Below are 72,089 nucleotides of genomic sequence, written 5' to 3' on the forward strand. Positions count from 1 at the left end.
GATCCAATTTGTGCGTGTAGCATATCAAAATGTTCGTCTCAGAGAGTACATCATTTCATCTCATTGCATCGTTTTCATTTGAGCTCATCTTGATGCCTGAAATGCTGTTGGAAGAGGGCTATGTGATATAATTGTCATATTTGTTTCATCAAATAGATATTTGTCATTTTTGCCATGATTAATGTGTGCATGATATGCTCCTGAGTTCTACATGAGTTTTGTTATATGGCATGCCATCTTTACAGAGGTGCTTACCATGTATTTTTGTGATATGTGTGGTGACTAACACAAGCTTGCAAAGTAGCGTATTCGGTAATGCTGATTTCAGGAACTTAGAATTTCACTAAGTCCTTGTTCTGATTTTGTCATTATGCCATATGTTCATGTTGTTTCCTAGTGATCCATGCCTCTTTTGAGGATGATCAGTAAGGATAATTTGTTAACATTGTGGTGCTATATCCATCCATGTCTTTGTTTGCATTTATGGAGCACCCTAGCTTGAGTCAATTGTTGACTTGTTAGCGATTTTGCCGAGGATGTTGCTATTGATCCGTGCATGCTATGTTGTTGTTCTTGCCATGTCTAGCTTCTATGACATGTATTCTTGATTGGTGTATGCTTAGTTTGTCATGCCATGATCTGTAGTGAGTGCACCGAGCTCGTAAACATGCCTACTCGTTAACTGATTTGCATGCTCCAGTTTTTCACTAAGTCTGTAATCTGATTATGTTTTTGCAATGTTCACATGCTTGCAATTTTATTTTCTGATCCCTTTTGGCTCAAGGTCACTAAGGGACTTTTTTTAATTGCTTTGAGTAGCTTCATGCCGTGCCTTGCTTTGCCATGTTAAGTTCCTGTAGCATGTAGTTTTCATGCTCTAAAGTGTGCTACCTGATGTTAAATTCCAGATTTGTGTTAATTTCACCAAGTCTGAAACCTGTTATCATTTGCATTTTTGCCATGCTTGGTTGAACTTGTTAATGGATGAATTGGCCGTAGCTCAGTGTTCATCTTTTGTCAAGGATCATGAGTGAATCCCTGCCATGGATTTTGTTGTCATGTTTGAATGTTGTAGCATATTTATCTTTATGCATTTAGATGGCTACTTGCTGATTATCGCAGACCGGTGCCATATTTGTTTTGCTTGCCATTTCTAAACCGTGCATCCCATTCCGGTGATCTTTATATCGATTTCAACCGAAATCACCTCACCTTTCCAGTGGCACTCTTGGATTTCCAAGTTGAGGTCAGGTTCAAACATTCCTTGTCAAATCTTGCATATGCATCACATACCGCATCCCGCATAGCATACCATGTTTGCATCATGTTGTTCGAGCATTGCACGTGGTTGATTGTGTTCCTTTTGCTTGTTTGTCTTGTTTGGGTAGAGACGGGAGACGGAAGACGAGTTCGCTAACGAGGAGCCCGTTGAGTTTGCTTACGAGGATCAAGTCAACTCTGATAACTTTGCAGGCAAGATGATCATACCCTCGAAATCACTTCTATCTTTGCTTGCTAGATGCTCGCTCTTTTGCTATGCCTATGCTACGATGCCTACCACTTTCTTATCATGCCTCCCAAATTTCCATGTCAAACCTCTAACCCACCATGTCCTAGCAAACAGTTGATTGGCTATGTTACCGCTTTGCTCAGCCCCTCTCATAGCGTTGCTAGTTGCAGGTGAAGATTGGAGATCGTTCCTTGTTGGAACATTATTTATTGTTGGGATATCACTATATTATCTTGTTATCTTAATGCACCTATATACTTGGTAAAGGGTGGAAGGTTCGGCCCTATGCCTAGTGTTTTGTTCCACTCTTGCCGCCCTAGTTTCCCTCATGTCGGTGTTATGTTCCCGGATTTTGTGTTCCTTACGCGGTTGGGTGATAATGGGAGCCCCTTGACGGTTCGCCTTGAATAAAACTCCTCCAGCAATGCCCAACCTTGGTTTTACCATTTGCCACCTAGCCTATTTTTCCCTTGGGTTTCCGGAGCCCAAGGGTCATATGTATTTAAACCCCCCCGGGCCAGTGCTCCTCTGAGTGTTGGTCCAACTGAGCGATGTCCGGGGCTACCAGGGGCAACTCTGGGCTGGCCTACCCGACGTCTTGCTCATCCGGTGTGCCCTGAGAACGAGATATGTGCAGCTCCTATCGGGATTTGTCGGCACATCTGGGTGGTGTTGCTGGTTTAGTTTTACCATTGTCGAGGACGTCTTGTAAAACCGGGATGCCGAGTCTGATCGGAATGTCTCAGGAGAAGGAATATCCTTCGTTGACTGTGAGAGCTTGTGATGTGCTAAGTTGGGACTCCCCTGCAGGGATTTGAACTTTCGAAAGCCGTGCCCGCGGTTATGGGCAGATGGGAATTTTTTAATGTCCGGTTGTAGATAACATGAAACTTAACTTAATTAAAATGAATCAACCGCGTGTGTAACCGTGATGGTCTCTTCTCGGCGGAGTCCGGGAAGTGAACACGGTGTTGGAGTAATGCTTGACGTAGGTTGTTATAGGATCACTTCTTGATCATAGTTCTTCATTCGTGCTTTGCTTTCTCTTCTCGCTCTCTTTTGCGAACATGTTAGCCACCATATATGTTAGTCGCTTGCTGCAGCTCCACATATTACCTTGCCTTACATATAAACTTAAATAGTCTTGATCGCGAGGGTGCGAGATTGCTGAGTCCCCGTGACTCACAAATTACTTCCAAACCAGGTGCAGGTACCGATGATACCGCTCCAGACGATGTGCTTGAGCTCAAGTGGGAGTTCGATGAAGACTCTCGTCGTTACTATGTGTCTTTCCCAGATGACCAATAGTGGTGCCTAGTTGTAGCGATCGGGGACCGTGTCGCATGTTGGGGTTGATCTTTTATTTTGGTACCGTAGTCGGACCATGAGTGTATTGGATGATTGTAATGTTATTCATGTATTTGTGTGACGTGGCGATTGTAAGCCAACTATGTATCCTTTTCCCTTATTATCTATTTACATGGGTTGTTTTGAAGATTACCTTACTTGGGACATTGCTTTCAATGCGGTTATGCCTCTAAGTCGTGCTTCGACACGTAGGAGATATAGCCGCATCGAGGGCGTTACAATTCCGAAGTGGTTATCAAGCACTACTCGGAAGAACGGCTTTCGCTCGTTTTAATGCAATACCGCATTATGCTTTTCTCAAGCTTAAGATGCCCGGTCCACATGGCATCATCACAGTTAGCGGAAATACCGAATGTTTTTTACGTGCGGAAGAGGATGCGGCGGCTTTAGCAGCCGCGAACTAGACGGCCTCACCAACCAGGAAAAATGGCAGGTCGTCAAGACCACGGACACGGTCAGACGAGTCCGGCGCTCCACCACATATACATGAGATTGGCTTAAACCGTCAAAGACAATACCAGGGGTTTCCCGCGTGTAATCAGGGCCAGCCCGGCTCAACTTGACTTCTCTTGAATTTTGATAGTTCATTGATAATAACCAATTCTTTTTTTTTTGCCACGGCAACTTTCACCTAAGTTCTTTCCTTTTACAGATGACAATCGTGCTACACTCGTCCGGGACACGGCACAACGGAGACACAGGCGCACACGTGCAGCAGGGACCCTCCCAAAGGTTTCTTTTTAGATTATGACCCTGCGTAAACCTTTTTTACTGTCTCTTGTTGCTCACATCCTCCGGATACTCCACACAACCGAGAATGATGCTGAAGTTATTGGCATGTGGCCACGTCAGGATATTGCACGCACCTGGACACATGGGGTTTATTATTAAGGGCATTGTTTAGCCCGGTGTATATTAGAAAGACCGAACACCTTAGGGAGTGTTCGGCGTCGCGAGTTTGGCCCTATATGCATCAGCTCCGAATCATGTCTTTGGTCAAATGTTGGGTTTGCCCGGCTCCCACGTTTTGGTACCTTACGTTCCGTTATATCGGCTAAGGTAGCACTAGCAGAACTACTGCGATTGTGCCGTGGTTCATCCAGATGAGCACCTCAGTAGAGAAAGCCGAAAATTGACTGTCATGACGTAGCGAGAGACTGGTCAACCACTCGATGACTCAGCGGAATCTTCGAGATTCCTCCGCATTAACGAAGGGCCGTTTCCCGGTCATGTACATACGCGCCCCGTATTCGGACGAGCGTAGAAGTACCAGGGGCTATATAGTAGCCCCACCATCAAACTCCTATGGCTAAGTGAAAGTGTTAAAGCAATATAGTCCGATTGCCTCGTTCGCTGCGCTACCACCTCCTTAATGGACCAAGACATTGGATCAAGTGTGGAGTCGCGTTTTCTGCAAACACCCCCGCATTATATGCGTGGGGGCGGAAGCCGACGACTGCAAACTTTCAGGTTATATACATATATACATAGACGGCCGCACAGGAGGCATCATAGTACTTTCGGGCAAAAGTATAAATACAGCCTTGATAACTCAATAAAACATTGTTTTTACAATGGAGGTACATGTCACTAGAACAAAATAGTCTTTGAGCACTAAGCCTCTATCGAATGAGCGCCTTCAAGAACTTCTTCAAAGTAGTGCTCGGCAGCAACTCTGCCTACGGCTAAACCCTGTGTCGCAACAGTGGTGGCCTCCAGCTCCGCCCAGTATGTCTTGACACGGGAAAAAGCCATCCGCGCACCCTCTATGCACACCGATCTCTTCATAGCATCAATGCACGACACAACACCAAGGAATTGTTGCACTAAACTAAAATAGCTATTCGGCCTTGGCCCTCCCGGCCACAGATGATCCACAACGGACCTCATGGCAAGTCCGGACAACCTATGGAGCTTGGCCCACTCAGCCATTCGCTCATTCAACAACAGCGGAAGGACTGGAGCATGAAACTGTGACCAGAAAAGCTTTTCCACTTCGCGGTCTTTCTGATCCTTGAAGTACTCGGCTGCATCAGCAGCACTTGCAGCCAAATCCACATAGACGTCTGCAGAACTCCATAGTCGGTCAAGAGGAGCATACTTCGGATCTCCGAACTTCGTCCGCAGCAAGACGGGCTTCCCAGACACGATATCTGCAGCTTGATGCAACTCCTCCTTTGTCGCTCTAATTTTGGAGCGGGCTTCCTTGGCAGCTACTAGGGCCTTCTCGAGGTCCGTCACCTTCGCTCGGCTTTCTTCTTCAAGAAGCTGATAGCGGTCAGCGGCATCTTTCAACCCTATAGCCATTTTGGCTATTCTTTCCTTGCTCTCGCAATGCGCGGCCTGTTCGGCCCTCAACTCTTCGGCCGCCTTCAGAGCGGCCGCATTGCTACTCCTGGCTTGTTCCTTGGCTCGGGCAAGCTCCACCAGAAGGGTCTCCCCGGTAGCAGCACCATCTGAAGTCACAACATATTAAAGATACCGGCACCATGCTCCTCTTATTATGTGACGATCACCAGAGTAGACAGTTACCCTATGCCTTGTCAAGCCGCTTGTTGACAAGCACGATGTCGGCATCTGCCGCATCAAGTTGCCGCTTTAGCTCAGCAAACCCATCAGTTCGGCTAGCCACCGGAGCTTCAGCAACCTGCACATAAAGGCGGTCTGGTTATTATCTGGGACTATGATCCTCTGTTCGCCGCCGTTTTCGATGACAACCAGAGTCTCAGGGGCTACTATCTGCATAGGGCGCACCTAACATGTGCGGTACTGTCAAAAACATACACTATGTCACGTACCTCAAAGCCTTTCAGCAGACTCATAAAAGCTTCATGCAATCTGCTTTCAGCGGGTGAAATCCTTTCAACTACCGTACTCACTAGTGTACGATGCGCTTCTGAAATGGCCGCTTGCTCCAGAAGATCCTTCAGTGCGTCCGACCGCACATTGTACGGTTCCGAACTCTTTCTGTTGCTCTCTTTAGGAGCCAAATACTCAGGACTCCGGGTGGCCAAGGGATTACCCCCTGGCCTTGGCGGATCAGGAGAAACAATCTGCGACGACACTTCAGGGTCGTCCGCCTCATGAGGCAGGGTGGCAGGCGGAGGTGTTTCGCTCTCCATCATCTCCGGAAGAAGATCCCTCGAAGACGAACTCTGTCGAGAAGGGTAACGATTCGAACTACAAGATATAAGCTTCGGTTATTGTCTTCAGAAGTAAGGTAGGATATTTTCACTACTAAGTACCTTTTGATTACTTACATCCCGGTAGAGGGCTGATTCCTTTGTGGACACTGTGCGGCAAGGGTACTCCCCGGGGCAGGACCCTCTGGCGAAGATTTTTTTCCCTCTTTTGGAAACCTCTGTTTCCGGATCTTCAGAGGTGGTCCTCTTCCTTCCTCGGGGAGAGGGAATGTCAGATTCTTCTCCCTGGTTATCCTCCTTCACGGAGGCACGCATTCCCCTGGTTGGGACGAGTAGTGAGTGAGGCTCTCTTTTGGCCTCTTTATTCCCCCCTTTATCTTCCTTCGAGGGCGCTTGATAAGGCGCCGGCTCCAGCATTATGTCTAGTACCGGATTGGCCAAGCCCTCGGGAAGGGGGGCCGGACACCTGATCATCTTCGCCTTTGTTATCCAGTCCTGGTCAAAGAGCGACTTTTCAGAATGATGTTATGATGAATAAGAGAAACAGTGTGTTCGGCCATGGGATTACTTACTTGGGTATCCGGGCGATTATAGCTCAGACCCGCATCCTCGGTGGTGTCCGGACACTTTATTTGTGATCCGAAGAACAACTTGTACATCTCCTCGAGCGTCATGCCGAGGAAGTGTTGAATGATTCGCGGTCCCTCCGGGTTGAACTCCCACAAACGGAGAGGTCTACGTTTGCAAGGCGGGACCTAGCGAACTAGCATGACCTGCATCACCGTGACTAGGTTGATGTCTGTCTCAATGAGATCTCGGATGCGGCTCTGCAATATCGGCACATCCTTTACTGGACCCCAGTTTAGCCCCTCAATGATCCATGACGTTAGTTGTGGTGGGGGGCCCGAGCAAAAGGCAGGGATGGCTGCTGTCGGTGTGAAAACTGGTGGATCTCGGGTAGGGAGTCCCGAACTGTGCGTCTAGGCCGGATGGTAACAGCAGGCAGGGGACACAATGCTTTACCTAGGTTCGGGCCCTCTTGATGGAGGTAAAACCCTACGTCCTGCTTGATTGATACTGATGATATGGGTAGTACAAGAGTAGATCTACCACGAGATCAGAGAGGCTAAACCCTAGAAGCTAGCCTATGGTATGATTGTATGTTGTGATTGTTGTTCTACGGACTAAAACCCTTCGGTTTATATAGACACCGGAGAGGGTTAGGGTTACACAAGGTCGATTACAAAGGAGGAGATATCCATATCTGTATTGCCTAGCTTGCCTTCCACGCCAAGTAGAGTCCCATCTGGACACGAGACGAAGTCTTCAATCTTGTATCTTCATAGTCTAACAGTCCGGCCAATGGATATAGTCCGACTATCCGGAGACCCCCTAATCCAGGACTCCCTCAGTAGCCCCCGAACCAGGCTTCAATGACAATGAGTTCGGCGCACAGTATTGTCTTCGGCATTGCAAGGCGGGTTCCTCTCCAAATTCTGTGTACCTGTTAAAATAGTGTCCAGTTTCTTGTGAATGTTGCACTCCTTGGCTTCCACGCCCAATAATGGCCACTCTCCACGTGTCGAGCGAATGTGAAGAGCCAGGGTGTTTTCACATTTACCCCCCTAGCTGTGTGAATGAGCCGCCTATAAAAAAAGAGGAGGATTCAGATCCAAATCACACCATCCTCCCTTGGCGAGCCTTCATTGGAGCGCGCCCGACAGAGATCCATTCCATCATGGCCGGTCGACGCAGCTCCTCCTCTCGCTCGCCTAGTTCCAAGCCTGGAGATTGGGAGAGATGTTATGTCCCGCACAGCAAATTAGTGATGCTTCAGACCAAGGGATTTCTTCCCCCAGCGTAATTGGTCCCGGTTCGAGCCGGGCTCGCCACCTATAATGGCGGAGAGCAAGCGGAGAGCCTTCCCAATCCCTCCAAGGGAGAGCGGGTATGCCTTGTCCCTTATTTGGTAAGAGGGCTCGAATTCCCAATTCATCCGTTTCTCCGGGGGCTCCTAGAGTTCTACGGCCTCCAGTCACACAACCTTACGTCTGCCTCCATGCTGCATATCACGGGATTCGTAGCCCTTTGCGAGTTGTTTTTTGGCTGTGGGGCTCATTTCGCTCTGTGGAAGAAGTTGTTCTGCCTTGTGCCCCACTCTCAGAAGGGGTCAATATATCAAGTGGGCGGAGCCGAAGTGTGGCGTGTTGCCGGGACCGGATACCTGTCCGGAACCCCAAAGAAGACATCCGAAGACTGGCCTTCAGAATGGTTTTATATAGAAGACGTCCCCCTCCCGGATCCTATTCGGATCGGCCTTCCTGAGTTCCACAACGCCCCTTTGAAGAAGCGCCGGAGCTGGCGTCCAGGGAGCCCCCTGGAAGAAGATGACAGGGACGTTCTTTACCTGATGAGCCGGATAAGTTTTTTAGCTCGATCCGGATTGACCATGATCGAGGTCATGGCCATATGTATCATGCGGGGGGTGCAGCCGCTTCAGTATAGAGGCCACCCCATGTGGGATTTCAACGGGAAGGATGACGCCACCCGCTATGGCCGTAAAGGGTCGGGATCGGTTGCTGATTTAACAAAGATATTATCCACTTTGTACAAGGGAGAAGAGGAGGAATTCCTTCGTGTCAACCTGTAGGGCGGATTTTCTATGTACAATCCTCTGAGCTGGGTAAGCGGAGACCTTTTCTCGCCCATCCATTTCATATTTCCGCAGTCAAGTATTCAGTCTAGCGATTTTTACGCAGGAACTGTGCTAGGCTATAAGGGAGATAAACAACCCCCCTCCACAACCCGAGGACCCTGGACGGTCCCTTGACTCGGCCTCCCAAGAGGATCCGGACATATCGGTGGAGTTGATCGATGGGGTCTTTTACCAATCGAGCAATGATAATGCTTTGGTGGCCATTACAGCCGATTACCCTGGGCTAGTTCCAGCCTCACAGGTGACTGTGACCGAAGTCCCAGTACTTCAAAAAGGGATCCGTCCTTGCGTGTTTTTGATCGCCATATAACAGCCGTGTTTTGCGGGGGAGGTCCTCGAGGCAGAAGGTCGAGCCTGCAGCGACTGGCCAACAAGGGGCCGTGAGGCCAGGCAGGCTGAAAAGACCCGCAGTCTGGATTGAGACACCAGCGCAGCGGTACGGCGCGCCGTCTTTATTGCAAGACATTATTCTCAGAGGCGTATTAACGCATGTGCCTTCTTTTCAGGAAAAGGAGCGCTCACCGGGCTATACCCGGAGAGGCTACCAACCGCGCCTCCACAAGCCAGGCTCCAAGGCCGGATTCGGAGGCGGAGACGAATACGAGGCGTGCGTCGGGTGCTCCTCCGATAGAGGATGCGGATAAACTGTCCGCCACCAATTCCGAGGAGGAAAGTGCCATGAACCACAGGCGTCGCTGGACTGTTGTTCGTGAGGCCTGTTTCTCCCAAGAGGCATTGGATGCCTTCAACTCGGGAGACGCGCACCTCCGTGCTGCCAAAAATGGTCTAGCCAGAGCCACGGAGCAGTATGTAAAAGACATACGGGTGAGAAAATTTGGTGATTATATATATCAGTAGCCCCTGAGACTTGAAACAGTTAGGATAACTGATTTAAGGATCATTTGTTATGCAGGTTCTTACAGAAAAGAATACTCAATTGTCCCAGGAGCTGGAAGAGTGCAAAGCCCAACTTCAGGCCGCACTGGCCGCAGCAGGGGAGCCCAAAGAGGCCCCCTCTGGTAACATATCCTTTAATGATAAGTATCATATAGAATGCGGCGCGTATGCAGATCTGACGATAAAATTGCAGGTGACACTGGAGTAAATCCGGATAAGCAACAGCTCCTACGCCAGCTGAAGGCTGGTGAGAACGTGCTTACAAGGGTGAGGCAGGAGAAAAATGATCTCCTAGATGCCAACACCAAGCTGGGCATGGAACTACAAGATGTGCGTGCCCAACTGTCGGACTCTGTTAAGGAAAATCGGCGGCTTCGACGCGGCATATTTAGTAAGTGCTTGAACGAACTTTGAAAAAGAGTTCAGCGAGGAAGCTGGCTGACAGAGTTATGTCTGTAGGTATGCTAACAGGTCGTCCTGCCGAGGAAATGCCCGGTACAACGGGTGACCTTCTTACCGAGCTCTCACAGCTGCATGAACGAGTTCGGCAGGTGATGCAAGGCGTCTCCCAGGCCTTGTGGCCATCCGTCTCCATACCCGAAGGCCTTGGAGAGCTTGTAGAAAAGCTGAAGGGAGCACGGCGGCGCTTCCAATTATGGAATATATCGGCCTGCCATCAGGGCGCTAGGGAAGCCTGGGCAATGGTGAAGACATGGTACACGAAGGCTGACCCGAACCACATGGCCGAAGTTGGACCTGTGGGGCCTTATGGGAAGGAGATCCTTGTGAGCTTAGTGTACGACCAAGTAGAATTGGCCGCAAAGTATTCCCAACAGGACTGTAGACTAGAAAGCCTATTGGATGGTATTGAAGAGGAATTCAACCAGTCAAATTGACTATGTAATTTTAAAGAGACATGTATAATGCCTTCTAGCCGGATTGTAGATCATTTGTCGTGGCGAACCTTTTCGCTTCAACCTCGGGACCCGACAGTCCGGAGTGTATACGAATACCCTCTTGGTTATGTAAGAACAAGGGCATGCGTGGAGACCAGGCGTAGGGGTCATTAGTGCTTTATCAGGCAAGTGCCCAACTAGTTATGTTATATTACTTGGGTAGTAAGAAACATCTTCCAGGGAGAATAGTTCCGTTAAGGGTTCCTTTCCCTGGGTAAGCATGCAAAGTGCATGTCCGGACTGCGATAAGAAGCGCGGGAAAATCATCTGGGGGCAGATATGGATAATAAAAGTCATCTTTTGTTCATTGACCGAATATTCCCTTAAGAACGCTATCTTTCGGCTTCACCCAATCTGAGGTACACGTCCGGCTGACCCGACGGTAACAATCGCAGAGGTGCTCCCCTTATGCCCTAGCCGAATTAACGAGAACGTAGGGCATAAATACAAGAGCCAGGCAACCCCGCTTGGCCAAAACTTAAGTCATATCGATGCATATAATGGTGAAAAAAGGTACATGCGGAAGTATAACACACGTGTTGGGCGTGAGGCCCAGGTAAATAACTTAAGCTTCAGTGAAAGAAGCCCCCAGGTATGAAGAGTGCGGCTAGCGCATCTGTAATGTACGAGTGAGGCACAAGGTGACCCTTGAAGGCCTAGAGAAATAAAAGAAAGAAAGGGAAACAAGACAGATGATGCATATGCAGAAAATGGACAAAGGGAGGGGACTAACATAGAGTCCGGTGCTAAGCGTAGAATCTTCGAAGCCTGGCTGCGTTCCATGGGTTCGGCTCGAGTCGACTATTCGATGCATCCCGCAATCGGTATGCTCCACCGGTCAGAACTTGGTCGATAATGAAGGGACCTTCCCATTTGGGCTCGAGCTTGTTCTTTTTCTTATCCGGCAACCGTAGAACTAGTTCGCCAACGTTATAAGTTTTGGCCCGTACTTCTCTGCTTTGGTATCTGCGAGCCTGTTGCTGGTAAAATGCGGAACGGGCTTTGGCTACGTCGCGCTCTTCCTCCAAGGTGTCCAGACTGTCCTGCCGATCGAGCTCGGCTTCTCTTTCTTCGTACATGCGCACTCGAGGCGAGTCATGAATTATGTCATAGGGCAGGACTGCCTCTGCGCCGTACACCATAAAGAATGGTGTATATCTGGTACTATGATTCAGCGTGGTCCGCAACCCCCAGAGTACGGAGTCGAGCTCCTCTACCCAGTGCGTGTCAGACTCCGTTAAGGAGCGCACTAATCTGGGTTTAGTGCCGCTCATTATAAGACCATTTGCTCGTTCGACTTGTCCGTTGGTTTGTGGGTGATAGACTGAAGCATAATCGAGCTTGATGCCCATTTTGCTGCACCAGAGTTTTACCTCATCGGTCATGAAGTTCGTGCCATTATCAGTGATGACGCCGTGGGGGACGCCGTAACGGTGTACAAGCCCGGATATGAAATCTATTACCGGTCTGGATTCGGCTGTTTTAACCGGTTTAGCCTCTATCCACTTGGTGAATTTGTCCACGATGACCAATAAGTATTTTTTCTTGTGGGTTCCCCCTTTAAGGGGTCCAACCATGTCAAGCCCCCAGACCGCGAAGGGCCATGTAATGGGGATTGTTTGGAGGGCGGTGGGTGGCATGTCGCTTTTATTTGCGAAGAGCTGGCAACCGGCGCAACGTTGGACCAAGTCCTGTGCATCTGCCCGGGCCGTTGGCCAATAGAATCATGTACGGAAGGCCTTGCTAACAAGAGCCCGGGCTGCAGCGTGATGACCGCCGAGTCCGGCGTGAATTTTTGCCAAAAGGTACCGCCCTTCCTCTTCGGAGATGCACCTTTGAAGGACTCCGGTAGCGCTTTTTTGTACAATTCTCCCTCATGGACTCTGTAGGCCTTGGATCGCCGCACTATGCAGCGTGCCTCATTTTGGTCCTCCGGAAGTTCTTCTCTGGTTAGGTAGCCCAGGAATGGTTCTGTCCATGGAGCAATAATGGCCATTATTTTGTGGGCTGAATGTGTTATTTCGGTGGCGGGGCCTCCGATTGTGTCAGAGAGTTTGGTATCGGGTATTTTGGCCAGGTCCGGACTATTGTTACCAGTGTCCCCTTCCCATGCTACGGATGGCTTGAAGAGCCTTTCCAGATATATGTTGGGAGGGACGGCGTCGCGTTTTGCGCTGATGCGGGCGAGGATATCCGCCGCCTGATTGTTTTCTCGAGCCACATGGTGAAATTCGAGCCCCTCGAACCGAGCTGACATTTTTAGGACGGCATTGCAATAAGCTGCCATTTTCGGATCCTTGGCATCGGAGTCTCCATTTATTTTGGATATCGCGAGGTTCGAATCCCCGCGCACCTCGCGTTGAATGCCCATGGATACTGCCATCCGGAGACCATGTAGAAGGGCCTCATATTCGGCTACGTTGTTGGAGTCTGTATACATTATCTGTAGTACGTATTGAACGGTATCTCTTGTTGGGGACGTCAAAATGATGCCAGCCCCCAGACCATCCAACATTTTGAATCCCTTTTGGATATTTAGGCTGTGCTCAGCCAGCCTACGTGGGATTCCTGGCATGTCTGAAGGGTGCCAGGCAAAAATGTCCCAGTTCTTGCGTAGGAACTCTCGCAGTGTGGCGTTGACATCAGGGTTTAATTGTTCCCCGATGGAAGCTGTTTTTGTAGGGTCCGTTGGATGGACTTGGAATTTGACTATTTCGTCCGCCGATTTAAAGGAGGTGGACTTGGATCTTTTATCGAGTATCACATCATCCCTATTCACCGTGGAGCGCAGCGCAGTTAGTTCCTCGGCCGCTAGGGCTTTGGATAGTGCCTCGAGGGCCAGTGTGGCTGTCTTATTTTCGGCGCGGAGTGCTATGTCCGGATCACTAGCAAGAGTGATGATTCCGTTGGGCCCGGACATTCTGAGCTTCATGTACCCATAATGGGGTATGGCTTGGAAGATTGTAAACACCTCCCGCCCTAGTAGAGCGTGGTATCCGTTGCTGAACGGGGCCACTTGGAATGTAATTTCTTTGGACCTATAATTATCCGGCATGCTGAATACCACATCTAGTGTGATTTTCCCAGCACAGCGTGCTTCCCGACTGGGGATGATTCCTCTAAAGGTTGTGCTACTTTGCTCAATGCGGCTCCTGTCTATTTCCATCTTTTGAAGAGTTTCCTCATAGATGAGGATTAATCCGCTACTGCCGTCCATGAGTACCTTGGTGAGTCGAAAGCCGTCCACGATTGGAGTGAGGACCAGTGCGCCTGGTGCTCGGGCTGTTCGGAATTTAGGTTCGTCACTAGCATTGAAGGTAATAGCCGTGTCACTCCAAGGATTTATTTCTGCTATGTGGCATATTTCGGCCATGCTGCGGAGTGTTCGCTTGCGTCTGTTATTTGACGCGAAGGTCTCAAAGACCGTTAACACCGTATTGTTGTCCATGGGATGGTGCTCTGTGGTATTTGGGAGAAGTAGATCCTCACTACTTTTGGCCACCTGCCGGAGTATCCAACATGCTCTAAGGCTGTGCGTTGGTATTGCATCCGCTGTACTATGAATTTTGCAGGGTCCGTTGAGCCATCCCTCCAGTACGGTTCCTTGCCCCGTAGAGGGCTTTTGCTTTTTGGTAGTTAACCCAGGTGTATTGTGATAATGCACCCTTTTATTTCGGACTGGGTTTGTGTTCAGGGCCAGATTATCCCAAAATTTTATTTCGGTTTTCCAGGCGCTTTCCATTGCACAGTACTTTCGTACTATGGGCACCAAGTCGGCAAAGCATGTAATTTCACGGCGACTTATGGCGTTGAGGATTCCCTTGTCCGCGCAATTATTGCAGAAGAATGAAATTGCGTCTTCCTCGCGGCAGTCCTTTATCCTGTTCATGACCTGGAGGAATCTGGCCCAGTAATGGTGTACTGTTTCTTCGGGCTCTTGCCTAATTTGGGATAGATCGCGTATGTTGAATCCGAATCCTCACCCAATCTGAGACTCAGGGGCCAAGGAGTTTCCAAACTCGGAAGTTCAGATTCTTGGATGTTTTCCGATAAATCTAGCCCGCTGCCTGATTCTAGGTTCGGGCCTTGAGTGACGTCCTCCCCTTCGCGGGTATCCGGCTTGGAGGGATCGGGAATCTGGATATAGCTAGTCCTTAAGATAGATGAAGGGTTGCCGCATTGTTCCTCCACCACTACAATGTGATGGGTGACCTGGGGAGAGTGGATTTCTCTCAGATCGGGTTTAGGCCCAATCTGATCGTAGTCTATAGCGACTCCCAGGGCGGCGATGCGATCCAAGAGCTCGTTCTGGGAAGAGAGCTCCATTGGATCTAACTGCTCAGCGAGTTCCGATTTGACGTGAAGATTGCTTTCGATGGCCCGAGAAGTCATCATCGGCGCAGCCGCCGAACAGGCGGTCATAAGAAAACCACCTAGCCGGAGAGTTTGGCCGATAGCCAAAGCTCCCTAAGCAACAGTGCTGTCTTTAAAGACGGGATGAGACATCCTTCCTGATGGCGACGGCACAGCGGAACTCTCAATAAAAGCACCAATGTCGGTGTCAAAACCGGCGGATCTCGGGTAGGGGGTCCCGAACTGTGCGTCTAGGCCGGATGGTAACAGGAGGCAGGGGACACGATGTTTTACCCAGGTTCGGGCCCTCTTGATGGAGGTAAAACCCTACGTCCTGCTTGATTGATATTGATGATATGGGTAGTACAATAGTAGATCTACCACGAGATCAGAGAGGCTAAACCCTAGAAGCTAGCCTATTGTATGATTATGTTGTGATTGTTGTTCTACGGACTAAAACCCTTCGGTTTATATAGACACCGGAGAGGGTTAGGGTTACACAAGGTCAGTTACAAAGAAGGAGATATCCATATTCGTATTGCCTAGCTTGCCTTCCACGCCAAGTAGAGTCCCATCCGGACACGAGACAAAGTCTTCAATCTTGTATCTTCATAGTCTAACAGTCCGACCAATGGATATAGTCCGGTTATCCGGAGACCCCCTAATCCAGGACTCCCGCAGCTGCCCACTTGGCACTTCGGGGAGCTACGATATAAAACCACTCCCGCTGCCACAAACTGGACACCTCTGGGAAGGGACCCTCTGTCCATGGAGCATCAGCGCTTTTGCTTATTACGGCACCTCCGCACTCTGTGTGCCGCCCCTCGATCATCTTTGGCTTCACATTGAAGGTCTTGAGCCACAGGCGGAAGTGAGGGGTAATGCGAAGGAAGGCCTCACATACGACGATAAACGACGAGATGTGAAGGAGGGATTCCGGGGCCAGATCATGGAAATCCAGCCCGTAATAGAACATGAGCCCCCTAACAAAGGGGTCCAGAGCGAGGCCTAGTCCTTGGAGGAAGTGAGAGATGAAGACAACACTCTCGTTGGGTTCGGGAGTGGGGATGACCTGCCCTCGGGCGGGCAGCCTATGCGAGATTTCGGCGGTCAGATATCTGGCCTCTCTCAGCTTCTTCATGTCCTCCTCCGTGACAAAGGAAGGCATCCACCAACCTTGGAGGTTGGATCGGGACATGGTTGAAGGTCCGAAGCGCCTGACCTGAGCCTGGGGTGTTGGAACTCGAGGTGGGGGAAGGATTCGATTGAGCGCGAGAGAAAAAAGGGACAGGTCTTGGCCTCTTTATAAAAAGGGTGAATGTCAAGTGTCCTCCTCACGACCGTTTTGGACTCGCCTAAAATCGAGGAGTCATACCAAGGGCGCGGTTGGGTTAACCATGTTTGTATTGATGAGAATCCCATACTAAGGGGAACACGATCTCTGCTTTGACAAGACGTGTCAAGAAAACCGCCTCGCGATATGTGCGGTGCTGGTTGAGAAAAACGGTTCGAATAATGACCGGATCATGGCGTGATGTCATGCTGTCAAAACGTGTCAGCAGATCAGATTTGTGGAAATATTATTCTGTCTACAGTGGTATGTGGAACTTGTTTTGCAGAGCCGGACACTATCCTTGTGTTCAAAATCTTCCATGGAGTATTTGGAGGAGGAACCCGCCTTGCAATGCCGAAGACAATACTACACGCCGGACTCATCGTCATTGAAGCCTGGTTCAGGGGCTACTGAGGGAGTCCTGGATTAGGGGATCTCCGAACATCCGGACTATATCCTTTGGCCGGACTGTTGGACTATGAAGATACAAGATTGAAGACTTCATCCTGTGTCCGGATGGGACTATCCTTTGCGTGGAAGGCAAGCTAGGCAATACGGATATGTAGATCTCCTCCCTTCTAACTGACTCTGTGTAACCCTAGCCCCCTCCAGTGTCTATATAAACTAGAGGGTTTAGTCCGTAGGAGAACAGACAATCATACCATAGGCTAGCTTCTAGGGTTTACCCTCTATGATCTCGTGGTAGATCAACTCTTGTAATACTCATATCATCAAGAACAATCAAGCTGGACATAGGGTATTACCTCCATCAAGAGGGCCCGAACATGGGTAAACATCGTGTCCCCTGCTTCCTGTTACCATCCGCCTTAGACGCACAGTTCGAGACCCCCTACCTGAGATCCGCCGGTTTGACACCAACACCGGGCTGAACAGAGAGTTCGTGCCCAATCCCTCTTCCTCAGCTCTCGGTGTCACAGCTTGTGTGTTGTACCTGTTTACACATAGTGTTTCTGACTTAGGCAGTAGCCATGTCTCACTCAAATGTAAGGGGAACTCAAGTAGGAGAGATGTCACCTCCGATTGCATAGCACATGCGTGAGCGCTTGTCGTGGGTTCACTTGGTGCTTGATTAGTTGGGGTAGTATCCATGGGGATGACTGTGGGGTGCTCCGCATCATCTCCCCCCCTTGGGAAAGATCCGACCTCGGATCGAAATCCTCATCACCATGGTAGGGAGAGAGATCTTTGATGTTGAAGATATCACTCCCGTAGTACTTGTCGCGTGGTAAATCGATCTTGTATGCATTGTTGTTGTTGCGCTCGAGCACCTTGAAGGTTCCGTCGGCTCGTGGTCGTAGCTTGGACTTGCCTTCTTTGGGGAAGTGTTCCTCGCGAAGGTGTAGCCATACAAGATCTCCAATGTGGTATATCATGGGTTTCTTGTTGATGTTGAACTTGGTCGCGAGTCATTGTACTTGGCGCTCGATGGTGTGCCTTGTATCTTCATGCATCTTCTTGAGGTAGTTAACTCGTGCACTTGCCTCCATGTTGATGCGCTCTTGTAGTGGTAGAGGTAGAATGTCAAATGGGGACAACAGCTTGAAGCCCTATACGACATCAAAGGGGGATTTGCCGGTAGTAGAGTGTCCTGCGCAATTGTATGCGTACTCGGCAATGGGTAGTCACTCTTCCCACTCCTTGATGTTCTTCTTGATCAACACATGTAGGAGGGTAGATAGCTGTCGGGGTACACAAACAGGGGCATATGTTTTTCCCTGACTTGTGCACGGACAACAAGCCACTGACCCGACAAGATTACAACATCCACGACCAGACCAAGCACAAGAAATCAGCTCTTTGAGGAATGAGAGTGCAGATCCAGAAAACCAAGTCAAGTTACAGAAGCAAGACATCACTAAGGGAAAATCTCCCTTCCTAGGCAGGCGAGCCTGGTGAGGGAGTCCTAGACTAAGGGGTCCTCGGGCGCCTGGCCTGTTATCCATGGGCCGGACTGATGGGCTGTGAAGACATGAAGGCCGAAGACCGCAACGTGTCCGGATTGGACTCTACTTAGCATGGAAGGCAAGCTTGGCGACCGAAGATTCCTTCTTATATAACCGACTCCATCTAAACCCTAGATCCCCTTGGTGTCTATGTAAACCGAAGGAGATAGTCCGGAAAGGACAACACATATTGTAACGCCCTCGATGCGGCTATATCTCCCACGTGTCGAAGCACGACTTAGAGGCATAACCGCATTGAAAGCAATGTCGCAAGTGAGGTAATCTTCACACAACCCATGTAATACATAAGGGAAAGAGATACATAGTTGGCTTACAATCGCCACTTCACACAAATACATGAAAAAGCATTACATCATCCAAATACAATCAGGGCCCGACTACGAAGCCAAAATAAAAGAAGAACCCCAAATGCGACAAAGGTCCCCGATCGACCCCAACTGGGCTCCACTACTGATCAACTAGAATGAGACAACACAAAGGACAAGATCTTCATCGAGCTCCTCCTGAGCTTGGTTGCGTCATCTGCACAGACTCATCGGCACCTGCAAACTGGTTTTCGAAGTATCTGTGAGCCACAGGGACTCAGCAATCTCGCACCCTCGCGATCAAGATTATTTAAGCTTATGGGTAAAGTAAAGGTATGAGATGGAGCTGCAGGAAGCGACTAGCATATGGTGGCTAACATATTCGCAAAAGAGAGTGAGAAGAGAAGGCAAAGCACGTTCGAGAAAGTATGATCAAGAAGTGATCCTAAAACAACCTACGTCAAGCATAACTCCAACAACCGTGTTCACTTCCCGGACTCCACCGGAAAGAGACCATCACGGTTACACACGCGGTTGATGCATTTTAATTAAGGTCAACTTCAGGTTTTCTACAACCGGACGTTAACAAATTCCCATCTGCCCATAACTGCGGGCACGGCTTCCGAAAGTTCAAATCCCTGCAGGGGTGTCCCAACTTAGCCCATGACAAGCTCTCACGGTCAACGAAGGAATAGGCCTCCTCCCGAGACATTCCGGTCAGACTCGGTATCCCGGTTCTTCAAGACATCCTCGACAATGTTAAAACAAGTCCAACAAGACCGCCGATGCGCCGATATCCTGATAGGAGCTGCACATATCTCGTTCTCAGGACAACACCGGATGAGCACTCCGTACAACTAAAACCAGCCCTCAAGTTTCCCCGAGGTGGCGCTGCAAAGGATTCTAGTTCGGACCAACACTTAGACAAGCACTGGCCCGGGGGTTAAAATAAGATGACCCTCGGGATGGGCGACTCCCAAGGGAAAAAGGCTAGGTGGCGAATGGCAAAACCAAGGTTGGGCCTTGCTGGAGGAGTTTTATTCAAAGCGAACTGTCAAGGGGTTCCCATTATAACCCAACCGTGTAAGGAACGCAAAATCAGGAACATAACACCAATATGACGGAAACTAGGGCGGCAAGAGTGGAACAAAACACCAGGCATAAGGCCGAGCCTTCCACCCTTTACCAAGTATATAGATGCATTAATTAAATAAGATATATTGTGATATCCCAACAAGTAAACATGTTCCAACAAGGAGCAACATCTCCATGTTCCAACAAGGAACAAACTTCAATCTTCACCTGCAACTAACAACGCTATAAGAGGGGCTGAGCAAAGCGGTAACATAGCCAAATAACGATTTGCTAGCACAAGGTGGGTGAGAGGCTTGGTTCAACAATATGGGAGGCATGGTAAGCAAGTGGTAGGTATCGCAGCATAGGCATAGCAAAAGAGCGAGCAACTAGCAAGCAAAGATAGAAGTGATTTCGAGGGTATGGTCATCTTGCCTGAAATCCCGCAAGGAAGAAGAACGAGTACATGAAGAAGACAAACGAATGTAGTCGAACGGATCCTCACAAACGCGACGTTACCGGAACCAACACGAAGAAGCAAACACCGGAAAGAAGCACACAACATAGTAAACAACCAACACATGAACATGGTATGATATGTGGAATGCGGTATGCGATGCATATGCGTGATTTGACAAGGAATGATAGAACCTGTCCTCAACATGGAAATCCAAGTGTGCCACTGGAAAGGTGAGATGAAATCGCTTGAAAACGATATAAAGATCACCGGAATCGGAGTTACGGTTTGGAAATGGCAAGCGATTCAAATATGGCACCGGTCTGCGATTTACAGCAAGTAGCCATCTAAATGCAACAAGAAGAACATGCTACAGCACCCAAACATGGCTTCAAAATACATGGCAGGGATCCATTCATGATGACTAACAAAAGATGAACACTGAGCTACGGCCAATTCATCCATTAACAGGTTCAAACGAGCATGGCAAAAATGCAAACGGTAAACAGATTTCAGACTTGGTGAAATTAACACTTGTCTGGAATTTCAGATCAGATAGCACTCTTTGGAGCATGAAAATTATATGCTACAGGGCCTGAACATGGCAAAGTAAAGCATGGCATGGAACTACTCAAAGAGCTTAACAAAAGTCCCTTAGTGACCTTGAGCCAAAAGGGATCAAAAAATACAATTGCAAGCATGTGAACATGGCAAAAACATAATCAGTTCTCAGACTTAGTGAAAACTGGAGCATGCTGAAAACAGATATCAAGTAGGCATGTTTACGAGCTCGATGCACTCACCACAGAGCAAGTCATGGCAAGCTAAGCATACACCCATCAAGAATACATAAAATGCAAGCTATACATGGCAAGAACAATAGCATAGCATGCACGGATCAACTACAACGTCATCGGCAAAATCGCTAACAAGTAGACAATCTGCCCAGATTCATGAAGTAGCAAAAGTAGAGCTCGATTGACTCAAGCTAGGGTGCTCCATAATTGCAAAAAAAGACATGGATGGATAGAGGACTACAAGATTAACAAAACATCCTTACTAATCATCCTCAAAAGAGGCACAGATCACTAGGAAACAACATGAACATATGGCCATATGAGATAAACAGGTCAAGGACTTAGTGGAATTGCTAAGTCCCTGAAATCAGCATTACCAAGTGCCCCACTTTGCAAGTTTGTGCTAGTCACCACACACATCACAAAAATACATGGGTTGCACCTCTGGAAAGATGGAAAAGCATATAACAAAACACATGTAGAGCTCATGGGCATATCATGCACACAATAATCATGGCAAAAATGACAAATATCTAATTGGAGCAGCTCATCTGACAATTATCTCAAATAGCATTCTTCTAACAGCATTTCGGGCATGAAGATGAGCCCACATGAAAACGATGCAATGAGAAGAAATGATGTACTCTCTGAGACGAACATTTTGATATGCTATATGCATGAATCAGATCTACGGATACAAAGTTACGATGCGATGAACATGGGCATATGAAACATGGAATCCTCGGGGACTTAGTGGAATTTCGGTGAGCGTCAAATAGTAAAATGCGCACAGGGCGGAGGATAGGGTTAGCTTACCCCATGGGCTTCAGCCCGGAGAGGGAAGAGAAGCGGAACGGGCCAGCTTGAGGAGGCCCATCTCGCGGGGAGGAGGCCCATGCGGGCGCTCGTCGTCTCGTCCACCGGAAACCGAGCGAGGCCATGGCGGCGCCGGCGACGCAGGGCTCCGACGGGAGGGTTCGAGGACGCGGGGAGGCCGGCATGGTCGGGAACGGGAAGATCCGGGCTTGAGGACCCCGGATCCGGCGGAACCTGACGAGGATGCGGCTGGCGGCGAGGTTCCCCACGGCGGCGGCGGATCCTGGAAACAGAGAGAGAGAGAGCTCCGATGAGGGAGAGAAGCAGCAGGAGGAAGAAAGAGAGAGGCGCGGCCTGGCCTGGCGGGACACGGTCGTCAGCGGCGGCGTCGGGTTGCCGGCCGGCGCGAGGAGGCGTGAGGAGCAGAGGCTCCGGCGGACGGCGGCGGGAACTCCAGCGAGCCGGGCGCGGGCGGTGGCGCGCTCGGGCAGCGGCGGGCGGATCCGGGCTCGCGCGGGCCCCGGATGGGCTCCGCGGGCCGCGGCGGTGGGAGGATGGCGGCGGACACATGGCGAGCGGTGGTTGGACGCGCGGCGGCGGGCGGACATGTCCGGCCCGGTCGGACACGTCCGGCGGCTGGAGGAGGACGAAGACTAGGGTTCATCCGCGAATTTTGGGAGGGGAGCACATATTTATAGGTAGAGGGAGCTAGGAGAGTCCAAATGAGGTGCGGTTTTCGGCCACGCGATCGTGATCGAACGACCGAGATGATGGAGGAGGTTTAGGTGGGTTTTGGGCCAAATTGGAAGGTTGTTGGGCTGCAACACACACGAGGCCTTTTCGGTCCCTCGGTTAACCGTTGGAGCATCAAACGAAGTCCAAATGGTACGAAACTTGACAGGCATTCTACCGGTAGTAAACCAATGCCACTTGGCAAGTCGCGGTCCAATCTGGAAATGTTTAACCCCCACACACGAGAAGAAGGTAGAAATGACCACCGGAGGAGAACGGAGCGCCGGATTGCAAAACGGACAACAGGGAAAATGCTCGGATGCATGAGATGAATACGTAAGTAAATGCAATGCACATGATGACAAGATATGCAATGCATGACACGCAAGCAATGACAACGCAACAACAGCGAATAACTACACGACACCTGGCACATCGGTCTCGGGGCGTTACACATATACTCATTACCATATTCATAGGCTAGACTTCTAGGGTTTAGCCATTACGATCTCGTGGTAGATCAACTCTTGTAACACTCATATTCATCAAGATCAATCAAGCAGGAAGTAGGGTATTACCTTCATAGAGAGGGCCTGAACCTGGGTAAACATCGTGTCCCCCGTCTCCTGTTACATCCAATCCTAAACGCACAGTTCGGGACCCCCTACCCGAGATCCGCCAGTTTTGACACCGACATTGGTGCTTTCATTGAGAGTTCCACTGTGCCGTCAACAAAAGGTTTGATGGCCCCTTCAATCGTCAATAATGACGATGTCCAAAGAGGAACCTTCCTCCCCGGATAGATCTTCATATTCGGCGGCTTCGTACTGCGGGCCAACTCGATTGGCCATCTGGAGCAGATCGACAGCTACGCCCCTGGCCATCAGGTCAGATTCGGGAGCTTGAATTACGTTGCGGACGTCCGTGGAGACTTGATCTTCGATGGATTCGAGACCACGACAACCGCTCCCCATCGCCCTGATGAACATGGCTTAAACCTGTCATCAGGCTGCAACCAGGAGGTAGCTCCTGAAGCAGCTCTAGTCTCAAATCCGGAGCAGTTCAAGTCGTCCAAAGATGGGAAGTTCAACCCCATCACGGGGACTACCGATTCCGCGACGCTGGAGCCACATGCAGATTCCACTTCGTACGATATCTGCATCAACGGAACCCCGGACCCGCCTCCGATGTTGAGCTCCGAACCCTGCGAGCATGCATACATCGAACTCGATCGGTTATCGATCTTCAAGTTCATCTCCACAGATGTCTTCCAACACTCGCCCATGGGCGACATACTAAACTCGCTAAAAAAACCTATCCCTGGCGGACGTCCCGTCTCCGAACTATGTTCGGTTCGAACTTACGGCGGACGACGGAGAATTTTGCTTCCCACCCGCCACCCACTTCATAGCCACTATTGAAGATGTAACCAACACACCCGATCCCCGCTCCGAAGACATCGACGGTGTGGACGACAATGAGGGGCAAGGCCAGAGTTTACTACCCACTAGACACGGGATAAGCCCTTCCTGGTATGACGTGTGTATGATAGACACACCTTACGACACTCTCGACGATGAGAAGGAGGATCCGGTCAAGGAGAAACCGCCTGGTACACAGCCCGGACACCGGCGCTCTAGGCCTCATCGCCCAAGAGAAAACTCTGCCAGCACCAGAGTAGATGATACTCCAGACAACGAAGACCCTGTTGAGGTAGAACCCGAGTAGGAGGAACAGGAAGGCGGGCAAGATAGCCCTGATGAACAGGCCACATGTGGGGACTCAAACGACAGCAATTATCTCCCCCTCTCCGAGGAGGAGGAGATCATCGGTAACGAGGATTTTATCATGCCAAAGGAACCTCTCGAGCAGGAGCGCTTTAAACGCCGGCTTATAGCCACTGCAAGGAGCTTAAGAAAGAAGCAGTTGCAGCTTCAAGCAAACCAAGACTTGCTCAATGATCGATGGACCGAGGTCTTGGCTGCTGAAGAATACGACCTTAGCAGCCCAGACAAAAGCCACCCTAAGAGTAGGCTGCCCCCTCAATACAATGGCAGGGCGATGGAGCCCATACCACCATCGAACAATGCGGCGGGCCGACCACAGTTCGATCTAGACAAAGCAGCAGCCCAAGCAGAGCACCATACCAACCCATCCGGCCGTCATAACAAAATAGCTCAGGGGAACACTCGCCTATTCGGACACTATAGAGCTGGCCACGCCCGGTCCGAGCACCGTATACGGAGCCCGCCGGAGGTGCTTCATAGTGTGGCCCAACATAGAGGAGCCGCACACCCCCTCTGCTTCATTGACGAAGTAATGGAACACGAATTTCCAAACGGGTTTAAACCCATTAACATCGAATCATATGATGGGACAACAGACCCCGCGGTATGGAACGAGGATTACCTCCTCCATATCCACATGGCTCGCAGAGACGACCTCCACGCCATTAAATACCTACACCTCAAACTTAAAGGGACAGCTCGGTACTGGCTAAACAGTTTGCCAGAAAGTTATATTGGCTATTGGGAAGATTTGGAAAACGCCTTTCGAGACAACTTCCAATGAACATATGTCCGGCCATTATGCGCCAATGACTTAAGTCACATTGTCCAGGAGCCCGGCGAGTCAGCTAGCGAGCTCTGGACCAGGTTCTTAGTCAAAAAGAACCAAATTGATGATTGTCCAGACGCAGAAGCCCTCACGGCCTTCAAACATAGCGTCCGGGATGAATGGCTCGCGCGTCACCTCCGCCAAGAAGGACCCAAATCCATGACAGCCCTTACCGCTCTAATGAACCGCTTCTGCGCGGGAGAAGACAACTGGCTTGCTCGTAAAAGCAATGACGCCAACGGCCGGCACTACGGAAATTCGAGATGGCAACGGCAAGCCACGACGAATCGAACACAACTGTTGCAGTAATATACGCGACACAGCGGCAAACACCGGATTTCACAATCCGAAGCCCGGTCAATGGAAGAAGCAACTAAAGGCAAACCAGGATGACCCATCCACCCTTGATAGGATATTGGACCGACCTTGTCAGATTCACGGTCACCCCGATAAGCCAGCTAATCATACCAACCGTAACTGTTAGGTCTTCAAGCAGGCAGGCAAGCTTAACAATGATCACAAGGGGAGGAGGCCACTCGGTGACAAAGACAACGGATCGGCTCGCCTGCAGAACACCAGGGGACAGAAATAGTTCCCCTCTGATGTTCGTTCACTCCCGGAACGCAAATAGCAGTTCGGCTCCCGCCACCCACCTACTGTACTAGCGTAATTTTCACCACGCGCACATCACTACGCACTCAAGATACCATGGGCATTGGTGGAAGCACAATACGGACAACCCTACAAGCATTCCAGTAACATTTTTTATATTTTTTTCTCATTTTTTCTGTATCATCCTTAAAGAACAGGTGACCAACTAGACAACATCTACAGCGGACTCTATCGGAGTTCGGATCCATACACTCAGCTAAGGGGCCACTTCCGTTAAGGATCCCCCCTCCCCGAGGATGGGCGACGCAGACGTGCGACAGGAGGTCCAAAATTACTTTTTGTAGACCGCACTCTTTATTCCGAGCCTGTATTATACCCTTTTTCCTCTGATCCCGACCACAAGCATATCAAATAGCCGGGTATGTGGTTCCTCTTTTTTTATATACATATATATACATAAATTTATCACTGGCACATCGCTCAATTCTCAGTAAGCCTCACCCGAACCAATCTCTCATACTCTTTCAACAATAAAGTACGGCCTCAACGGCTGCTCTGCAGATACACCTCGGCATACCCTGCCAGGGGCTCGGCATGGGAATGAATGAGCTGCCAGTAAAAGTCTGAATAGCTCTATAGCATACTTCAGCGTCGCAAGTTTGGCCTTATATGCATCAGCTTCGAATCATTGTCTTGGGTCAATAGTTGGGTTGCCGGGCTCGTGTGTTTGCTACCCTACATTTCACTCTATCGGCTAGGGTAGTAAAGGGAGAACTACTACGATTGTGCCCTGGCCTAGTCCGGATGAGCACCTCAGTAGAGAAAGCCGAAAACTGACTGTCATGATGCGGCGAGAGCTGGTCAACCACTTGACGACTTATTGGAATCTTTAGCTATTCTCCGTGTAATACGAGGGATCTTTTTCAGATCAGATATGTAAGGCACCACACGCCGCATACACACCAGGGGCTATGTCGTAGCCCCACCATAAAACTCATATGGTTAAGTGAAAGTGTTAACGCCTTATAGTCCGATTGCCTGGTTCGCCGCATTATAACCTCCTTCATAGACCAAGATGTTGGATAAAGAGTGATTAAATGCTTTTCCAAACACCCCCATATTTCCTACGAGGGGGCTGAAGCCGACGACTGGAAAACTTTCAGATTATATTAAAACGATCGCACAGGAGGAATTCAAGCTTTTCAAGCAAAACATAAATAGATTAACTATGAAGTTGTCTTTTGCAATCATCATACACCTCACTCGAACATTATGTTTTTTGAGCATTGACCCTCTATCAAGCGGGCGGCCTCCAGGACGTCTTCAAAATAACTCTCCGGTTCCAGATGGCCCCTGCCTTCAGGCGGACCCTTTGTGGCGACGTCGATGGCCTTCATCTTTCCCTAGAATGTCTTGACTCGGGCAAGGGCCATCCATGCACCTTCAATGCACGCCGATCGCTTCACAGCATCGATTCGCGGCACCACGTCAACAAGCTTCTGCACCAAACCAAAATAGCTACTCGGTGCATGCTCGGTTGGCCACATCCGGATTATAACATCCTTCATGGCAGCGCCATATACCCTATGAAGTTCGGCCCATTGGGACATCTGTTCATTGAGCAGCAGCGGGCGCTTCGACGCACCGAACTGTGACCAAAAAAGCTTCTCCGTTGCATATCTAGCTCACGCTTGGTACTACCGCGCTGCATCAGAAGAACTCTTCGGCATGTCCAAATACTCGTCCGAAGAACTCCACACTTGGTTCAGTTGAGCATAGTCCGGGTCGCTGAACTTAGTCTGCAGCAGAAAAGGCTTTCCAGCCACTATCTCTTTCGCCTGCCGAACCTCCTCACGGAGTGCTTTGGACTCTGATCGCGCTTCTCTTGCCTCATGTCGGGCCTTGTCCAGTTCAACCATTAAGGCTTTATTCTCCTTCTCAAGAAATTCGCGGCGGCCAGTAGCTTCTCCAAAGCGAGTGTCATCATGGATAACTTCTCCTCGCCCTGGCATCGCACAGCTTGTTCGGCCTTCAGTTCAACCGATGCTCCTTCAATAGCAGCATCACTAAACCAGGCCCGCTCCTTGGCTCGGATTAGCTCTGCCCGAAGAACCTCCACAGCGGTAGCACCATCTGCATTTCATGCACATTCCATATAAAGCTCTTTCTCGCGTCAAGCACACTCATGTAAAGAATGCTCGAAGTACATACCTTGTGAGTCGTCAAGACGCCTATTGATCAATGCAACGTCATCCTCCAAAATATCCAGCTTTCGCTGCAGTTCGGCCACTTCTGTAGTCCGGACAGCCACAGGAGGGGAAGCAGCCTGTATTTCGAATTAACCCAAGGTTAATACCTGAGCATATCTCTTTGATCCTCCGATCGCCTCTTTCGGAAGACAATCCGAGTCTCAGGGGCTACTGCATATACAACAGGTGCATTCTATCAATAAAATTTAATTGACAAAGCTACATCACAAACCTCAAAACCTCTTAGAAGGCTCATGAAGGCCTCGTCCAATCCACTCTTCACGGATAGAACCCTTTTGACCACCGTAGCCATCAAGGTATGATGCTCTTCTGAAATGGATGCTCGTCGTAGCAAGCCCGTCAGCATGTCCGGCGCTCCTGGGTCTTCGGAAACCGCCGCCGGAGTATGACATTCCTGTGAAGGAACCCACCTACTTGCCTCCAGAATCGTCTCTGGCTGTAAACCGGACGGTTCGGTGACACCAGTCTTGATCCCAGAACCCCGAGTGGCAGAGGCACCGTCTTCGGGTAACACCTTCTTTGCTTCCTATACTACTTGGTGTTCAGGAGGAGCCCGTCGATACGATACCTCGGCATCATCCCTATTGGGCGATGTGGACGGATATGGCATGTCACTCTCCATCATCTCCGGAAGAAGATCTCCCGAGGAGGAGGACGATTGAGAAGCACGAGGCGTTAACCTGCGTGGACGAACATATATCGAACGATTACTTCACTAATAGGAAAAGAATGAGGTGCGTTTAAAGTAACCCAGCCTCACTTACAGTCTGCCTCGAGGTTTGTCCTTGTCATCAAACTCTACAGCAGCCTCACTCGCTCGGCCCAAGCCGCTCGACGACGGCGTTTTTCCTCTCTTGGAAGGATTCCCCTCCTGATCTTCGGAGGAGACCCTCTTCTTGCCCTGGAGGGCCCCCTCTGCACTCTTTCCCTTGGGCAAAAGGATTTCGGTTTCCCCGAACGGATCCACCTGGTATGGTATCGGGATCAGAATTCTCGTCAGCAGGTCGGTCGCAGGGCCTTCAGGATGAGGCATCGGACACCAGATGAGCACCGCTTTCTTTATCCAGTCATGTACAGGGACGGATTGTTCAGTATCTTGTTAAGATATGCCTGAATGGAAGGTGCTCAGATATCGAATACTTACCGAAGTGTCCGGATTATTGCAGTCAAGGCCAATGTCTTCGGTGGTGTCCGGCCATTGCTCTCGTTCCCCGAAATATAATTTCCACATTCCTTCATGCGTAGTGCCGAAGAAGTGTCGTAGAGTCCGCCGCCCTTCTGGGTTAAACTCCCACATACGAAGAGGCCACCGCTGACATGGCAGGATCTCACAGACTAGCATTATTTGAACGATGTTCACAAGATCGATGCCCTTCTCGATAAGGCTCCAGATGCGACTTTGCAGAGTCTGCACTTCATTGATGGATCCCCAGTCCAATCCCTTATTGACCCACGAAGCAAGCTAAATTTGGGGGCCGGGCCGGAATGCAGGTGTAGCCGCCCACTTGGGGCCCCGCGGCTCGTTGATATAAAACCACCCTTGCTGCATTATGTCGGAAGATTTGGCGAAAGATCCTTCGAGCCAAACCGCGCCGGCCAGCCAGCCTATTATGACGCTGCCACACTCTGCCTACTCCTCCTCTGCCACCTGGGGCCTCACATCAAAGGTCTTGAGCTACAAACCAAAGTGCGGAGGAGTCCAGAGTAAGGCCTCACACGTGACGATAAATGTCGAGATGAGGAGAACAGAGTCCGGGGCTAGATCATGAAAATCTAGCCCATAGTAAAACATGAGCCCCGGACGAAGGGGTTAAGCGCGATCCCTAGCCCGTGAAGGAAGTGGGATACAAATACTACCCTCTCGCCAGATCTGGGGGTCGATATGACTTGCCTTTACGCCGGAAGCCGATGAAAGATTTCCGGGGTCAGATACGTCGCTACGCGGAGCTTCGCAATATCCTCCTCTGTGACAGAAGAAGCCACCCACCAGCCCTGACTATTAGATCCGGACATGACTAGGGCTGGTGGCGATTGGAACCCGAGGGTTGGAACTTGGGGTGGCTGGGATTGAGGAAGGAGCAAGCGCAAGGGGAGAAGACGAGACTGGGTCTCTATATAAAGGCCCCGAATACTGGGCGTCTCCCCTAGGGTCTCTAAACTTACCTATCACTAAGGAGTTGCACCCAGGGGACGGTTGGGTTACCCATGCCTGCATTAATAAAAATCCCGTAAAAAAGGGGCACAATCCCTGCCTTGACGAGACGTGCCAGTAAAACCGCACCCCGAGACGTGGAGCGGCTCGCTAGCTGACGGCTGGAAATACTAATTGGGCAGGCATGATACGATGTCGTGAACAATTATTAACAATTTGGGCTTGTGGGGTATCATATTCTCTGCCATTATATACACAGGTCCGGATATATTTACTTCGTCCGAAGACTATTCTAGAGTTCGGAAGGAGGGAACCCGCCTTGCAATGCCGAAGACAAATCTGCACGCCGGACTCCTCGTCATTGAGGCCAGGCTCAGGGGCTACTGAGGGAGTCCTGGACTAAGGGGTCCTCGGGCGTCCGGGCTGTTATCCATGGGCCGGACTGATGGGCTGTGAAGACATGAAGGCCTAAGACCGCACCGTGTCCGGATTGGACTCTACCTGGCGTGGAAGGCAAGCTTGGCGACCGAAGATTCCTTCTTATATAACCGACTCCATGTAAACTCTAAATCCCCTCGGTGTCTATATAAACCGAAGGAGATAGTCCGGAAAGCACAACACATATACTCATTACCATATTCATAGGCTAGACTTCTAGTGTTTAGCCATTATGATCTCGTGGTAGATCAACTCTTGTAACACTCATATTCATCAAGATCAATCAAGCAGGAAGTAGGGTATTACCTCCATAGAGAGGGCACGAACCTAGGTAAACATCGTGTCCCCCGTCTCCTGTTACCATCGTTCCTAGACGCATAGTTCGGGACCCCCTACCCGAGATCCACCGGTTTTGACACCGACACCTAGCAAGGTCAAGGTTACCCTGGAAGCAAGCCTGAAGACTGTCCCGGCAGGCCTGCCGGGGCTTATGGAAGAAAAATACTCCACCAAGGCTCCACCGCACCACCTCACAGCAACGCAAGTCATCGATCGGCACGGTGTCAAGCCCCAAAGTGACTAACTGTCTGTTTCTTGCCACATGGCAGCCACTTTCTATGGAAATCACCTCTAAATGACACCCGTCCTGCGACGTGTCATGCAAATAGGAGAAAAGGTGGCCAAGCATCCCGGCAAGGCTTGCCGGGCAGGCCAGGATGTGCACTAAGTGGTGCATTTAATGTGCTTTGTCCTGTCTGCAGAGTTAGGTATGATAGCACTTTGTGCTATCTAATCACTACACAATCACTTATTTGCCACTGTGGTGACCCCTGGATCTATAAAAGGAGGCCCATGGCAACCATAGAAAGGATTCAGACCCTTGTACACTCATACACGCATAGCTGCTCTCGCCCCGAGGCAACCCTGCCGGGCTAGAGCGCTGCGTTTCCACCATAATCCACCATCAATCCACCAAAGCAGGAGTAGGGTTTTATGGCTCACGGTGGCCCGAACCTGGGTTAAATATCTCGTGTGATCCATGTCGTGCTACGCGACGCTCTCCGCTCTTTGTGCAACATGCTCATCCCCCCTTCCGAACCACAAGGGGATCATGGCCCCATAGGTGGCCGTGGTTTCCCATGATATCTTTGGCGCGCCAGGTAGGGGGCAGCGCTTGCGCGAACCCAAGGAGCGTACGGAGCGCGTCATCTTCATCATCAGTTTCTTCATCAAAGGGTTCATCATCCATTACGCCTGACAAAAGGTGGGAGGTGATGGGAATGGAGAGGGGAAGCGATGTCGTTTCCCCCACACCCCATTCAATCTCCATCGCTTCCCTCGCCACAGCTGCTGCAGCGGTAAGAACCAATAACGGCGGCGGCAAACCAATCCCTGAGTTCGGGCAGCGTGATCACCATGCAAGCCCCGTCCAGGAAAAAGGGACAAAGTGCATAGGTACAAGGTCTCTCATTCCGCCACTCTCTCTTATCAACAATCAAGCCACTCTGGGTTTTAGCATCGCCAATGACGATGAGTACTGTGCGAAACTCAGTTCAGTTATTCACCCTACTTAGGGAAATCCTGAGTGGTGCGCTGGTGCGAACCCGTTAATTAACGCCCCGACAAGTGTGGTCTGGCAAGGCCGTCCGCATTAGCGTGACTTTTATGCTAGCCGCCGCTAGATTGTTTGAAAAGTATGGAGTGGAGGAAAGAGAAACCAATCGTACCTTGCACCACGTCCTTCCACCGCAAGATATATATATGATTTTTTATCACCCCTGCCGGGAGCCTGAGAAGTACACGCCCGGCACCCATCATTCTCAAATCCCATGAACGTGGCAAGCACTCGTAGTTGAAGGGGATGGGAGGAATCGAGGACAAGTTAAGTCCATGCAGTCATTGCTCTCTTATGAGTTTGGGATTTTGCATTTGTTTATCCCCTAGGTATATAAGTGTTCATATGAGGAAAACCTTCATGTAATGGCATCTTGCTAGATTTTCTATCTACACCCTCCTTCTGTTCCGAGCCTGCTCGCAGAACGAGTGGCTACATCGAAAACTACCAAGGAAAAACCTGCCAGGACGCATCCACGCCAAGATGAATGTTAAGGGCCTTTGCCTTACGACAATCGCAGCAAATATGATACCGGCAGGCAACCAAAAACATGCATAGGAACTAATCATACAAACACTAACGGGTGAACTCTAAAGGGATAAACAAACAATTAAGATTAAGCAGGCATAAATAAAATGATGTCTAAACACAAGACATGCATCATGTTTTGTTACAGGACAGAGCAGTGGCGAGAACAGTTCAGCGCCGGGCCTGACAACCATGTGGAGCCGTTGGGACGGAAAGGACCTTGGCAGCGAGGGGGGCGGCCTTCTCCTCGGCAGCAGAGACGTCCATGCCCTCTGGTGGCTTCTTGAAGCCATCGGCAAGGTCGAGGTCCGGATGGCAGCAAACAATGTTGCTTAAAACCATCAAGAGGGCATCACGTCCAAGCTTTCAGGATTCAGTCATGAAGCGTCCGGCCCTTCCCTCCTCATGCACCTTCAGCTTGGCGATCAACTCGTTGAAGAAGACCCCTAGCTTGCACTAGGGACCTCGTGCCTACTGGCGAGAAGACCGTCCCTTCCATGCCCATCGCTACAGCCTAAGTAGTGAGGCGCCCTGCTTCTCTTCTGGAGCGGGGGAATGGAGCTCCCTGACAGTTTTGAGCCTTGCTGAGGCGCAGGGGGCTCCGATGAGGACGAGCTCTACGAAGAGCCCGAACCGGATTGGGAACTGGAGTCAACTCCCACAGCCACCAATTGCTTGGCGGGAGAGGTTTTAGCTTCGGCAAGGCTAGAGGATTGCCAGGGCACCGCATCTGGCTTGCTGCCCTGGAGGAAGTCTTCTTCACCTTCTTCATGGCAGGCGCAGGATCGGGGGCCACTGCTCCCCGGTTGGCAGCCCACCTACGAAGGTATGTGTCCAAGACCGGGTTAGGAGCTTGCGGGCCTGCCGCAAGCCATTCCTCCTCGGGTTCCTCCGCCTCCGCGACCTGCTCTCACTCCTGGACCTCTACTTTCGTGGCATATAGAGCCTCGATCCCGGAAGGCTCATTCGCTGCAGGCTCGCGCTCGGCACGCTCATTCCCGATAGGATCGTCCCCGGTAGCCTCCTCCAAGGCTTGCGCCTCGCCTCCTCCATGGGAGGAACCTCCATCCTCAGCCTTTCCCCTTCCCCTTGCCGCCTTCCCGGCCTTCAACATCGCTGCGGCTTTAGGTGCCCTATCCTCCTCTAGCCACTTCCTGATGTATGCAGCCTCCACCGTGGTGCACTTGTACATTCTGGTGTCCACCTTAGTATCCCTCTCCACCAAGGCGGAGGTCCATTCAAGCTCTTCGTCGAGCGTGAGCAATCGCCAATCACCCGAAACTCCGTGCGCATTGCAATCTGGCATTCATTCAGAATCTGATCCCTGGCGGAGTTGATGTTCAATGGGATGACATTTTCCAGCAATTTGAATAGCCCAGGGCTGCCGAACAACTGCCACACAACCAGGCATGGCTGTAGACTAACATGTTATTGGCCAGGCAAGGGAGCAATCTCATCCGATGTGCAGCATCTCCATACTTCTAGACGAAACTGTCCCTCTTCTGCAATGGTGCGATACGACGAAGAAGGAAGTCAGCTCCCACATGCCCAATGGTTAGCCCGGCAGCCTTTAGCTAGGTAATCCTATTTATTGTCGGGCGGAGCCTGTCATCAGAGAGGCCGACCTCCCTCCAATTGTTGCCATGCTTAATATGATGCGTAGCATCCTATGGTAACCCCATGGACCTACCATCGTCTCATCAAGTGCCAAGAGGACCCATGACACGAGCACGAGCTACAACTCTCGAGAATGAGGTGACTTCTTTCCTTAGTGATATCACATATGATCCACTCGAGACATGGCTACTACCTAAGTCCAAGATATTGTGCATGATTAGGTATCAAGAGGTCCCTGCCGAAAATGCATGTGAAGACGTACAAATCCCCAAGTTCATGAATGAAGAGAACCAATGGAAGGAGTCAAGAACACCTCCCAGCTCCCGGACATCCGGCGACGACCCCGGACATCCGGCCCTTGGAGCATCGTCCACCACAGCTGCACAGCCGCCAAGCATCTACAGGCCCCGGACATCCGACCCTGCCAGCCTAGATATCCGGCCCTTCCCGAGCTCCCGGAAATCCGGCCTCCCGCCCGGATATCCGGACACCACCGAACCCAAGAGCAACAAGGCCAACCTCTCGAGCCCGGATATCCGTCCACTCCAGCCTGGACATCTGGCCCCGCGTGAAAGCCCGGACATCTGGCCCGATGCCCGGACGTCCGGCCTCCCCTGTCTGTGCAAAGTGTAAGGGTCCGAGGCCCGTGTACCCCTTCGCCCACCTAGACTATATATACTCTTCTCCTACATACGTTTTAGGGTTAGCATTCTGATAGCTCATTTGAGAGATAGAGCCTCGCTCATCCATATCGGATCTTCTCCTTGAGAGAGACCGCGGCCCCTCTACGGAGAAGATCCACCTTGGATTTAAGACCCCCTTTTGGGCAGCCCCATCAAGACCTCCTCACGGAGAAGAACCGGTTACCCCTTGTATCGTCCCTTGTTGACTTTGGATCATGTATCTCCCTTCGTGTTTCGAGAATCTAGCACATGTGTGACCAGATCTAGTTGGTTTGAGTGTTCCTCTTGTGTTTTCCTTTGTGTTTTCCCCTTGTGTTACTCGTGTTCTTCGCGGGATCCACTCCTTTCATGAAAGATCGGCCATCTAGGGTTCCACCCTACATCATGTTGGTATCTAGAGCCACATTGATCACGATTTCAGAGCATCCTCATTGTGTTTTATAGCCTTGTTTTGTTGATTTTGTCCCTAATTCGAAAATTCCCCACAAAAATAGCCCCATTTTTTTTGTGATTTGTTGGTGATATGAAGTTTTGTTGGATTTGATCTGTGGATTTCATGTGTTGCAGATAGATCTTGCTTTCCATCATCTTTTCCCCAATTTCCATCCACAAATTCCTCCGAATGTTGCCCCGATTTGCCACCTTCCACGTGGAGTTCGTCCACAGATCCAGAGCCCGGACATCTGGCCATCAAGCCCAGACATCCGGCCCCTGGCAGCATCACTTCCATCCACCGCCCTGTTTTCCGTCCAAATTTCGCCAAATTTTGTTCCGGTGCCCACATACACTTCCGCATACCACCACCACTTCTGCATACCACCACCATATACCACATATACCACCATCGCTTACCACTACCAACTCCGACAATTTTATCCCGTTTTGCTTTGAGAATTGAGTTGCGGTTCCGTGTCCTATTGTGTTTCGGCTATTTAGGTACGGTTCAACATCAACATCATTGCTGCTCATCTTCGACACGGAACGCGTCATCGACAACAACCACTCCACCATTTTGACACCATACCGTAAGAAACAAGCGGTAAACTCATCTTGGTATAGTGATACATCATTCTTGCCATTACATTGATAGCCATCATAGCCTTACTCTTTTGCGTACTTTACCCATCGAGACTAGCCATTGAGTATTGCCGGCAACGTGACTTGTGCACATTAGTGATCGTACTTCCCATAGCATACATATATCATTGGTGCATATCTTGGTATCATCTTTTGTGTAACAAGGTTGTCATCGCATACACAATTGCTATCTTGGTTCGTGAAGCATTGCATGAGAAAAGAGCTCAAACAAAAAGAGCCAAACAAGCTTTTAACCAAAAAGGGGAAGATAAGCAAAGAGTTTTTAAGCAAGAACCATAGCATCATACAACATTAAGATTGTCATACTAGATCATCTTGGATCATATCATCGTAACACCATACATAGAGCATACTTGGGATAGAAGTCATTGCATTTTTGCTTAGTAGGTTGTGCACAAGTCTTCGTATCCGCCTATTGTGCAATCGTGCTAGCGTCTCTCTAGTGTTGTGCAACAAGAGCATTTTTGTGGATTCCACATTTTGGCTTCTCCTTGGTTGCACGACCCCACTTATCTCTTTGTGTGTGTGTTTCTGTGTACCTTATTTTGCTATTGGTCTACTTGTTGCATTGCAAACTTGTGAATCTTTTCCAATATTATTGAAGCTCACTAACAATTGCATCAATTTTTGTGCCACCATCCTAACCAAGCTCCACCATAAGCTTTTACTTGTGTAGGTGTGAGAAACCGACAAGAATTGGTACCAATTGTGCTATTTCCTTGTTGCACATTGGAGTGATCTTCGATCCATCTTCAACATCGGTCAAGGTACATTTGGTATAAGTTCTTATCCTTCTCCCACTCCCATATTTGTTTGGAATGATGGTTAGGCCAAGTACTTCTACCAACCCACTCTTCATCAGGAAAGATGACGACATGAACTCCTACGTCACAAAGAGCCACCTCTTTGGTGCGCAACGTGCTTTGCATCAAGAGCAACAAGCAATGAGTGAACGCATCGACAACCTCACCATCGACTTGTGACTCTCTGAGCAACATACAAGAGACTACTTCGACTACAAGCTCGATGACCACAAGCAAGAGAACAACGCAAGAATGGACAGGTTCATGCTTTGTTGCTCAACCGCTCTTCTTCCACTTCGTCCTCATCAAGACGGAGCCGCTCAAGTTGACACTCCGACTACATCATCTCCGACTCAAGTACACCGACATAAAATACTCTTCGTCGTGCCGCGCACCATGATCATCAAGCCAACTGCAACCCTCTACACGACAACAACTCTCAAGAACAACGACATCGTCAAAACCAAGCTAGCTTTGCGCAAGCACGAGAACGGCAATGACAATGCCAACACGAAGAGGAAGAGTGAGCGCGTCTTCACCCAGAAGCACACGATGCCGAGGCACAACGTCAAGAGCAACAATTGCAGGAAGCTCAAACACTTGAGGTGCAACTTGCCCTTTGAGAATCTAGTGAGCCATAGCCAACCAAGGCCGACAAGCTCGTGAAGATGAAGAAGCATTTTGGGAAGAAGTTCAAGAATGAATATATCAAGCTCGCGTGCAACATCAAGGTCGACAAGTTCCTCCACAACCTCGCCAAGAACATCAAGTTCAACAAGAACAAGAAGACAATGGAAATCCTCCACGGCAAGAGCAAGTTGTGAGAGACGATCCTCCTTGTCAAGGACGTCATCATCCACGACCCGAACACAATGAAGAGCAATGCTACGGCAAGCTAAAGTTCACCATGCCCAAGTTCAATGGAAGCAATGATCCTGAAGAGTACCTTTCATGGGTATTGAAGGTCGACAAAATCTTCTGCTTGCACAACTATGAAGAAGAGAAGAAGGTCGCGATGGCATCCCTTGAGTTCCAAGACTATGTCCTCATTTGGTGGGAACAAGTCATTGAGCGCCGAGAGGCAAAAGGTGAACCACCCATCACTACTTGTGCGCAAATGTAGGATGTCATGAGAGCACGCTTCGTGCCTACCTACTACAACCGGACCTCTTCAAAAAACTCCAGCTACTCAAGCAAGGAACCAAGAGCATTGAAGAGTACTACAAGGAAATGGAGATTGAAATGATACGAGCCAATGTCATGGAAGATGATGAGCAAACTATGGCACGTTTCTTGAATGGACTCAATCATCCCATCAAGAAGATCGCCGACTTCCAATCATACTCGAACCTCATCGAGCTAGTGCATCAAGCTACCAAAGCGGAACGTCAAGTGCAAGATGACTTCAAGTATGCCAAGTTCTCATCCAAGTCCTATGGTTTCTCCAACACCCAAGCTTCAATGACTCCAACACCTTCTACATCAACCGAGCCTTCTAAAAGAAACATCGACAAGTCGAGTTACAAGAAAACTTCGACTACTCCAAGTCATCCTCCTACAAAAAGCAACTTCAAGCCAAGAGCTTCATCATCATCTACCCCAACCGATGAGACCGTCAAGACAAGTTCCTTCTAATGTTTCACATGCAGAGGCCTAGGCCACAAGTCCTTTGAGTGTACCAACAAGCGAACCATGATCCTCAATGATGATGGTACATACGACTCCATGAGTGAAGGTGAAATGGAACCACTTGAGAAAGTCGCCATGCACCAGCAAGTGAACGATGAAGAGGAACAATCCTTTGTGATGAAGATTCAAGTCCCGCTCTCGTTGTCTCCAAGGTCTTGACCCTTCAACATCACCAAGAAGAAGACCAAAGATGTCACATATTCCATACCAAGGCCGGCATCAATGGAAGGTCCGTCAAGGTCATCATCGATGGAGGGAGTTGCCATAACTTAGCAAGTGAAGAACTTTGCTCCAAGGTCCAATTGCCCAAGATGAAGCACCCACATCCCTACAAAGTTCAATGGCTTAGCAACTCTGGCACTATTCAAGTCGAGCATAGAGTGCAAGTCTCCTTCAAAATCGGAGCTTACGAAGACACTTTGGAGTGTGAGGTCGTTCCAATGACCGTTTGCCACCTTCCTCTTGGTCGACCATGGAAATTCGATAGAGGTGTCATCCACAATGGCCGAACGAACCACTACATCTTCAAGATGAAAGGAAAGGAGTACGTACTTCGCCCTATGTCTCCAGGCCAAGTGATCGCCGACAAGCAAGCCACCCATCGTGGAGAGAACAGTGAGAGAGTGAACCACCAAAATGAGAGTGAGTGCCACAAGCCCAAATTGAGTGCCTCCATGATGAGCGAAAAGAAGAACTTAGTTCTATTTGGCACCAAACGTGAGATAAGAGAAGTGTGTGAGAACCCATCTAGTGTGATACACTACATCCTTTTGTGCAAGGACAACGCAACACAAGATAACACCTCTCACACTCTACCTTTAGTGTTGTCTTCTCTTTTGCGGGAATTCCAAGATGTTTTCCCCGAAGAGCTACCTCCAGGACTACCTCCACTATGAGGCATCGAGCATCGCATCGACCTCATCCCCGGAGCACCACTTCCGAACAAAGCTCCCTACCGCGTCAACCCCAAAGAAACCAAAGAAATACAAAGGCAACTAAAGCATCTCATATACCAAGGACATGTGCACGAAAGTTTGAGTCCTTGTGCCGTTCCGGTCATTCTTGTGCCAAAAAGAGATGGTAGCTTTCGCATGTGTTCCGATTGTAGACCTATCAATGCTATCACCATTCGCTATAGGTATCCCATTCAACGGCTTGATGATATGCTTGATAAACTTAGTGGTGTCACTATCTTTTCTAAAATAGATCTAAAAAGTGGTTACTATCAAATCCGCATACAAGAGGGTGATGAATGGAAGACCTCTTTAAAAACAAAGTTTAGTTTGTATGAGTGGTTAGTTATGCCAATGGGTTTGTCGGAAGCACTGGGTACTTTCATGTGTCTTATGAATTCTGTGTTTCGCCCTTACATTTGTGAGTCTGTTGTGGTCTAGTTCGACAATATCCTTGTTTATAGCAAATCTGTCAAAGATCATGTCACCCATGTTCGAACCGTTTTGCAAACTCTTCGAAAAGAGCGTCTCTATGCTAACATGGAAAAGTGCCTTTTTGGCGTTGATAAGCTCGTTTTCTTGGGTTTTGTTGTTTCCTCTAAGGGTGTTCATGTTGATGACTCTAAGATATATGCTATTAAAACTTGTCCACAACCAACCAACTTGCATCAAGTGCGTAGCTACCTTGGTTTAGCCTCTTTCTACCGTAGATTTGTGAAGGACTTTAGCACCATTGCTTCACCTTTGCATGCTTTGAGCAAGAAAAATGCGCCTTTTGTTTGGGGACCATCCCAAGATACCGCTTTCAATGAGCTTAAGAATTTGCTTACTCATGCTCCCGTGCTTGCTTTACCAAACTTTGACAAACCCTTTGAGATTCATTGCGATGCTAGTGGTAATGGCATAGGAGGTGTGTTAACGCAAGAGAAGCACCCCATAGCTTATTTTAGTGAAAAACTTTCCAGAGCGCAACTAAATTACCCCATCTATGACAAAGAGTTATATGCTTTAGTGCGAGTTTTGCATTAATAGGAACATTATCTTCGCCCTCATGAATTCATCATTCATACCGATCATGAAACGCTTAAATACCTTAAGGGTCAAACTAAGTTGAACAAGCGTCATGCTAAATGGAGTGAATTCATTGAGTCTTTTCCTTATGTCATCAAGTATATTAAAGGTAAGGAAAATGTTGTGGCGGACGCTCTTTCCCGCATATGCATGCTTGTTATTCAACTTCAATTTGATGTCATTGGCTTTGAGCACATAAAAGACTTCTATGAGCATGATCCCACTTTTGCTATTCCCTATGCGAAGTGTTTGACGCATACATCTTGGGAACGCTATTACATCAAAGATGGATATCTTATGAGAGCAAACAAACTTTGCATCCCCGAGTCTTCTCTTCATTTGTTGCTTTTGTAGGAATCTCATGGAGGAGGACTAATGGGACATTATGGACGCGACAAGACTTTTGCTACGCTCTCCAAGAACTATTATTGGCCCAAGAAGTTTCACGATGTCAATTGCTTCACCAACCGATGCTCTACATATCGCAAAGCTAAGTCTAAAGCCCAATTCCATGGCCTTTACATGCCTCTCCCAATTCCATATCAACCATCGGAAGATATTAGCAAGGATTTTGTACTTGGATTGCCTAGAACTAGAAATGGAAAGGATTCGGTATTTGTTGTTGTGAACCGATTCTCTAAGATGGCACATTTCATTCCTTGCAACAAGATAGACGATGCTTCACATGTTGCCAATATCTTTTGTAGGGAAATATTGCGTCTACATGGAGTACCAAAGACGATTGTCTCGGACCGCGACATCAAGTTCTTGAGTTACTTTTGGAAGACCCTATGTGCCAAGCTCGGAATCACGCTACCATTCTCCATGGCTTACCATCCTCAAACCGACGGCCCAACGGAGGTGACCAACTGAACACTCTCCGCTCTACTTTGCGTGCTAATCCAGAAGAACATCAAGGAGTGGGAGGAGTGTCTACCTATCGCCGAGTATGCCTACAACCGAGCAAGACACTCAACTACCGGCATGTCCCCCTTCGAGGTCATCTACGGTTTCAACCCATTGTCGCCATTGGACATTCTCCCTCTACCACTACAAGAGCTCACGAATATGGATGCGAGTGCCAGAGTTGACTATCTCAAGAATATGCATGAAGATACAAGGAACACCATCGAGCGCCAAGTACAACGACTCGCGACCAAACTCAACATCAGCAAGCACCCCATGGTATTCAACATTGGAGATCTTGTGTGGCTACACCTTCGCAAGCACCACTTCCCCCACGAACGCAAGTCCAAACTTCGACCACGAGCGGATGGACCCTTCAAGGTGCTTGTACGCTACAACAACAATGCCTACAAGATCGACATTCCACGCGACAAGTACTCCGTGAGTGATATCTTCAATGTTAAAGATCTCTCTCCCTACCATGGTGATGAGGATTTCGATCCGAGGTCGGATCTTCCCCAAGGAAGGGGAGATGATGCGGAGCATCCTATGGTCATCCCCATGGATCTACCATCGTCTCGTCAAGTGCCAAGAGGACCCATGACACGAGCACAAGCTAGAGCTCTCAAGAACGAGGTGACTTCTTTCTTTAGTGATATCACATATGATCCACTCGAGACATGGCTACTACCTAAGTCCGAGATATTGTGCATGACTAGGTATCAAGAGGACCCTCCCAAAGATGCACGTGAAGACGTACAAGTCCCCAAGTTCATGGATGAAGAGAACCAACGGAAGGAGTCAAGAACACCTCCCAGTCCCCGAACATCCGGCCCCTAGAGGGTCGTCCACCACAGCTGCACAGCCGCTAAGCATCTACAGGCCCCGGACATCCGGCCCCGCCAGCCCGGACATCCAGCCCTTCCCGAGCTCCCGGACATCTGGCCTCCCGCCCGGATATCCGTACACCACCGAACCCGAGAGCGACAAGGCCAGCCCGAACATCCGGCCATTCCATCTCGGACATCTGGCCCCGCGTCAAAGCCCAGACATCCGGCCCGACGCTCGGACGTCCGGCCTCCCCTGTCTGTGCATAGTGTAAGGGCCCGAGGCCCGTGTACCCCTTCGCCCACCTAGACAATATATACTCTTCTCCTACCTACGTTCCAGGGTTAGCGTTGTGATAGCTCATTTGAGAGATAGAGCCTCGCTCATCCATATCTTATCTACTCCTTTAGAGACACCGAGACCCCTCTATGGATAAGATCCACCTTGGATTCAAGACCCCCTTTTGGGCGGCCCCATCAATACCTCCTCACGGAGAAGAACCGGTTACCCCTTGTATCGTCCCTTGTTGACTTTTGATCGTGTATCTCCATTTGTGTTTTAAGAATCTAGCACATGTGTGACTGGATCTAGTTGGTTTGAGTGTTTCTCTTGTGTTTCCCTTTGTGTTTTCCCCTTGTGTTCCTCGTGTTCTTCGCGGGATCCGCTCCTTTTGTGAAAGATCGGCCATCTAGGGTTCCACCCTACATCATAATGCACTCTGCCCATGCCTGGTAGAATTTTGGGGCTTCCTTACCTTGGATCCATCACCAATATTCTCTTCATTCCTCCCATTTGCCGCGTTGCTGGCCTGGGATGTAATCCTAGATTTCCCTCGCCACCCGTGGCAACCAACTTATGTTCCCGGAGAGTTGGTTTTGTTCTCCACCCGCGGGACGAAGTAGTGCCTGAACAAGTCGACATTGGGGGCAAACCCGACAAAGTTCTCACACAAGTGAGCAAAAATCACCAGACGCGCCATTGAATTTGGCGTGAAATCCAGAAGATGGAAGCCACAGATCATCATCATTGCCTCAAATAAATATGAGAAAGGAGGGCAGACACCGCAGGTGAAATACACACCGAAGAATCGATATGAATCTGGCGGGTCCTCTTCCCCCCTCCGCAAGAACTTTGCGTGCGCCATGCCCTTTCGGGACATCCCTCCCCCACAGGTATCCATACCTTGCTTCCAGCACTTCGCTGTCCAAGTTCGACGGGAAGAAGACGACATCTCCCCTCCGCCTCCTGTCCAGCTCTGTCGCCCTCTCGCTTCCCTCAACGGCTTCCTCATCGCGGAGGTCGTCCGCTTTCCCTTGGTGGGGGGTTTCTTCCCCATTCCCTCAAGACTGTGATGGGGGTGGGGAAAGGGTGTTGGGTGGGAGGCCGGCGGTGAGTATGGGAGAGGAGGAAGAGTGTTTGTTTGGCTTGCGGAAGAAGATGGTGGAGGAGCGGAGCGGGCAACGAATGAGTTGTGCCCTTCCGTGTCTTCCTTTCTTAAGGAAAGAACATGGGGGAGGGCGCGACTCTTCAGAAAGTTGTCGTTTCACATTAACTACTACAGTCCCACTACCCCACGACCCGCGGTAAATACACGAAGTGGACGTTTGACTGACTGATTATCATGACAAATTGTTGCGCGCGCAGCGGTTTCTTGCCACATGTCCGTGCACTATATGGGGCCTAACCCAATGTGCCCAGCGACACATATGGCTCAGGCCCGGGGGCTTCTATCGGGGTACACAAACAAGGGCATATGTTTTCCCCTGACTTGTGCACAGACAGCAAGCCACCGACCTAGCAAGATTACAACATCCAAGACCAAACCAAGCACGGGAAATCAACTCTTTGAGGAATCAGAGTGCAGATCAAGAAGACCAAGTCAAGTTAAAGAAGCAAGACACCACTAAGGGAAAACCTCCCTTGCCGGGAAGGCGAGCCTAGCAAGGTCAAGGTTACCAAGGAAGCAAGCCTCAAGACTGTCGTCCGGGGCTTACGGAGGCAAACTACTCCGCCAAGGCTCCACCGCACCACCTCACAGCAAGACAAGTCATCGATCGGTGAAGTGTCAAACCCCCAAGTGACTAAGTGGTTGTTTCTTTCCACATGGCAGCCACTTTCTATGGAAATCACCAACAAATGACACCCGTCCCATGATGTGTCATGTAGATAGGAGAAAAGGTGGCCAAGCAGCCCGGCAAGGCTTGTCGGGAAGGCCATGATCCTTTCTATGGAAATCACCACCAAATGACACCCGTCCCATGACGTGTCATGTAGATAGGAGAAAAGGTGGCCAAGCAGCCCGGCAAGGCTTGTCGGGCAGGCCATGATGTGACACTAAGTGGCCCATTTAATGTGCTCTGTCCTGTCTGCGGAGTTAGGTATGATAGCACTGTTTGCTATCTAATTAGTATAGAATGACTGATTTGGCACTATGGTGACCCCTTGATCTATAAAAGGAGGCCCAAAGAAACCACAGAAAGGATTCGGACCCTTGTACACTCATATGTGCGTAGCTGCTCTAGCCCCAAGGCAACCCTGCCGGGCTAGAGCGCTGCGTTTCCACCACAATCCACCATCAGTCCACCAAAGCAGGAATAGGGTTTTACGCCTCGCAGCGGCCCGAACCTAGGTAAAATCGCCTGTGTGATCTCTGTCATGCTGCGTGATGCTCTCCGCTCTTTGTGCAACGTGATCATACCCCATGCCGAACCGCAAGGGCCTCATGGCCCCATAGGTGGCATGGTTTCCTATGACAATAGCGTCCGGTTCATGACCTCCGTTTGGCCGTCGGTTTGAGGATGGTATGCCAAATATAACAAAAGCTTGATTCTGAGCTTGGCGCATATGGTCTTCCAAAACTAGCTTAGGAATTTGACGTCGCAGTCCGAGACAATCATCTATTGCACGTGTAGGCGCAATATTTCCTTACAAAAAAGATTGGCAACTTGTGAAGCATCGTCTGTCTTGTTGCCCGGGATGAAATGAGACATCTTAGAGAATCCGTCCACAACAACAAACACATAATCTTTGTTGTTTCTAGTTCTAGGTAAACCAAGCACAAAGTTCATACTAATATCTTCCGATGGGTGATACGGAATTGGAAGTGGCATATAGAGACCATGGGATTGAGCTTTAGACTTAGCTTTGTGACATGTAGAGCATCGGTTGCTATAGCGTGAGATGTCGCAGAACATCTTGGGCCAAAAGTAGTTTGTGGAGAGAGTGGCGAATGTCTTGTCGCCTCCAAAGTGTCCCATAAGTCCTCCTCCATGATATTCTTACAGAAGTAACAAATGAAGAGAAGACTCGGGGATACATAGTTTGTTAGCTCTCATAAGATAGTCATCTTTGATGTAATAGCGTTACCAAGATGTATGCGTCAAACATTTGGCATAAGGAATAACAAAAGTAGGATCATGCGCATATAAGTCTTTTATGTGCTCAAAACCAATGACATTCAATTCAATTTGGGTAACAAGCATGCATCTACGGGAAAGCGCATCTGCCACAACGTTTTCCTTACCTTTGATGTACTTGATGACATAAGGAAATGACTCAATGAATTCACTCCACTTAGCATGACGCTTGTTCAACTTAGTTTGGCCCTTAAGATACTTATGTGTTTCATGATCTGTGTGAAGAATGAACTCATGAGGGCGGAGATAATGCTCCCAAACATGCAAGAGTCGCACTAAAGCATATAGTTCTTTGTGGTAGATGGGGTAGTTAAGTTGCGCTCCGGCAAGTTTTTCACTGAAGTAAGCTATGGGGCGCTTCTCTTGCATCAACACACCTCCTATGCCATAACCACTAGCATCGCAATGTATCTCAAATGGTTTATCAATGTTGGGTAATGCAAGCAAAGGGGCATGTGTAATCAAATTCTTAAGCTCATTGAATGTAGTATCTTGGGATTGTCCCCAAACAAATTGTGTGTTTTCTTACTCAAGGCATGTAAAGGTAAAGCAATGGTGCTAAAATCCTTCACAAATCTACGATAGAAACCGGCTAAGCCAAGGAAACTTCGCACTTGTTGCAAGTTGGTTGGTTGAGGCCAAGTTTTAGTAGCATTTATCTTGGATTCATCTATGTGCACACCCTTAGAAGATACAATGAAATCCAAGAAAACAAGCTTATCAACACCAAAAAGGCATTTGTCCATATTAGCATAAAGGTGCTCTTTTCTAAGAATTTGCAAAACAGTTCTAAGATGAGTGACACGATCTTTGAGAGATTTGCTAAAGACAAGAATATCGTCAAAGTAGACCACAACAAATACGCCAATGTATGGGCAAAGAACAAAATGCATCACACGCATAAAGGTGCCTGCTGCTTCGGATAAACCCACTGGTATGACCAACCATTCATACAATCCAAACATTGTTTTAAAAGCGGTTTTCCATTCATCAGCTTCTCGGATGTGTATTTGATAGTAGCCACTTTGAACATCAATTTTAGTGAAAATGGTGGCTCCGCTAAGCTCATCTAGAATGTCATCTAAGCGTGAGATGGGGTAGCGATATATAACCGTGATAGCATTGATAGGACGCGAAACACATGCGATATGTACCAACTTTCTTGGGAATAAGGATTACCGGGACGGCACATGGGCTCAATCTTTCTCGTACATGGCCGTTGTCGATTAGTTGTTCTACTTGCCATTGGATCTCCTTGGTTTCCTCGGGGTCGATGTGCTATGGTGCCTTGCTAGGAAGAGGTTGATAGAGGCAAAGGTGTCCCGTCTTTCGATGAGATGGTGCCTATCTTTTTTGGCGGAGTAGACTTTGACGATTCGACTATGAACATGCGAGGACGTCGCACCTTAACAAACGCTAAACCAACTCTGAGCGGGTATTGACCACACCAGAGCACGATCAACCTGACCACGAGGGTCTATTTCCTGCAAGAAAACATAGAACAAGCAAGAAACTAAAATTGCAATCTGTATATTGCGAATAAAAGAGGGAAGCTTTATTGATCAAGTGGGGATCTATGACGTCTTGGTCTGGTCGTTGAACACAAACGAAGTACGCAAAGTTGTAGCTATGGCGAACTTTTAATCTAAACAAAACCCAAAGCCTAAGCAATGCCCTAAGGGCTGCATATATGGCGGAAGAGGGGGGAGGGTGAATTCTGTGTCCTTTGGAGGAGGGTTCCGAAACCAAGCCCAACTCTTGTTCCCCCACACATACGGACTCTAAAAACAGCCTATACTCCAGTATTTCGAAATTACATGGGCCTGGCCTAATAATAAGGTGACACAACACCTAGAGTAGCCTCTGGACGAAATTTAAGAAGTGGCATCTTGTATATTTTGTCCAAGGCTTCATGCACTCATTATAGTGGCCTCAAAGTCCTGAAATCATCACTTGTAACCTCGTTCTTGTTCCCCTTGCGCATGCCATCATCTCCATGCTTGAACTTGCTCCAAGGTTCATCTTTCTTGTCCAAGCTAGGCCCTTCAAATGTAAGCAAAACAAATGTATCCAATTTAGGCAGCATCATATTCTCATGAACATTAGAATCATTGCCAAGAAACAAAAGTACGTGGTAATTCAATTGGCATGTGCGAGCTCTAGTAATTGGTCCAGTATGTATAGCAGCAGGGGCCGTGGGTGTAACAATGGTATTGATGTCCTCATCATCCTCTCCTTCTTGAACTGAAGTCGTCCTCAACTAAAGCTCATCGTCCTCACCCAAATAAGGCTTCAAATCTGCAATGTTAAAGTTGGGACTAACCCCAAAATCTGCAGGCAGCTCAAGTTTATATGCATTATCATTTATTTTCTCTAACACCTTAAAAGTACCACCAGCACGTGGCATTAGCTTTGATTTGCGCAAATTAGGAAATCTATCCTTACACAAATGTAACCAAACAAGATCCCCAGGTGCAAACACAACACGTTTTCTACCCTTATCTCCAGCAAGTTTATATTTAGCATTCATATGCTCAATGTTTTCCTTAGTTAACTCAAGCATTTTTAAGATCAATTCAGCACATTGTTTGGCATCAAAATTAACCTTCTCCGAAGATGGAAGTGGCAACAAATCAATAGGTGCACGAGGTAGGAAATCATATACAATTTCAAAAGGGCACATCTTAGTAGTAGAATGCAACGAATGCTTATAAGCAAATTCAATATGAGGCAGGCATTCTTCCCACATTTACTTGTTATTCTTCAAAACAACACTAAGTATAGTAGACAATGTTCTATCGTTACTTCAGTTTGTCCATCAGTTTGGGGGTGACAGGTAGTACTAAAAAGAAGTTTAGTCCCCAACTTGGCCCATAAACATCTCCAAAAGTGGCTAAGAAATTTAGTATCACGATATGAAATAATAGTATTTGGCACACCATGCAATCGAATAATTTCATGAAAGAACAAAGCAGCAATATTAGCAGTATCATCGCTTTTATGACATGGTATGAAGTGTGCCATTTTCGAAAATCTATCCACGGCAACAAATATGCTATCCCTCCCCTTCTTTATCCGAGGTAATCCTAAAACAAAATCCATAGATATATCCTCCCAAGGAACACTAGGTATAGGCAAAGGTATATATAAACCATGAGGACTGAGTCATGACTTAGCTTTTTGATATGTAGTGCAACGAGCAACAAAACGCTCAACAACCCGTCTCATCTTTGGCAAAAAGAAATGTGTAGCAAGTATATCCTCCATCTTCTTCACGTCAATGTATCCCATTAATCCTCCTCCATGCGCCTCCTGCAACAACAAAAGATGAATGGAGCTAGCTGGAATGCATAGCTTGTTAGCACGAAACACAAATCCATCGTTAACGACGAACTTGTTCCATGTTCTCCCTTCTTTACAATTCTACAATACATCCTTAAATTCAGCATCATGCACATATTAATCTTGATGGTCTCCAAACCAAATATTTTAAAGTCAAGTTGTGAAAGCATCGTATAACGACTAGACAATGCATCAGCAATAAAATTATCTTTACCCTTCTTGTGTTTAATGGCATGCAACCCATTTAGCATGTCTACAGTTCAGTTTTTCTTGACTTTTAATGTGTTCAAATATTCATGATCAGAATGTATAACAAATTCTTTGGGCCATAAATAATGTTGCCATGTTTCTAAGGTTCGAACAAGAGCATATAATTCTTTGTATAAGTAGAATAGTACAGACTAGGCCCACTCAATTTTTCAGAAAAGCATGCAATAGGTTTGCCATCTTGTAATAACATACCTCCTAATCCAATTCCACTAGCATCACATTCAGGCTCAAAAGTCTTATTAAAATTAGGAAGTTGGAGTAAAGGAGCATGTGTCAACTTATCTTTCAATACCATGAAGGCTTCTTCCTTTGCGGTACCCCAAACAAAAGGCACATCCTTCTTTGTAAGATCATTGAGAGGTGCAGCAATGGTGCTAAAATCTGTCACAAAATGCCTATAAAAACTAGCGAGTCCAAGAAAACTCCCCATTTGTGTGTCGTGGGAAAACACAGCCACCTATGGGGCCATCAACCCCTTGTGGTTCGGCAAGGGGGACGAGCACGTTGCACAAAGAGCAGAGAGCGCAGAGCAGCATGACAGTGATCACACAGGTAGTTTTTACCCAGGTTCGGGCCACTGCAAGGCGTAAAACCCTACTCCTGCTTTGGTGGATTGATGAAAGGACCATGGTGGAGACGCGGTGCCCTAGCCTGGCAAGGTTGCCTCGGGACGAGAGCAGCTATGCGTGTATGAGTGTACAAGGGTCTGAATCCTTTCTAAGGTTGCCATGGTCCTCCTTTTATAGATCAAGGGGTTACCGCAATGGCAAATCAGTCATTGTGTACTGATTAGATAGCAAACAGTGCTATCATACCTAACTCTACATACAGGAGAAGGCGCATTAAATGCGCCTCTTAGTGTCACATCATGGCGTAGCCCGGCAAGCCTTGTCATGCCGTTTGGCCACCTTCTTGCATGCCTATGTGACACGTCTCTGGACGGGTGTCATTTGGAGGTGATTTCCTTCGGAAATGGCTGCCACGTGCCAAATAACAACCACTTAGTCACTTGGGGGCTCAACACCGCAGCGATCGGTAACTTGCATCACTGTGAGGTCTGGCAATGGAGCCTTGGCGAGTAATCCGCCCTCGGTGTCCCTAGCAAGCTTGCCGGGGTAGTCTTGTGATTTGTCTTCAGGGAAACTGTCGGTGTCATAACCGGCGGATCTCGGGTAGGGGGTCCCGAACTATGCGTCTAAGATCGATGGTAACAGGAGCAAGGGACACAATGTTTACCCAGGTTCGGGCCCTCTCTATGGAGGTAAAACCCTACGTCCTTCTTGATTGATATTGATGAATATGGGTGTTACAAGAGTTGATCTACCACGAGATCATAATGGCTAAAACCCTAGAAGCCTAGCCTATGAATATGGTAATGAGTATATGTGTTGTCCTTTCCGGACTATCCCCTTTGGTTTATATAGACACTGAGGGGATCTAGGGTTTACATGGAGTCGGTTACATAAGAAGGAATCTTCGGTCGCCAAGCTTGCCTTCCACGCCAAGTAGAGTCCAATCCGAACACTGTGCATTCTTCGATCTTCATGTCTTCACAACCCATCAGCCCGACCCATGGATAACAGGTCGGACGCCCGAGGACCCCTTAGTCCAGGACTCCCTCAGCAACCTCAACCTCGCCAGGCTCGCCTACCCGGCAAGGGAGGTTTTTCCTTAGTCATATCTTGCTCCTTTAGCTTGACTCGATCTTCTTGATCTGTCCTTTGATTTCTCAAAGAGCTCATCTCTTCTGCTTGGTCTAGCCTTGGGTGCTGCAACCTTGCTCTTAAGTCTGTGTATAGTCTGGGCAACATACACTTGGGCCTTGTTGTACCGACAGGAGCCCCCGGGCCTGGCCTGCACACAATGCTGAGCGTCGTCAGGGTAGGCCCTATTTAGTACATAGGCGAGGAGTCTGCGGAGCTTATCCTTTGAGATCTTCTTTGCTTCTTCATTAATCGGAGCTTGGATCAGTTTCTATTTTTTCCGTGCATCATGCAAGACGTTGTGGGGGAGATAATGAACCACGATCCATGGGCTACCCACATCCCATGTACGCGGGGTGGTAACTGGCATTCCATTATCTTCCCCGCCCCTGGCGCTTCCGCCACGTGCGTGGCATGCATTGCACAAGTTCGGTGGCGGATGCGGAGGGCGTGGGAATGAGTGTTGTAGCAGAAAACCAGGCGTCGTGAATTGGTGCAGGATCTCCGCCTTGATTCCTGGCACCGTTGATGGCGATGGGGAGCCAGACTAGAGGAGTGGGGCGGCTACCTCCATGGTAAAGAGCTATCCCCCTGCCTAGTTCTCCTATAAAAAGGGACGTGTGACAAGGTGTTTCTTCACACATCTCATTCCTTCCTTTCCCTTAGCAGTTATCTTCTACCGTGGTGAGAGGCCGGGGTGCGGTGGTGTTCCGGTGGTGGTAACAAGAACTTCTGCTCGACAGCATCTCCCACCTCTCGCCGAAGAGGCGGGGGCGGAGCCCGTTGCGAGAGGAGGTGGGAGGGGGTAAGGTCGCGGCTGTCGTGGCGTTCGGGGTCGAGGAGGATGGGGGCGCCCTGGTCGCCCCTCCGTCGGCTACCGAACCTCCAATGGAGGGCCATGTCGAAGACCAACCGCTGGAGTTCATCTGTAATGCCCTCGATGCGGCTATATCTCCTACGTGTCGAAGCACGACTTAGAGGCATAACTGCATTGAAAGCAATGTCGCAAGTAAGGTAATCTTCACAACAGCCCATGTAAATATATAAAAGGGGAAAGGATACATAGTTGGCTTACACTCGTCACGTCACACAAATACATGAATAACATTACAATCATCCAATACACTCATGGTCCGACTACGGTACCAAAATAAAGATCAACCCCAATATGCTACACGGTCCCCGATCGCCCCAACTGGGCACCACTACTGATCATCTGGGAAAGACACATAGTAACGGCGAGAGTCTTCATCCAACTGCCACTTGAGCTCAAGCGCATCGTCTGGAACGGTATCATCGGTCCCTGCATCTGGTTTTGGAAGTAAACTGTGAGTCACGGGGACTCAGCAATCTCGCACCCTCGCGATCAAGACTATTTTAAGCTTAAAGGTAAGGCAAGGTAATATGTGGAGCTGCAGCAAGCAACTAGCATATATGGTGGCTAACCTGTTCGCAAAAGAGAGCGAGAAGAGAAGGCAAAAGCACGGTCGAACAACTATGATCAAGAAGTGATCCTAGAACAACCTACATCAAGCATTACTCCAACACTGTGTTCACTTCCCGGACTCCGCTGAGAAGAGACCATCACGGTTACACACGCGGTTGATTCATTTTAATTAAGTTAAGTTTCATGTTATCTACAAGCGGACATTAACAAATTCCCATCTGCCCATAACCGCGGGCACGACTTTCGAATGTTCAAATCCCTGCAGGGGAGTCCCAACTTAGCCCATCACAAGCTCTCACAGTCAACGAAGGATATTCCTTCTCCCGAGACATTCCGATCAGACTCGGCATATCGGTTTTACAAGACATCCTCGACAATGGTAAAACAAGTCCAGCAACACTGCCCGAATGTGTCGACAAATCCCAATAGGAGCTGCACATATCTCGTTCTCAGGGCACACTCAGATAGGTCAAGCTACGAGTAAAACCAACCCTCGAGTTTCCCCGAGGTGGCCCCGCAGGCTGCCCAGTTCGGACCAACACTCAGAGGAGCACTGTCCCAGGGGGGTTTAAATAAAGATGACCCTTGGGCTCCGGAAACCCAAGGGAAAAAGAGGCTAGGTGACAAATGGTAAAACTAAGGTTGTGCATTGCTGGAGCAGTTTTATTCAAGGTGAACTATCAAGGGGTTCCCATTATAACCCTACCGCGTAAGGAACACAAAATCCGGGAATATAACACTGATATGACGGAAACTAGGGCGGCAAGAGTGGAACAAAACACTAGGAAAAAGGCCGAGCCTTCCACCCTTTACCAAGTATATAGGTGCATTAAGATAACAAGATTATATGGTGATATCCCAATAGTAAACAATGTTCCAACAAGGAACGATCTCCAATCTTCACCTGCAACTAGCAACGCTATAAGAGGGGCTAAGCAAAGCGGTAACATAGCCAATCAACGGTTTGCTAGGACATGGTGGGATAGAGGTTTGACATGGCAATTTGGGAGGCATGATAAGCAAGTGGTAGGTATCGTAGCATAGGCATAGCAAAAGAGCGATCATCTAGCAAGCAAAGATAGAAGTGATTTCGAGGGTATGATCATCTTGCCTGCAAAGTTGTCAGAGTTGACTTGATCCTCGTAAGCGAACTCAACGGGATCCTCGTTCATGAACTCGTCTCCCGGCTCTACCCAAACAAGAACAATAAGCAAACGGAACACAATCAACCACGTGCAATGCTCAAACAACATGATGCAAACATGGTATGCTATGCAGGATGTGATATGTGATGCATATGCAAGATTTGACAAGGAATAATTGAAACTGGCCTCAACATGGAAATCCAAGAGTGCCACTGGAAAGGTGAGGTGATTTCGGTTGAAATTGATATAAAGATCACCGGAATCGGATGCACGGTTTGGAAATGGCAAGCAAAACAAATATGGCACCGGTCTGCGATAATCAGCATGTGACCAACTAAATGCATCAAGATGAATATGCTACGGCACTCAAACATGACAAGAAAATACATGGCAAGGATCCACTCATGATGCTTGACAAAAGATGAACACTGAGCTACGACTAATTTATCCATTAACAGGTTCAAACAAGCATGGAAAAAGTGCAAATGATAACAGGTTTCGGACTTAGTGAAATTAACACAAGTCTGGAATTTATCATCAGGAAGCACACTTTAGAGCATGAAAACTACATGCTACAGGAACTTAACATGGCAAAGCGGCCTGAAGCTACTCAAAGCACTTAACAAAAGTCCCTTAGTGACCTTGAGCCAAAAGGGATCAGAAAATACAATTGCAAGCATGTGAACATGGCAAAAACATAAACAGATCTCAGACTTGGAGAAAAACTGGAGCATGCAAATCAGTTAACGAGTAGGCATGTTTATGAGCTCGATGCACTCACTATAGAGCATGGCATGACAAACTAAGCATACACCCATCAAGAATACATATTACAGAAGCTAGACATGGCAAGAAAAACAACATAGCATGCACGGATCAATAGCAACATCCTCGGCAAAATCGCTAATCACGTCAACAATCTGCCAGGATTCACGAAATAGCAAAAGTAGACCTCGATTGACTCAAGCTAGGTTGCTCCATAAATGCAAACAAAGACATGGATGAATAATGCACCACAATGATGCATTACCGACTACGCTACTTTGCAAGCTTTTGCTAGTCACCACATATATCACAAAAATACATGGTAAGCACGTATGTAAAGATAGCATGGCATATAACAAAACCTCATGTAGAGCTCAGGAGCATATCGTGCACACATTAAACATGGCAAAAATGACAAATAGCTATGATGAAATAGATCTGCCAAATTCAACACATAGCTATCTTCCAACAGCATTTCGAGCATCAAGATGAGCTCAAATGAAAATGATGCAATGAGATGAAATGATGTACTCATCGAGGCGAACATTTTGATATGCTACACGCGTAAATCCGATCTACAATGAGAGAGTTACGATATGATGAGAATGCCTAAAAATACTGAAAAACTGGGGACTTAGAGAAACGAAAGTCAACCCTCTCTCTCAGATCCAGATCTAGCACGACAACGACGATGGCCGGAGTCGGACTTGCCGGAGCATGGCGGAGGGCGGCGCCGCGGAGAGGCCGGGGCGGCGAGGCGGAGGAGGGCGCGTCGAGGTGGTGCGGCTTCTCGCCGGGCGTGGCGCTGGCGAAGCTCACCAGAGCTCGGTGGTCGGGAATGCGCGGCGGCGGCGCCGGGCGTCTTGGACGGCCGGACGGGAGCAAGACGGGCGGCGGTAGGCGGCGGGGCGCGGGGCCCCGTCGGGCGGCGGGGACGGCCGGCCGCGGGCTTCTGCGGGCAGCGGCGGCGGCGGACGCCGGGGTGCCACGTGGCACGCTATGATTGGCTGGGCACGAAGGGCGGACGCATCCGGTTGCGACCGGACATGTCCGATGGCGGCGAGCTGAATTTCTAGGGTTAGAGGAGAGGAGATCCGGGAATTTCGGGAGGGGATCTATTTATGGAGGTAGAGGTAGCTAGGGAGCTCCAAATGAGGTGCGGTTTGCGGCCACGCGATCGTGATCAAATGCTCTAGATGATGGAGAGGGTGTAGAGGGTTTTGGGCCAAAATGGAAGGGTGTTGGGCTGCAACACAAATGAGGCCTTTTCGGTCCCTTGGTTAACCGTTGGAGTATCAAACGAAGTCCAAATGGTACGAAACTTGACAGGCGGTCTACCGGTAGTAAACCAAGGCCGCATGACAAGTCTTGGTCTAATCCGGAAATGTTTAACCCCCACACACGAAAAGAGGTAGAAAGGACCACCGGAGGAGATAGGAGCGTCGGAATGCAAAACGGACAACGGGGAAAATGCTCGGATGCATGAGATGAACACGTATGCAAATGCAATGCACATGATGACATGATATGAGATGCATGACAAAGGTAACAACACCCAGAGACAAAAACCCAAACCCGAGGAAAATAAAATAACTTAGGCCGGAAACGGCAAGAGTTGGGATACAGATAAGGTAAATTACATCCGCGGTGTTACAACACTCCACCACTACGAAAGGATCTCGTCCCTAGATCTAGGACGGGAAAAACACCGGGTACTCAGAATGGAGGCGATCCTTACATTCCCAGGTGGCTTCACGGTCGGAATGGTGTGACCACTTGACTTTGAGGAATTTGATTGACTTATTGCGAGTCTTGCGCTCAGTTTATTCAAGAATAGCAACTGGGTGCTCACGATAAGAAAGGTCTTCTTGGAGATCAATGTCTTCGAAGTTGACAGTGCGGTCAGGGGTCTTGAAGCACTTGCGGAGCTGAGCGACATAGAACACGTCGTGCACATTTGCAAAGTTTGAAGGAAGCTCGAGTTGATAGGCGAGATCGCCTCTCTTCCTGACGATCTTGAAAGGACCCACGTATCTAGGGGAAAGCTTTCCTTTGATACCGAAGCGACGAGTACCTTTCATTGGAGAGACGCAAAGGTAAACATGGTCTCCCATCTCGAAAGCCAAATCACGATGCTTACTATCATAGTAGCTCTTCTGGCGCGATTGCGCTGCTTTGAGGTTATCACGAATGACTTTGCACATTTCCTCTGCCTCTGTGATCAAGTCATTTCCAAGAAGTTGACATTCACCGGTCTCTGACCAGTTAAGAGGAGTATGGCACTTCTTGCCATAGAGAATTTCAAATGGGGCCTTGCCCGAACTCGCTTGAAAGCTATTGTTGTAGGAGAACTCGGCATATGGAATACAATCTTCCCACTTCATACCGAAAGAGATAACGTAAGCCCTAAGCATATCTTCGAGAACTGATTGACACGCTCGACTTGACCGCTAGTTTGAGGATGAAAAGCTATGCTGAAACAGATGTTGGTGCCCATGGCGTTTTGAAAAGAATCCCAAAACTTGGAGGTAAAGATGTTGCCATGATCTGAAGAAATCAACTGTGGAATGCCGTGCAGAGAGACAATCCGAGAGGTACAAAGCTCCGCCAATCGAGCTGCAGTGGTAGACTCTTTGATAGGCAGGAAATGAGCCACTTTAGTGAGTTTGTCGATGACAACGAATATAGCATCATTGCCACGCTTGGACTTTGGAAATCCCGTCACGAAGTCCATCTCAATGTGGTCAAACTTCCATTCTGGAATGGCAAGAGGTTGGAGGAGACCAGTTGGTCGTTGGTGTTCTGCTTTCACTCTTCTGCAGACATCACATTCATTGACGAACTGAGCAATCTCGCGCTTCATTCGAGTCCACCAATAAGCCTGCTTGAGGTCTTGGTACATCTTCATACTCCCAGGGTGGATGGAGAGGAGTGAATTGTGAGACTTGTTCATAATGACTTTACGAAGGTCACCTTTAGGCACAACAATGCGATCCTTGAAGAAGAGAGTATCCTTGTCATCAGGGCGATAGCACTTGTACTTGGATTGACTATTGGCAATACCAATCTTCACCTTCTTCACCATAGCATCAAGAAGTTGAGCCTCGCGAATCTGATCTTCCAAAGTAGGAGATACTTGAAGGTTGGCGAGGAAACCTTGAGAAACAACTTGCAGATTGAGTTTGCGGAAAGCTTCACAAAGCTCGGGTTGGTAATGCTTGAGAATCAGACTGTTGCAGTAAGCCTTCCTGCTTAATGCGTTAGCAATTACATTGGCCTTGCCTGGAGTATATTTGATGCTCGGATTATACTCTTGAATCATTTCGACCCAACGAGTCTGCCTGAGGTTGAGATTAGGCTGAGTGAAGATGTACTTGAGACTCTTGTGGTCAGTGAAGATGTCCACTTTTCTTCCCAATAAGAGATGTCTCCAAGTCAAAAGAGCATGCACAACTGCCGCCAACTCCAGGTCATGAGTGGGGTAGTTCTTCTCGTTGGGCTTCAACTGACGAGAGGTATAAGCCACAACTTTCTTCTCTTGCATCAATACTGCACCCAAGACCTTGAATAGAGGCATCAAAGAAGACCTCGAACGGTTTGGATTCATCAGGAGGAGTCAGAACTGGAGGAGTGACTAATTTCTCTTTCCGGGTATTGAAAGCGATGTCACATTCAGGAGACCAAACGTACTTGACGTGCTTCTGTAGAAGGATGGAAAGCGTCTTCGCGATCTTTGAGAAGTTCTCAATGAACCTTCGACAATAGCTTGCGAGCCCAAGGAAGCTGCAGAGTTGCTTCACGTTCTGAGGTGGTTCCCAATTCACAATTGCAGACACCTTCTCAGGATTAACCGCTATGCCCTTGGCAGAGATGATATGCCCAAGATAGAGAACCTCATCAAGCCAAAACTCGCACTTTGAAAAATGGCATAGAACTGATGTTCTCTGAGCTTATCGAGCACCAAACGCAAGTGCTTGGCATGATCTTCCTTGTTCTTGGAAAAGACCAAAATGTCATCGAGGTAGACCAAGACAAAGTCATTTGTGTAGGCATTGAAAATGAAGTTCATCATGCAAGGGAAAGTCGGAGGAGCGTTGACGAGGCCGAAAGACATGACAGTGTATTCATATGAACCATAGCTTGTTCTGAGCACGAATTCGAATCTGGTGATAGCCCATACGGAGATCAAGCTTTGAGAATACTTGAGCACCTTTGAGTTGTTCAAACAGCTCGTCGATGTTGGGAAGTGGGTACTTGTTCTTTATAGTCTTCTTGTTCAATGGACGGTAGTCAACACAAAGTCGGTCCGTTCCATCCTTCTTCTTCATAAAAAGAACTCCACAACCCCACGGAGAAGAACTAGGTCGGATGAGACCCATTCGTTCTTGAATATCGAGTTGCTTCTTCAGCTCTTTCAACTCTTCAGGTCCAAGCTTGTAAGGACGTTTGCAAACAGGTTCCGTGCCCGGCTCAAGATCGATAACGAATTCAACTGGCCGGTGCGGAGGCATTCCCGGAAGCTCTTCTGGAAAGACATCTTGATATTCGCAAACGACTGGAATTTGAGAGATGGCATCCAGCTCACCCTTCTCATTGAGAGAAATCAGACGGATGGTATCATCACGAGCGGCAAAAACAATTACATCCTTAGACGAATGAGTCAATTGAATCTGCCTGGCAGCACAATCAAGCTGAGCCTTGTGCTTAGAAAGCCAGTCCATTCCGAGAATAAGATCAATATCCGAGTTACCAAGGACCATTGGAGAAGAAAGAAACTTGTAATCGCCCAACGTGATAATAACATCTGGAACCTCCAAACTTTCACTCAAACGTTTGCCAGGAGAAACGATATCCATTTGTTTGCCCAAATGAGAAGAAACGAATTCATTCTTGGCAAAAAATGGCTTTGACATGAAACAATGCGATGCACCAGTATCAAAAGGTACTTTTGCAGGAACATCATTAACAGGAAGGTTACCCATGATGACATCTGACGAGTCCTCTGCCTGAGCTGCATTCATCAAGTTGACCTTGGCGTGCTTGGGGTTATGCTTGACCACAGCTGTACTTGCCGATCTAACAGGAGGAGGAGGAGGGAGACGCCTCTGATTGAAGCATTTGTTGGCATAGTGACCCTTCTGTTGGCACTTGTTGCACGTGACCTCCGAGCCCGGACGGTGATACAGAGCACTTGATCTTGGAGCTTGAGACGAAGTCTTGTTCTGAAAGCCAGGGTTGGGTGGGTGCGAAGATCCACTGCCACCTTTGCTCTTCTGCTGATAAGGCTGACAGGACGGAGGAGGAGGAAGCCAATACTTCTGCTGCTTAGCCACTTGAGTTGAGGAAGAAGGAGTAGCATCTCTGACTCGCTTCTTGGAAGCATCGCACTTCAGTTGAGCAGTCTCTTGCTTCATTGCCATGTTGTAAAACTCATCGTACCTCTTGGGCTCAAAGAGAACGAGAGCTATCTGGATTTCTTCTCTGAGACCACCCTTGAACTGGTATATCATGCTCTTCTCGTCAGGGACGTCTTGCTTAGCAAACTGGGCGAGCTTCCGAAACATTTTGTTGTACTCGTAAACAGACATAGAGCCTTGCTTCAGGTTGCGGAATTCCTCACGCTTGCTTTCAACCACACTCTAAGGAATATGATGAGCTTTAAAGTCTTAACGGAATTCATCCCAGGTAATCACACGGCCTCCTCTAGAATCTTTGTACCGCTGGAACCATTCTGCAGCTTGGCCTTCGAGTTGGAAGGAAGCGAACTTGATAAAGTCCTCAGGCCTGACGTTACTGCGCTCGAAATGCTTGCATATGTCCACGAGCCAATCATCAGCGTCTGTTGCCTCAACACAATTGCTGAAGGTCTTTGGCTGATTAGTGAGGAACTAGTTGAGTGTAGCAAACTGATTCTGATTGTTGCCATGACCCTGGTTCCCTTGGTTGCGCTCTTGAAGAAGTTGCATGATCAGCTGCGTGTTTGCATTGGTAGCGGCCATCACAGCTTGCCATGCCTCCGGAGGTGGAGGTGGTGGTGGCGGATTAGGATTCAGAGTCGTGCGCGTTGGAGGAGCCATCCTGAAGAAGTTGACATCCGTTAGCACATTGACAGACAAATATTGAAGCTGAATCAAACGGGTTGAAATTGCAACATATAGTCTTCACATCCGAACAAAATGAACGACTGCATTCCAATTGAAATGGTCACATATCCATAAATTGAGAAGCCACTTAGAATTGAGGTAGAAGAAAAACAACAAGGTACGGAACAAGAACAAATACTTGGTGAGGATTACCCAATCCCAAACCAAATATCCGTGGAAGAAGAACTAGAGCTACAAGAATTCCCACCTATGACACTCCCGGATCATTCTGGTTATGCAATCATGTGTTGGGGATACAGGGGAAGCATAATATCTCACCCAAATCTAGCAAATCTTACATCCAGCTGTATCCATCCTTCAACACATAACCAAGAAAAACTTCGGAAATCATCTACCTCAACCTTCGAAAAGCATCCGTTATACAAGTTATGGCAATACTCCCTAACTCCCGCCCCAGTACTGGGTGGTGTCGAGGTTATCTCACCAACAACTGCATAAAAGAGATTTTCGATGTCGGCGAAACTCAGGTATTCCAAAATCTCAACGATAAAATTGTGACGACAACACCTCGGAGCTCAACTCCCCGGGACACTGCCAGAACCCCTAAATGACAGGAGGCACCAAGTACAATGTTCTCATCACAAATTGATCGGAACAATTCCAAGATACCCGCGTGATCCTAAAAAAATTAGTGAAATTTGAGAAGAGAAGAGTCAAAACTCTACGTCAGGATGCCTCACCAGAGCGATGAAGGGACCGGGGAGTAAAAAGAATTCCTAACTCTCCGATATATAATTCCTAAATGACTCAAAACATTTTTCTAGACTCAACAACGCCAACGATTCAATCAAGCAGGGGGCTCCTAAGGTTGGGGAAGGCTCTGATTACCAACTTGTAACGCCCTCGATGCGGCTATATCTCCTACGTGTCGAAGCACGACTTAGAGGCATAACCGCATTGAAAGCAATGTCACAAGTAAGGTAATCTTCACAACAACCCATGTAAATATATAAAAGGGGAAATGATACATAGTTGGCTTACACTCGCCACGTCACACAAATACATGAATAACATTACAATCATCCAATACACTCATGGTCCGACTATGGTACCAAAATAAAGATCAACCCCAACATGCGACACGGACCCCGATCGCCCCAACTGGGCACCACTACTGATCATCTGGGAAAGACACATAGTAACGGCGAGAGTCTTCATCGAACTCCCACTTGAGCTCAAGCGCATCATCTGGAACGGTATCATCGGTCCCTGCATCTGGTTTTGGAAGTAAACTGTGAGTCACGGGGACTCAGCAATCTCGCACCCTCGCGATCAAGACTATTTAAGCTTAAAGGTAAGGCAAGGTAATATGTGGAGCTGCAGCAAGCGACTAGCATATATGGTGGCTAACCTATTCGCAAAAGAGAGCGAGAAGAGAAGGCAAAAGCATGGTCAAACAACTATGATCAAGAAGTGATCCTAGAACAACCTACGTCAAGCATTACTCCAACACCGTGTTCACTTCCCGGACTCCACCGAGAAGAGACCATCACGGTTACACACGCAGTTGATTAATTTTAATTAAGTTAAGTTTCAAGTTATCTACAACCGGACATTAACAAATTCTCATCTGCCCATAACCGCGGGCACGGCTTTCGAAAGTTCAAATCCCTATAGGGGAGTCCCAACTTAGCCCATCACAATCTCTCATGGTCAACGAAGGGTATTCCTTCTCCGGAGACATTCCGATCGGACTCGGCATCTAGGTTTTACAAGACATCCTCAACAATGGTAAAACAAGTCCAGCAACACCGCCCGAATGTGTCGTCAAATCCCGATAGGAGCTGCACATATCTCGTTCTCAGGGCACACTCAAATAGGTCAAGCTACGAGCAAAACCAACCCTCGAGTTTCCCCGAGGTGGCCCCGCAGGCTGCCCAGTTCGGACCAACACTCAGAGGAGCACTGGCCCAGGGGGGTTTAAATAAAGATGACCCTTGGGCTCTGGAAACCCAAGGGAAAAAGAGGCTAGGTGGCAAACGGTAAAACCAAGGTTGGGCATTGCTTGAGGAGTTTTATTCAAGGCGAACTGTCAAGGGGTTCCCATTATAACCCAAACGCGTAGGGAACGCAAAATCCAGGAATATAACACCATATGACGGAAACTAGGGCGGCAAAAGTGGAACAAAACACTAGGCAAAAGGCCGAGCCTTCCACCCTTTACCATGTATATAGGTGCATTAAGATAACAAGATAATATGGTGATATCCCAATAGTAAACAATGTTCCAACAAGGAACGATCTCCAATCTTCACCTGCAACTAGCAACGCTATAAGAGGGGCTGAGCAAAGCGGTAACATAGCCAATCAACGGTTTGCTAGGACATGGTGGGTTAGAGGTTTGACATGGAAATTTGGGAGGCATGATAAGTAAGTGGTAGGTATCGTAGCATAGGCATAGCAAAAGAGCGAGCATCTAGCAAGCAAAGATAGAAGTGATTTTCGAGGGTATGATCATCTTGCCTAGAAAGTTGTCAGAGTTGACTTGATCCTCGTAAGCGAACTCAACGGGCTCCTCATTCGTGAACTCGTCTCCCGGCTCTACCCAAACAAGAACAACAAGCAAACGGAACACAATCAACCACGTGCAATGCTCAAACAACATGATGCAAACATGGTATGCTATGCGGGATGTGATATCTGATGCATATGCAAGATTTGACAAGGAATCATTGAACCTGGCCTCAACATGGAAACCCAAGAGTTCCCCTGGAAAGGTGAGGTGATTTCGGTTGAAATCGATATAAAGATCACCGGAATCGGATGCATGGTTTGGAAATGGCAAGCAAAACAAATATGGCACCGGTCTATGATAAACAGCAAGTGACCAACTAAATGCATCAAGATAAATATGCTACAGCACTCAAACATGACAAAAAAATACATGCCAGGGATCCACTCATGATGCTTGACAAAAGATGAACACTGAGCTACGGCTAATTCATCCATTAACAGGTTCAAACAAGCATGGCAAAAGTGCATCTGATAACAGGTTTCAGAGTTAGTGAATTTAACACAAGTCTGGAATTTATCATCAGGAAGCACACTTTAGAGCATGAAAACTACATGCTACAGGAACTTAACATGGCAAATAAAGCCATGGCATGAAGCTACCCAAAGCACTTAACAAAAGTCCCTTAGTGACCTTGAGCCAAAAGGTATCAGAAAATACAATTGCAAGCATGTGAACATGACGAAAACATAAACAGATCTCAGACTTGGAGAAAAACTGGAGCATGCAAATCAGTTAACGAGTAGGCATGTTTATGAGCTCGACGCACTCACTATAGAGCATGGCATGACAAACTAAGCATACACCCATCAAGAATACAAATCATAGAAGCTAGACATGGCAAGAAAAACAACATAGCATGCACGGATCAATAGCAACATCGTCGGCAAAATCGCTAATCACGTCAACAATCTGCCAGGATTCACGAAATAGCAAAAGTAGAGCTCGATTGACTCAAGCTAGGTTGCTCCATAAATGCAAACAAAGACATGGATGGATAGAGCACCACAATGTTAACAAAACATCCTTACTGATCATCCTCAAAAGAGGCACGGATCGCTAGGAAACAACATGAACATATGACATAATGACAAAAGCAGATCAAGGACAGTGAAATTCTAAGTCCCTGAAATCAGCATTACCGATTATGATAGTTTGCAAGCTTCTGCTAGTCACCACACATATCTCAAAAATACATGGTAAGCACCTCTGTAAAGATGGCATGGCATATAACAAAACTCATTAGAGCTCAGGAGCATATCATGCACACATTGATCATGGCAAAAATGACAAATAGCTATTTGATGAAACAGATCTGGCAAATGCACCACATAGCCCTCTTCCAACAGCATTTCGGGCATCAAGATGAGCTCAAATGAAAATGATGCAACGATATGAAATGATGTACTCGTCGAGGCAAACATTTTGATATGCTACACATGCAAATCGGATCTACAATGAGAGAGTTACAACATGATGAAAATGCCTGAAAATACTGAAAAACTGGGGACTTAGAGAAACAAAAGTCAACCCTCTCTCTCAGATCCAGATCTGGCACATGAACCGAGCTTCGACGGATTTACTGTAGCAGCACGACGACGAGGATGGCCGGAGTCGGACTTGCCGGAGCAGGACTTGCCGGAGCACGGCGGAGGGCGGCGCTGCGGAGAGGCCGGGGCAGCGAGGTGGTGTGGCTTCTCGCCGGGCACGGCGCTGGCAAAGCTCGCCGGAGCTCGGCGGTCGGGAATGGCGCGGCGGCGGCGCCGGCATCTCGGACGGCTGGACGGGAGGAAGACGGGCGGCGGGGCACGGGGCCCGGTCAGGCGGCGGGCCGCGGGCTTCCGCGGGCCGCGGCGGCGGCGGGCACCGGGGTGCCACATGGCATGCTGTGACTGGCTGGGCGCGATGGGCGGACGCGTCCGGTTGCGACCGGACGTGTCCGATGGCGGAGCTGAATTTCTAGGGTTAGAGGAGAGGAGATCCGGGAATTTCGGGAGGGGATCTATTTATAGAGGTAGAGGGAGCTAGGGAGCTCCAAATGAGGTGCGGTTTGCGGCCACGCGATCATGACCGAACGCTCTAGATGATGGAGAGGGTTTAGGTGGGTTTTGGGCCAAAATGGAATGGTGTTGGGATGCAACACAAACGAGGCCTTTTCTGTCCCTCAGTTAACCGTTGGAGTATCAAACGAAGTCCAAATGGTACGAAACTTGACAGGCGGTCTACCGGTAGTAAACTGAGGCTGCATGACAAGTCTTGGTCCAATCCGGAAATGTTTAACCCCCACACACGAAAAGAGGTAGAAAGGACCACTAGAGGAGATAGGAGCGCCGGAATGCAAAACGGACAACGAGGAAAATGCTCGGATGCATGAGACGAACACGTATGCAAATGCAATGCACATGATGACATGATATGAGATGCATGACAAAGGCAACAACACACGGAGATAAAAACCCGAACCCGAGGAAAATAAAATAACTTAGGCCGGAAACGGCAAGATTTGGGATACAGATAAGGTAAATTACATCCGGGGTGTTACATCATCATTAGACTGTACATACCCGCGCGTGGTCGTCTCTGCCTCCCTACTCACTACAAAAAAATACACTTCCGTGATGAAACACGCGCGTGGTCCACCGTAACGGAACGCCGTTAAGCTATCGGGTCGGGTTTTGGATCCGATAACCCGTTAACAGACCCGACCAATGGGGATTTTCCATGTCTAAAATCATCATTGGCTGGAGGAAACACGTGTCGGCTCATCGTTGGGACAGATGTCAACCACTCATTGGATAGAAGGCGCCTATGATACGTCGACACGTGGCACGGCCCAACAGAGGCCCATTCCTGTGAAAAGGCTAGCCAATTTGACTTGGTCAAAAGGTGGCGGGCCAGCCCATGGAAAGCATGTTAACGGCATGTTCAGATATAGCCCATTTACAGCCTGCTAACCCAAGGCCCGTTAGGCCCTATCCGAATTAGGCCTAGTAGCGTCATCTGGGCCATCCAATATGATTCCATCCGGTTTTCACTTCTGGCCCATGTATGGCCCATGACGTCTTTCGGCCCATATGAGGCCCTATGTAACTCTTGGCCTATTAACGGCCCGTGGTGAAACTGGCCCATAATGAACAGTGTATCACTTTACACCCATTAACGGCCCGTGGTGAAACTGGCCCGTAATGAACAGTGTATCACTTTATACCCATTAACGGCCCGTTATTCCGTTGGGCCGTTTCCAGCCCATGTTACCTTTCGGCCTTCTCAGAGCCCATTTATTCATGGGCTCATTTCCAGCATTCGTTTACTTACGGCCCATTATTGTCATTTTCTGCTTGTGGGCCAAATTCAGCCCATGGTTACAGTCGGCCCGTTTGTGGTCCGTTAATACGTTGGGCCGTTTTCATAGCGTCATCAAATACGACCTATTAACGATGGCCCATTACGGTCGGCCCATGAACAGACGATTCCAACTCTAGCCTGTTTACGGCCATATTGTGGCCTGTTATTGGCCCATGTTTGGCCAATCGATCATACGGACCGTATAAGGCCCATTGATGATACGGCCCGTAGAAGGCCCATTGTTTCTACGGCCCGTAGAAGGCCTACTGTTTCTACGGCCCGTAGAAGGACCACTGTTTCTACGGCCCGTAGGAGGCCCAGTGTCACTACAGTAAATATTAGCCCATGGTTATTGTGGCCTAGTTTTAAAAAATAGGTTATTGCAGCCACTAGTTAACCGCGGAAAAAGAACTGCAATGACTACAAGCAAACAAATAAACAAGACAACAAGGAAATAAATAAGCAAGCAACTAACGCTAGGCTATCACAGCTATTACACATATTATATCCACTGGGCATCAAAGTTTGCCACCAGTGCAAATATAGGGAACAAAGCAGCATATTATATACACTGGCCATAAAAATTGGCCACCAGTGCAAATAAACATGGAAGCAAAACGTTATCCTGGGTATCCACCATGCTGGCAATAAGCTTAGCAAGCTGATTAGCATTGCCCTGTTTGGCGCTAAAATCCTCCAACGCTCGCTGTTGCACTAGAAAGTATGCATCTGAATGCTCCATGGACTTCCGCAGTCCTTCCGCTTCTTGTCACAGCACAGCCGATCGATGTCTTTCAGCTTGTAGTTGGGACTCAAGAAACCGAACTGATTCAGACAGTGAGTTTGAATAGCTTGTGCAAGCGGTAGTGGCCAGTAACTCCAACACTAAACCAAGACAGGATGTGTCACTATCCTGAACCTTATCTGCATTACTTCCTTTACCATTACTTAATAAGGCACTCTTCCCCAATATTCTGTCAGCATTCTAAAAGAAGAAACAAGCAGACACATAACAAGTTTAGCATGTACTAGTATATGAAACTCATTTCGGTGAACCAGTTCATTAGTAAGGTGGACAGGATTAAACTACCAAGTCTTCTATTGCCAAGTACTTGTACATAATAAAAGCATCAAACAAACATATATCTATTACCTATGGTAGCAATGGAATCTTAAACTAGAATAGTTGTTCTTCAGGTTTAGGCACTTGTTCTACATGAACAGAGTACAGTAACATGCAAGAATATAATACTTAAAAATAGAACATGAGCTCATAGACCTTACCACATTCTTGGTTCGGGACCAGTACAGAACAAGGCGTTCCCAGTCATCGTCCAGTAAATGTGTCTCAGGAGAACGTAAGGGAATTTGATGAGTTTCTTTGCCGGTGAAGTACGTTTTCTTCAGGTAATTCCGATACTGTCACCAAGCATTCTTGAAGATAGCAGAGGTATTAGCACAGGTTACGTCATCCTGAGTTTCCAAATCGGTCCTTCTCTATAGAGAAAAATGGGAAAATTTGCTGTATTATAACCATCATGGAGGTAGGATGTATGGGACAAAGCAAAGTAATTGCCATGAATAACATTACTTACACATAACTCCTGGACAAACACCTGCAACTAGCATTTTCCTTCATCTTCAGTATAATATTTCCAAGATGGGAAGATACGCACAAACGATTTAACAACATCAAATGCGATAGATGCTAAACTATGACTAGCTAGTTGTGCTTCCTCCACGGGAATAGGCATACTAACTGGTGGAGTTGGGGTTCGTCGTGATATTACTGGCCCTATAAGCACTGGAGCTGCCTTACTAACTGCTCTTGTTTGGGAGCTCTGTGGTGGAGATGGTGTTGTGTCAACAGGAATTGGGTTACTGTCGGCTGGGGTTGGGGTTAGATTGGGTGAAGCTGGTTCTCTGTCCATCGTAGTAGGGGTACAATCTGCGAGAGTTTGGGTTATGTGTGGTAGGGCTGGTTCTTGTGCATGTTCAACCGGGGTGCTATCTCCACCAAGAGGTAGCACTGTTTTATTTGAAGATCGTGTTTTTAGTCCGCTAGATACTGGCATCACCCGCTCCAATTCAAATAGCTGATAAACATGAAATATAGTTGAATGTACAAACATTGTATGAGAGACAGATGCAATAGATAGTGTGGAAAAAAGAGGGCATGAAATAGTTGACATGTATATTGTTTAACTAAAACGGATAGCATGACATAATTTCACATATATGATGTCTATCTAAACTGGATAGCATAGCATAACATAATTCAAAGATATGATGAATAACTAAACTGGATCGCATGACATAATTCACCTACATGTTATCTAAGTAATCAGGATTGCATCACTTAATTCACATATGTGATTTATATGCTAAACAGAGGGCATTCAATATGATGTCTGAACTAAGAACATGGTGTTGAATATTATGTATATGATGTCTAAACTATGCAATGCAAGACACCGTATGCATGATATGAGCAGTATAACCATGCCAAGTTAGAGCATACACCTTAGTGGGGGAATAGGACTGGTCATCTATCTCTGAATCCATCTCTGAGGAGCTATCGGGACCCGACAAGAGATCTTCTTCGACAGGTAGCACTGTCTGCTCTGAAGGCCTTGTTTTCACTCCAGATTTTTCCATCTCCCACCCAAATGGCTGATTCACAGTAAGAGTAGTTTAATGTACAAACATTGTCGACAAATGGAAATGTAATTAAGAAAATGATGGGCAAGATATCATTCAAATATATGATGCCTAGTTAAACAGGATAGCATTGCACATTTCACATATATTATGGCTGGCTAAAAGACATGAGACTGCATAATTCCCATATATGATATAGAAACTAAACAGGTGGCATTACAGAACATGTCTAAACTAAGTAGATGACATATATGATGTCAAAAGTAGGCACTGCAAGGCAACATATGCATGATATGACTAACATCATCATGCCAATGTAGAGCAAACACCTTGGGGGGTAAATAGGAGTGGTCAGCGGTGTCCGAATCCGCCTCAGAACAGATATCTTCCTCTGGATTACAATCTGGAGAGGGGTGGGGAGGGTTTGTCATTGAACCCACCATGGAGCGATGTCTGCATGACATTGTATTGCCACGCAAAACTCTTCTCTTTTTCTCTACATGTTCAACATGACTGTGTACAATATCTAAGATGCATACGAAAAAAATATGGTGAGATTATTTAAGGAGAGCATGCAGAAATTTAGAGTGATGGTAACAACCAGTGGATCGATGTTTTTCCCCGTTGAACCAAAATAGCCCTAATGGATCGACGTGAATGTATAGTAATAAGTGATGCAACAAGTGTACAACTTCTTTGCCGCAGCCGTGTCGACCTCAGCATCATTGGGTTGGTCGCTGAAGCAGTTGAGGCAGAGGTGGCTATCAGAGGTGTGGAGGAAGATCTGAGGAATCTGTAGACGGCGTCCAGGGCACTGCTCTGTTGTGACGGATCGTTCTGTCGTTGGAGCAGCTCTGGTGAGCCGTAAGACGTCAAGGCTGAAGCAGCACAAGACAAACGTCAATCTCAAGTGGGATTCTAATAGCATCTCCAATAGATGATGTAAAATGGATGTAAAATTAACACCACCAAAAACCACCTGACTACAATAGATGAGGTAAAAACTATTGACTCTGAACTTAACTGTCGAAACTGAAATTTACTGTGGAATCTGAATGCTACTGTCGAAACTGAACGAATGGTAGCAGAGAGGCACTTGACATGTAGTTTAGGGAGGGCCTGCAGTTCATCTTCAACCTGCACCCCCCTGAGCCGCCAGCCACCACCGGCCGAACCGTCGGCCCCAGCGCCGCCTCGCCGCCCCGAAACAACTCGCCACCGCCGCCCCGACCAGCCCTCTAGGCCCCTCGCCCCCACCCTGAACCCTAAGATAGATAGTGGGGTACCTCTCCGGCGAGCCCCCGTCCCCGCTGCGGGTAGTTCTTCCTTAACCCCTGAAAATCGACTGACCCAAAAGTCGATTCAGTCGACTAAAGTGTGGCTTAATCGGAGCGGAGCAGCAACACGAGCGAGGGGGAGAGCAGTAGCAGCAGCTGGGCGAGCGAGCGATCGAGCGAGAGCCGGGGCAGTAGCAGCAGATCCGGCTGGTATGGATGCTGCCGCCGAAGGGGCCTCTCACTAGGGGAGAGCCGCCGTTGAGATGTCGCCCGCGGCGCCGGCTTCAAGGTAGCCGCTCCATGAGGGTGCGGGAGGGAGCACCGTCGGCGCTGGGAGGTCGAGTTAAGGAGAAGGTGCGATGCGATGAGTGTACAACCTCTTTGGTGGCGTCAAGTAGGCCTCGGCTTCGTCCGAGGAGTCGGTGAGGATGTTGCGGTTCCGGTGGAGCAGGTTAAGGCGGTGCTGTGGGGATGGAGCAGCCGCGATAGACGAGGCGATCGTCGGAGCAGCTCCTTGGAGGTGGAGGATGGGGCGGCTAAACCGGCGGGACAGCAAGATGGACGACGGATCCTCATCCTGGGAGGTGGACGAGGGATGTCGAGCTGTTGCACTGGACGACGTTGTCGGGGAAGAGGCTCCGGCGGTGCAGCGGTGACGTGGTGGATGGAGGAGGGTGGGGTTTCGCGGCTGGAGCGGAGAGGTTATGGCGGCCTGGGATTTTGAATGGCGAAAAGGGGGCGATGGGAGGGGGTGAAGCATGACTTAGGAATGCGCTTGTCCAAAATGTAGGGTGTGTTACAAAAGTACCCCCCCCCACCGATTTGAACTAGCGGCCCTTTCGGCTCAGGGTTAGAAGGGGGATTTCGCGTGTGGGGATTTGGCAGCTGGAGGGAGTTTTCGCGCGCGTTGTAATTTCGGGATAGCAAGGCGCGGGTTGTGAAGGCGCCAGTTTTGGGAGCACGATATCTGAATTTTTGGGATATAACAAGATGCGGGTTGAATTTTAGGGACAAGCCTAACATGTAGTAATATTGTACTTGTACGTACCAAATCAATTCGCACTTCCCTCAACCAAAAAGAAAATGAAAAAAATAAAACTATTCACACCACAAAAAGAGAGAGTCTTGCCCCGTTTTACTATACAAATGCTATTCAAAGCTACCCCCTCCTTCCATCTATATAGGGCCTAATGCGTTTTTCGATGCTACTTTGACCAAATATTAGAGCAATGATATATGACAAGCAACTTACACAAAGCACACCATTAAAATCGTCTGTGAAAGGTTCTTTCAATGATATAATTTTCACATTGTGCATGTCATGTACTATTAATCTTGTCAATAGTCAAAGGCGGTCTTAAAAATCTCAATACTCCCTATATAGATGGAAGGAGGGAGTATGAATCCATGTTATGTCCGATTAAATTTTTTTGCTTGCTGTATAATGCATGTAACGTACTCATACCAGCACTTTAGTGCATTCCAAATGTCTATACTACCGCTGCAATTCGAACTAAATTTGAATTCGTTTCTCCATTTCAATAAGAATCTACAATCATGATTGTTGCCAACTTCAACCATCATAGTTTCCTTGCTATCCTCCAGATATAAATCAGACGGCCTATAATGCTGGATGGCAGGCACACCATCATCAACAACTCCATTTTTTATAAGAGTAGAGATAAAACATAAAACATATTAAATGTAGTATAACATGTTCA

The sequence above is a fragment of the Triticum dicoccoides genome, chromosome 3A, assembly GCF_002162155.2.
Source record: "Triticum dicoccoides isolate Atlit2015 ecotype Zavitan chromosome 3A, WEW_v2.0, whole genome shotgun sequence".
Lineage (NCBI taxonomy): Eukaryota > Viridiplantae > Streptophyta > Magnoliopsida > Poales > Poaceae > Triticum > Triticum dicoccoides.